The following is a 71,831-nucleotide window of genomic DNA, read 5'->3' on the forward strand; positions in this document are numbered from 1 at the left end:
GGGGGGGCTTTTTTTCCTTTTACCGCTTTTGAAAAGGAAAAGTTGGGGGCTACACCAGCCTGTTAGTGTAAAAAAATAAAACATTTTACACTAACATGCTGGTGTTGCCCCATACTTTTTATTTCCACAAGCGGTGAAAGGAAAAAAAGACCCCCAAAATTTGTAACGCAATTTCTCCTGAGTACAGAAATACCCCAGATGTGGGCGTAAAATGCTCTGCGGGCACACAACAAGGCTCAGGAGTGAGAGCGCACCATGTACATTTGAAGCCTAAATTGGTGATTTGCACAGGAGTGGCTGATTTTACAGCGGTTCTGACAAACGCAAAAAAAAAAAAAATACCCACATGTGACCCCATTTTGGAAACTACACCCCTCACCGAACGTGACAAGGGGTATAGTGAGCCTGAACACCCCACAGGTGTTTGACGAATTTTCATTAAAGTTGGATGGGAAAATGAAAAAAATTATATTTTTTCACTAAAATGCTGGTGTTACCCTAAATTTTTCATTTTCACATCAGGAAAAAGGAAAAAAGCCCCCCCAAATTTGTAAACCCATCTCTTCTGAGTAAGAACATACCCCATATGTGAATTTAAAGTGCTCTGCGGGCGAACTACAATTCTCAGAAGAGAAGGAGTGCCATTGGGATTTTGTAGAGAAAATTTTCCGGAATTGAAGGCCACATGTGTTTACAAAGCCCCCATAGTGCCAGAACAATGGACCCCCGACACATGTGACCCCATTTTGGAAACGACACCCCTCACGTAATGTAATAAGGGGTACATTGAGAATTTACGCCCCACAGGTGTCTGACAGATTTTTGGAACAGTGGTCCGTAAAAATGAAAAATTAAATTTTTCATTTGCACAGCCCACTGTTCCAAAGATCTGTGGGGTGTAAATACTCACTGCACCCCTTATTAAATTCTGTGAGGAGTGTAGTTTCCAAAATGGGGTCACATGTGGGGGGTTCCACTGTTCTGGCACCACGGGTTCCACTGTTCATGGCCCCTGACTACCATTCCAAACAAATTCTCTTTCCAAAAGCTCAATGGCGCTCCTCCTCTTCTGAGCATTGTAGTTCGCCAACAGAGCATTTAACGTCCTAACATGGGGTATTTCCATACTCTGCATTTTAGAAAAAAAAAATTTTTCATTTACACATCCAACTTTAACGAAAAGTCGTCAAACACCTTTGGGGTGTTAAGGCTCAGTGGACCCCTTGTTACGTTCCTTGAGGGGTGTAGTTTCCAAAATAGTATGCCATGTGCGTATTTTTTGCTGTTCTGGCACCACAGGGGCTTCCTAAATGCGACATGCCCCCAAAAAAACATTTCAGCAAAAGTTGCTTTCAAAAAGCCAAATGTGAATCCTTCTCTTCTGAGCATTGTAGTTCGCCCGCAAAGCATTTTATGTCCTAACATGTGGTATTTCCTTACTCAGAAGAGATGGGGTTACAAATTTGGGGGGGGGGGCATTTTCTCCCATTACCCTTTGTAAAAATTGTAAATTTGGGGGGAAAACTGCACTTTAGTGAGAATTTTTTTTTTTCATTTACACATCCGACTTTAACGAAAAGTCATCAAACACCTGTGTAGTGTTAAGGCTAACTGGACCCCTTGTTACGTGCCTTGAGGGGTCTAGTTTCAAAAATGGTATGCCATGTTGGGGTTTTCTGCTGTTCTGGCACCATAGGGGCTTCCTAAATGTGACATGCCCCCCAAAAACCATTTCAGCAAAATTCCCTCTCCAAAATCCTATTGTCGCTCCTTCCCTTCTGAGCCCTCTGGTGCACCCGCCGAACACTTGATATACACATATGAGGTATTTCCTTACTCGAGAGAAATTGGGTTACAAATTTTGGGGGGATTTTTCATCTATTACCCCTTATAAAAATTCAAAAACTGGGTCTACAAGAACGTGCGAGTGTAAAAAATGAAGATTTTGAATTTTCTTCTTCACTTTGCTGCTATTCCTGTGAAACACCTAAAGGGTTAACACACTTACTGAATGTCATTTTGAATACTTTGAGGGGTGCAGTTTTTATAATGGGGTCATTTGTGGGATATTTCTCATATGAAGGCCCTTCAAATCCACTTCAAAACTGAACTGGTCCCTGAAAAATTCCGATTTTGAAAATTTTGTGAAAAATTGGAAAATTGCTGCTGAACTTTGAAGCCCTCTGATGTCTTCCAAAAGTAAAAACACGTCAATTTTATGATGCAAACATAAAGTAGACATATTGTATATGTGAATCAATGTATAATTTATTTGGAATATCCATCCTTAGAAGCAGTGAGCTTCAAAGTAAAAAAAAAATGCTAAATTTTCAATTTGTTCATCAAATTTTGGAATTTTTCACCAAGAAATGATGCAAGTATTTTACCACTTACATAAAGTAGAAGATGTCACGAAAAAACAATCTCGGAATCAGAATGAAAGGTAAAAGCATCCCAGAGTTATTAATGCTTGAAGTGACAGTGGTCAGATGTTCAAAAAATGGCCGGGTCCTTAAGGTATATTTGGGCTGGGTCCTTAAGGGGTTAAAGTAGGTAAATTTCAATGACCAATAATACTGGTATACAAGGAGTAAATATATACCACCACACAATAACTGAATAATACCGCCATACTGTACTGAATAAAACCACTATACACAGACCAGTATACTATAAAGAATCTGTATACAATATAAGTGATTATATACAGGACCATATGGCGGTAGATATCAGCTATACACAGGATGTGTACACCATATAAGCGATTACAATTACATTTTGGGTAGCCAGGTAACCCCCTCTTTCTCATAGATATATGCAGAGTTACACCCCCCTCTTTCCCATAGGTATATGCAGAGTTATAACCCCTCTCTTTCCCTTAGGTATATGCAGAGCTACGCTACACCCCCCCTCTTTCCCATAGGTATATGCAGAGTTACACCCCCCCCTCTTTCCCATAGGTATATTCAGAGCTACAACCCCCTCTTCCCCATAGGTATATGCAGAGCTACACCCCCCCTCTTCCCCATAGGTATATGCAGAGCTACACCCCCCCTTCCCCATAGGTATATGCAGAGCTACACCCCCCCTTCCCCATAGGTATATGCAGAACTACACCCCCCTTCCTCATAGATATATGCAGAGCTACCCCACCTTCCCCATAGGTATAAGCAGAGCTACTCCCCCCTCTCTCTCCCTTTCCCATAGGTATATACAGAGCACCCCCCTCTCCTTCCCTTTCCCATAGGTATATACAGAGCACCCCCCCTCTCTCTCCCTCCCTTTCCCATAGGTATATACAGAGCACCCCCTCTCCCATAGGTATATACAGAGCACCCCCTCTCCCTCCCTTTCCCATAGGTATATACAGAGCAACCCCCTCTCCCTCCCTTTCCCATAGGTATATACAGAGCACACCCCTCTCCCTGCCTTTCCCATAGGTATATACAGGGCACCCCCCCTCTCCCTCCCTTTCCCATAGGTATATACAGAGCACCCCCCCCCACTCCCTCCCTTCCCCATAGGTATATACAGAGCACCCACCTTCCCCATAGGTATAGGCAGGGTTAATAAAATAAAAAAAGGATGCTCACCTGATATCCCACGCAGCGATCTCCTCAGCTGCAGGTCCCGCATCCTCTCCCCTCCACAGTACAAGCGCCGGATGAGTGACATCACCGGCGCCTGTACTGCGTGCTGCGTGGGGGCGGAGGTCACGTCTCCCCTGTGTAGCTGAAGATGCGGCTCACACAGAGGGGACGTCTTCTCCTGTATGTGCATGATACACGATACAGGAGAATGTAGGGCTGTCTGCTGGGGATCTGGGACGAGTGTCCCAGATCCTCAGTAGTTGCGGCGGCGGGTCAGTCCGACCCTGGCACCCCCCTTGAGAGTGGCACCCGGGGCGTGCCGCCCCCCGCCCCCCCCTTGGTACGCCACTGGTCTGAAGAGTGATTTTAATAGGAGTATTTTACTTTAATTTAATAAGAGAACATTAAGACCGTCAATATCTAATGGATGCGTGCCAACATCCGGCACACCCCACCAATCAGCTGTTTACTACAGCTGCATATCTGGCATATACACAATAAACAGGGCAGGAAGCAGACATACTCATATACTGTGTAGTGCAGTATTTCCCAATGTTTTTCGGCTCGGGGCACCCTTCCGAAATTTTTTTTCCTGGAGCACCCCTACCAAGGTTGAAGAAAAAAAAAAAAAAAAAGGGAAAAATCGCCGCAGTACACAAAATGCACAATGTCTATTTATCTGTGGGTATGTAGATTAAAGTGCTGCTTTATACAGCAACTCACAAATGAAATCTTCTCTAATCAGCGTTGTTCCCTTTTCTTCTCCATCTGGCCCAGCCATCATGACAATTTCTTCCAGCGACAATTCTTCACCATTAAACCTGCAAAATAAACATATTTGGCTCTGCACTTTTTTACGTGGGTGACAGAGGGGTGTAGAGTCGTGTACATGGGTTACATAGAGGTGCACATGGGTGACAGATGGGTGTAGAAGAGCGTACATGGGTGACAGAAGGGCGTAGGGGGTGACAGGGATGTACATGGGTGGCCGAGGGGTGTGGAAGAGTGTACATGGGGGACAGAGGGGTGTAGAAGAGTGTACATGGGTGGCAGAGGGGTGTGGAAGAGTGTACATGTGTGTCAGAGGGGTGTGGAAGAGTGTACATGGGTGGCAGAGGGGTGTGGAAGAGTGTACATGGGTGGCAGAGGGGTATGGAAGAGTGTACATGGGTGGCAGAGGGTTGTAGAAGAGTGTACATGGGTGGCAAAGGGGTGTACATGGGTGATAGATGGGTGTACATGGGTGGCAGAGGGGGGTAGGGGGTGACAAAGGGGTCTACATGGGTGACAGATGGGTGTAGAAGAGTGTACATGGGTGGCAGAGGGGGGTAGAGGCATGTGCATGAGTGACGGGTGTACATGGGTGACAGGGGTGTAGTAGAGGGTACATGGGTGACAGAGGGTTGTAGAGGAGTGTACATGGGTAACAGAGGGTTGTAGAGGAGTGTACATGGGTGGCAGAGGGAGTATAGAAGAGTGTACATGGGTGCCAGGGGGGTGTAGGGGGTGACAGAGGGGTGTAGAGGAGTGTACATGGGTAACAGAGGGTTGTAGAGGAGTGTACATGGGTGGCAGAGGGAGTATAGAAGAGTGTACATGGGTGCCAGGGGGGTGTAGGGGGTGACAGAGGGGTGTAGAGGAGTGTAAATGGGTGGCAGGGGGGTGTAGAGGAGTGTACATGGTGGTAGAGGGGTGTAGAGGAGTGTACATGGGTGGCAGAGGGGTGTAGAGGAGTGTACATGGGTGGCAGAGGGATGTAGACGAGTGTACATGGGTGACAGATGGGTGTAGAAGAATGTACATGGGTGGCAGAGGGGTGTAGAGGCATGTGCATGGGTGACAGAGGGGTGTACATGGGTGTAGAAGAGTGTACATGGGTGACAGAGGGGGTGTACATGGGTGACAGAGGATTGTAGAGTAGTGTACATGGGTGGCAGAGGGGGAATAAAAGAGTGTACATGGGTGGCAGGGGGGTGTAGGGGGTGACAGGTGTGTAGAAGAGTGTACATGGGTGACAGGGGGTGACAGAGGGGTGTACATGGGTGTAGAAGAGTGTACATGGGTGACCGAGGGGGTGTACATGGGTTGTAGAGTAGTGTACATGGGTGGCAGAGGGGGTATAGAAGAGTGTACATGGGTGGCAGATGGATGTAGAGGAGTGTACATGGGTGGCAGAGGGGCAGTGGCGTTGCTAGGGTTGGTGTCACCCGGTGCGGTAGAAAATGGTGTCACACCAACATGCTGGGAGTTGTAGTTTTGCAACAGCTGGAGGCACCCTGGTTGGGAAACACTGACATAGATAGATAGGGAATATATATAGACCAGGGGTACTCACCTATTTTTAGTGAGGGTCCGCTTATCCAGGTCTGCCTTCCGGTAAAGGTCCAAGCTGTATGCTAAGGCTTGGTGCACACCTAGCGGCCTCAGTGCCATGAAGGCAATAGCAAACTAACAACTGAAGTGTGGAGGATGTATGACCTGAATACTGCTGCACATTGTAACCTCTGACTATAATACTGCCACACACTGTACCCACTGAATATAATACTGCCACACACTTTACCCACTGAATATAATACTGCCACACACTGTATCCCTGAAAATAATATTGCCACACACTGTACCCACTGAATATAATACTGCCACACACTGTATCCCTGAATATAATATTGCCACACACTGTACCCACTGAATATACTACTTCCTCACACTGTACCCTCTGAATATAATACTGCCACACACTGTATCCCTGAATATAATATTGCCAGACACTGTGCCTCTGGTATATTACTGCCACACACTGTACCCCTGAATATAATACTGCCACACACTGTACCCCTAAATATAATACTGCCATACACTGGGCCCCTGAATATAATATTGCCACACACTGTGCCTCTGGTATATTACTGCCACACACTGTACCCCTGAATATAATACTGCCACACACTGTATCCCTGAATATAATACTACCACATACTGTGCCCTGAATATAAAACTGCCACCCACTGTGCCCCTGGTATATTACTGCTACCCACTGTGCCCCTTAAAATAATACTGCCATCCACTGTGCCCCTGAAAATAATTCTGCCACACACTGGGCCCCTGTTATATTACTGCCACACACTATTCCCCTGCATCATTACTTGCAGATGCTATGCTCTAACGCTGACTAATGTACCTCTGTGTCTCTTAAAACAATAAAATGAAGCCACTGTGCCTATAGAATGAATGACTCCACTGTGACCCCAGAATTAATGATGCCAGTAACCACAGAATTAATTATGCCACTGTGACCACAGAATTAATTATGCCACTGTGACCACAGAATTAATGATGCCACTGTACCCACAGAATTAATGATGCCACTGTACCCACAGAATTAATGATGCCACTGTGACCACAGAATTAATGATGCCACTGTACCCACAGAATTAATGATGCCACTGTGCCTCCAGAAGTAATGATGCCACTGTGCCTACAGAATTAAGGATGCCACTGTGCCTACAGAATTAAGGATGCCACTGTGTCCCACAAAATTAAGGATGCCACTGTGACCACAGAATTTATGATGCCACTGTGCCCACAGTATTTATGTCACTGTGCCTACATAATTAAGGATGCCACTGTGCCCACAGAATTAAGGATGCCACTGTGACCACAGAATTAATGATGCCATTGTACCCACAGAAATGATGATGCCACTGTGCCTCCAGAAGTAATGATGCCACTGTGCCTACAGAATTAAGGATGCCACTGTGCCTACAGAATTAAGGATGCCACTGTGTCCCACAAAATTAAGGATGCAACTGTGACCACAGAATTTATGATGCCACTGTGCCCACAGTATTTATGTCACTGTGCCTACATAATTAAGGATGCCACTGTGCCCACAGAATTAAGGATGCCACTGTGTTCCACAAAATTAATGATGCCACTGTACCCACAGAATTAATGATGCCACTGTGCCCACAGAATTAATGCCACTGTGCCCCCATATGAACTTTGCCACGGTAACTCTCCATCTGTTATCAACTACAACTCCCATCATGTACAGACAAAAGGTCCTCATGGTGGCTGTAGTTCTACAATAACTGGAGAGTCACAGATGGGGGAACACAAATTTTTACCTGAGAGCTTAGGCTCGCCGTCCCAGGTCCTGCACTTCTCCGCTGCTCTGGCCTCTTCTAGTCAGGCCTGGCCAGAGCAGATGATGCAGGCAGCTAATCGTGCTGCCTGCATCATAGGAGAAGCGCCGGGCAGGGACACATCGCTCCCTTGCTCCAAGCTGCGGCTATTCATTTGTATTGGCGTCTTAAAGACACCACTACAAATGAAAAAGGGGAGATCCAGCGGATGGTCCGAATGACTGGCGGACGCAGTTCGGATCTGGACCGTGGTCTGCCAGTTGATTACCCCTGATATAGGACATAGATCAATGTTTCCTAACCAGGGTGACTCCAGCTGTTGCAAAACTACAAAACTTAGCATGCTGGGAGTTGTAGTTTTGAACAGCTGGAGGCACCCTGTTAAGGAAACACTGATCTATGTCCTATCTCAGTGTTTCCCAACCAGAGAGCCTCCAGCTGTTACAAAACTACAACTCCCAGCATGCATGGACAGCATTGTAGCTTTGCTTTGGAGACACCTTGGTTGGGAAACACTTATTTATGTCAGTGTTTCCCAACCCTCCAGCTGTTGCAAAACTACAACTCCCAGCATGCTAGGAGTTGTAGTATTGCAACAGCTGGGGGCATCCCTGGTGAGAAAGCGGTGGGGGGGGGGGGGGTGAGCAGGGATCGTGCTGGGAAGGGGGGAGGGATGATGCTGGAAAAGGGTGGGCATGGATGGTGGGGGGTAGTTTACCTTACCTGCCTTCCTGCTTGCTGGGGTCATGTGATGTTTTGGTGTCACATGACCCAAGCAGAGCAGTAGAAAGCTGCCAATCAGGGGGAAGAGAAGCAGAGTAAGTGCCCGATAACTCCACAGACTCACTGTGTGCACGCTTGCGCTGCACTGCAGACTGAGTACAGTATACAAAAATAGCTTGTGACAGGGATGAACGCTAGGACAGGGTGTCACCCCACCAGAGGGTGTCACCCGGTGCGGCCCGCACCCCATGCACCGCCCTAACAACGCCACTGCAGAGGGGTGTAGAGGAGTGTACATGGGTGGCAGAGGGGTGTAGAGGAGTGTACATAGGTGGCAGAGGGGTGTAGAAGAGTGTACATGGGTGACAGAGGGGTGTAGAGGAGTGTACATGGGTGGCAGAGGGGTGTAGAGGAGTGTACATGGGTGACAGAGGGGTGTAGAGGAGTGTACATGGGTGGCAGAGGGGTGTAGAGGAGTGTACATAGGTGGCAGAGGGGTGTAGAGGAGTGTACATGGGTGGCAGAGGGGTGTAGAGGAGTGTACATGGGTGACAGGGGGGTGAAGAGGAGTGTACATGGGTGGCAGAGGGGTGTAGAGGAGTATACATGGGTGACAGAGGGGTGTAGAGGAGTGTACATGGGTGACAGAGGGGTGTAGAGGAGTGTACATGGGTGGCAGAGGGGTGTAGAGGAGTGTACATGTGTGGCAGAGGGGTGTAGAGGAGTGTACATGGGTGGCAGAGGGGTGTAGAGGAGTGTACATGGGTGACAGATGGGTGTAGAAGAGTGTACATGGGTGACAGGCAGGGCCGGACTGGGGATAAAAACCAGCCCTGGAAAAAGTTGCATACCAGCCCCATATTGCGTAATTTTTCAAGCTCATGGCATATCGTAATTATATACTTGTTCATAAAAGGGGAAAGCATTCATTTTAAAACACATACATGAACACGAATATGAACTTTGCACTTCAATAGCTCTATTGTAGACCAGCTTTTCCCAACCAGGGTGCCTCCAGCAGTTGCAAAACTACAAGTCTCAGCATGTCCAGACAGCTTTTGGCTGCCCGGGCATGCTGGAAAATGTAGTTTTGCAACAGCTGGAGGCACCCTGGTTGGGAAACACTACAGTAGACCATTATCCCATGCAACTGGGTCAGAACTAAGAATAATCCAAAAACGTTTACTTCAAAGAATAGAAGACAATAATAATAATAATAATCTCTTACTTTGTATAAGTTATTCAACATACACCAAACCAGCAGATGATAAATAGACCATAGACCACACTCCAGTATAACCAACAACAGCTCTATACAAGGTTCAAATAATTCTACCACCCTATGACTAAACATTATCCCCACATAGTAACAGGATAATATTACCATACAAATACTGAATAAACCACTTTACACAGAAATTAGTGCCTCAGCTCTACACAGGCTCTACAGACCATATAAGAGATTACATACAGTTACATCAGGTGACGTCTTCTCTGATTGGTGTCAATCAATTTCCTTTTCTTATCCATCCGGCCCAGACCGTCATAACTATTTCTTCTGGGTAGAAAAGTGGGTTGGGGGGAAGAGTAGGTAGCCCCCCCCCCCCCCTTTAGGCAGTTGGTCACTCAAGGGGGTAGACAGGTCCCTTTACATTGTTTCCCCCATCACACAGGTAAAGCCCACAGTGGGTAGGTAGGGAACACCCCTATAAGATAGGACACCCAAGTAGATCGATAATGTCCCTAGTAGGTGATGCCTCCAGGTAGGTAATATCCCCAGTAGGTAGTAGTTGATGCCTCCAGGTAGGTCGTATTTATTGCCCCCAGTAAGCATGTAGTAGGTAGTGCCCCCAGTAGGTATGTAGAAGGTAATGTCCCCAGTAGGTAGTGCCCCCAGATAGGTAATGCCCCCATTAGGTAAGGGTGGGTTCACACTACGTTTTGTCCCATACGGGAGCGCATACGTCAGGAGGGAGCTAAAAGCTCGCGCTCCCGTATGTAACCGTATGCGCTCCCGTATGCCATTCACTTCAATGAGCCGACCGGAGTGAAACGTTCGGTCCGGTCGGCTCATTTTTGCGCCGTATGCGCTTTTACAACCGGACCTAAAACCGTGGTTGACCACGGTTTTAGGTCCGGTTGTAAAAGCGCATACGGCGCAAAAATGAGCCGACCGGACCGAACGTTTCACTCCGGTCGGCTCATTGAAGTGAATGGCATACGGGAGCGCATACGGTTACATACGGGAGCGCGAGCTTTTAGCTCCCTCCTGCCGTATGCGCTCCCGTATGGGACAAAACGTAGTGTGAACCCACCCTAACATATCCAGTTGATAGTGCTCCTCAGGTAGATACTGCACCTAGTTGATAGTACCATCAGTAGGAAGTTCCCCCAGGTAATACACCAAGTAGATACTGTCTCCAGTATATAGTAGGCAACCCTGTAGTTGCTGCCTCTGTGCTGATATTAAAGGACCTGCACAGTGGCGTTGCTAGGGTAGGTGTCACCCGGTGCGGTAGAAAATGGTGTCACCCCCATACCTACCCCTTCCCCCAGTAAGTTTTTAGCCTGTTGTGACAGACACCACTGTTGTAGCGCATTGTGAGAAATTCCAGTATAATAATCAGATATACCAGTTGCCACAGAATGGGAAAGTGTTAAAGAAGTTTTCACCATTTAAATATACAGCTCCCAGAATTACTTAAAGGGGTATTCCACTGGAAAACATTTACTTTTATATCAACTGGTGCCAGAAAGTTAATCAGATTTTTTAATTACTTCTATCTAAAATCTTAATCCTTACAGTATTTATAAGCTGGTGTATGCTCCACAGGAAGTTGCGTAGTTCTTTCCAGTCTGACCACAGTGCTATTTGCTGACACCTCTGTCCATGTCAGGAACTGTCCAGAGCAGGACAGGTTTGCTATGGGGATTTGCTCCTACTATGGACAGTTCTTGACATGGACAGAGGTGTCAGCACAGAGCACTGTGGTCAGACAGAAAATAAATTAAAAAAGAAAATAACTTCCTGTGAATCGCTTATACAGCAGCTAATAAGTACTGGAAGGATTAAGATTTTTAAATAGATGTAATTTACAAATCTGTTTAACTTTGTAGCACCAGTTGATTAAAAAATGTTTTTTCCAATAGAGTACCCCTTTATGCAGTGGTGAGGTTATTCTGGGAGTTGTAGTTTCACTGACCTAACTGTAGAACTGACAAGCGACTACAGCTCTGATAGGACATAGTGAGGAGAATGTACAATGATATCAGTGACTACAGGTGACGTCTTCTCTATAGTCTTTCCTTATCATTTTTTTTTTTTTTGTAATTTAACACTTTATTGTAATAGTAAAATTTCCAGAACTACAGTATACAATTCAGATATACATAGCAGCACCAGTCAAAAAGACCATATAACCACTTATACTTGTTTACATCTAAAAAGTATACCAATTCATTATTATCAAATATTTGATCCAATTGTTTTATACCCTTACTATCCCAAAAACTTGACTCACAATCCACAAGTTCTTTAAATTTATTGTTACCCCACAAAGGTGTAAACCCAAAACTATTTTCTATATGTAATTCTTCCTTTAATTTTTCCCATACTCTTCTAAATTTGTGCAATAACAACGTGCCATTTAGACCATTCTCATCGTAATCATCTAGTTCCAACACCTCATATATGTTATCTTTCTTCTTATCCACTACAATCTTTTCCAAATATCTAGAATCCCTCCAATTTACGACTCGTGCTAACTGCGCACCCAAAATGAAATGAAAAAATTGGGCATCCCCAGCCCACCCCTCTCTCCAGGGGCCATAAAATATCTGTACTTCAAACAAACCCTTTTCCTTCCCCATAGAAGTCTACCCAGTATCACTTCAATCCTCCGGTATCACCCCTTACCGATCCACATTGGCGATGCGCTAAGAAAGAACAGGATCTGTGGGAGGACCACCATTTTACTATTGCCATCCTTTCTGACATCGAGAAGGGCATTTTAATCCACACTTCCACTCTCTTCTCTAAACTATTTAATAGGGGGCGTATATTATTACTCACAAACTTATCATTTGTGGCTGCTATTTTCACTCCCAAATATGGGAAACATTCAGTTTTCTTCAGCACGGACAATCTTCCTACCTCCAGGGGGAGCATATTAGATTTACTCCAATTTATCTCCAACCCCGATAGAGGGGCAAATACATCAAACATTTTCATAATCTGGTGTATTTTTTCTTGTGGGTTAGTTACAAAAAGGAGAATATCATCTGCAAATAGTAAAATCTTATTTCTTTCTCCGTTTACTCCAAATCCCTCGTAAACATTGCTATCTCTTATACAAGCTGCTAGGGGTTCCATATAAATAAAAAATGGGAGAGGGGGCACCCCTGTCTTGTTCCTCTACTTAATTTGAATGGGTAAGAGGGAATTCCATCCACCACTACACTCGCCTCCGGATTAGTGCACAGTAACTGAATATAACTCAATAATCCCGGGCCCACCCCCACCCTCCTCAGCACTTCCCAAAGGTATCCCCACTCCACCCTATCAAAGGCTTTAGTTGCATTCAATGACAGGATGGAGCGGGGGCCCCGAGCACCACTCTGGATTGCCTCATACACCTGGTGGATATTGTCGTGGACCGTTCTTCCCGACCTAAACCCCCCTTTGTCTCTCCCCACCACTACTTCCACCACTTTATCTAATCTCCTTGCCAATACCTTCGCTATTATTTTTATATCTGTATTGAGCAAGGAGATGGGGCGATATGAACCCAAATCCAAAGGATCTTTATCTTTCTTCCTAATAAGTCTGATGTTAGCCTCACACATCGACTTAGGGAGAACACCCCCCCCCCCCCCCTCCAGGATTCATTAATAGTACCCAGCAGTTTTGGAAGTAGCAGGGTTGAATATGTCCTGTATATCTGGAAAGGAATACCATCGGACCCAGGGGATGTATTCCCTTGAATTGATGCCAATGCTTCCTCCAATTCCTGGAGGGAGATTGGGTCTTCCAAAGAATCCCTGATGTCCTCTGTTAGACTTGGAATATTAATTCCTCCCAGAAATTCCACTACCTCAGCCCTATTAGTGTTACTACTTGTATAGAGATTGGAGAAAAAGGAGCTAACCATTTGAGCTATTTCTTCTCTTTCTGTAGTTATGCTGCCATCAGCCCTCCTCAAAGCCACAATGCCACATTCCTCACCTTGGTTCATAAGTAATCTTGACAATGTCTTATTTGGTTTCCCTTTCTCAAAAAAATTAAATTGTCCACTAAAAAACAGTTTATTTTGTGCTTTTTTAAGTAGATATTCTTTATATTCATCTTGAGCTGCCTTCAGTTCTAACAGCTGTTCTCCTCCAATAGCCCCATCTATCCCTGCTTCTAATTGTGCCACTTTGCTGTTCAGTAATGATTCTTTCCGGGCAAATTCCTTTCTCTTTTTATTAATTCGCCCTATATATAGGCCCCTCAAGTACGCCTTCATGGCATCCCATACTATCTGAGGGCTCGCTGAATTATGGTTAATCTCCCAGAATGCTTCTATTTCCTGTCTAAACCAATCCTGATCTCCCACCAATTCTATCCAGTGGGGGTTGAGCCGGAAGCCCACTCTCTTCCCACCTATTGCCTTACCTCCAATTTCCACCGCCACTGGGCAGTGGTCCGATAGGGTTTTAGCTCTATACTGCACCCTGCTGGTCCAGATCATCGCGTTCGTATCGCACAAACATAAGTCAATACGAGAGGCAGTATTATATGAAGTACTAAAACATGAGTACTGTCTTACTCCTGGGTTTAGTTTCCGCCACCCATCAACCCAATTCATCTCTCCACAGTATCTCGCCAATGCTGTTTCCCTCCCCCCTACATTCCTACCTAATTTGAATCTATCCATACTAGGGTCCATTACGTTATTCATATCTCCGATTACCCATAATGCCTCGTGTATTTTCCTTTCGCTGTAACTCACAAGGTCCCTCAAAACATCCATTCTAAAAGGTGGAGGAATATAGACAAAGGCCAAAATAATAGCCCTATTTTCCCACATTCCATAAAGAAAAATATATCGACCATACTTGTCTACCTTTGCATCTATTGTTTCGAATGGTATCTTCCTATGAACATATACTGATACTCCCACGGAATGCGAAGACAGTCTGGAGTGGTATTCTTCTTTAGCCCACCTCCTTTGTAGTATCTTCTCATCTCTTGACCTATGGGTCTCGATTAAGCATATGATCGCAGGGAGGCACCTCCGAATATAATCAAAGATTGCACACTTTTTTATTTTATCAGACATACCTCGCACATTCCAAACTAGCAACTTAAAAGAAGACATGTTAACCTAACAGAGAAGAAAAAAAAAAAAAAAAGGTCTCTCTCCTTCCCTCCGCCATCCCTCCCCCTTCCCACTCCCTTCCTCCCATCCCACCCAACCCCCCACACCCCCCCTCTCCCCCATCCCCATGATGCGCCGTATTTTTACTGTGCATCCCTATCCTAGTGACACCCCACAGGCCCCCCCCCATCCCCCCCCAGACGTAGATTTTAATACTCGACTAATACTTCCGAACCCTAATGCCACAATAATCTTGTACTACATGCCTTTTTTATCCATCCAATCTGAAACTTCCTGTGAGGTTCCAAGTATAGTTACCTTTCCCTTATGCTCTACACGGAGTCTCGTTGGAAACAAAAGAGAGAAGGGCACCCCCACATTTTTTAAACGCCTTTTTACCTCCCGAAAGGATGCCCTTTTCTTCTGAGTCTCCCAGGAGAAATCCGGGTATGCAAAAATGTTTTGCCCATTGTACAGTAGGTCCCTCACTTCTCTTGCCCTCCTAAGGATCATATCCCTATCCTGGGATGTATATAATTTGATTAGGATTGTCCTAGGGGGGCCCCCCGGGGGGGGGGGGGTATCCGCCTTGGAACCCGGTGAGCTCGTTCAATCCCAAACATTGGGGTAAAATGCCCTTCACCTATCACATCCTTCAACCATCCACTGCAGAACTGGATAATAGAGTCCCCCCCCTCCGCCCCTTCAGGGAACCCCACCATCCTTATGTTGCAACGTCTAGATCTATCTTCGAGGTCAGTGAGCTTATCTTTAATGGTTATCTTATCCTTTTTCAAATTATTAACCTCCTCTTCCAGAACATTGATCCTTTTTTCTGTTTTTGGGGCTTCTTCCTCTAGTCTGGAGATCCTATCTCTCATCTTAGTCATATTGTGTCTTATCAGTGATACCTCAGTAGATACCACACCCAGTTGTTTGTTTATCTCTTCAATTGCACAATTAGATTTTTTTACCCCTCCCAAAATCTCCTCCAAAAGCTGAGTTCCCATGGGGGGCCCGGTCTGTCTATCCTCAATTTCCTCCACCTCCAGAACCGAGTACCTAGAGCCTGTTTTACTAGGGGTGAGATCTTTCTGGGTAATAGTTTTGATACCCACAGCTGGAGACTTCCATATTTTATCCAATTTACCCATTGCCCCCTTATCTTTCTGTGGCGAGCTACCCCCTGATCTTCTGGGGTTCACCTTAGGGGCCATTTTCCCCGCTTTATCGCTTTAACCTTATAAGGTATATGTAACACCACCCAGGTGCCACCTATTATTTTAAGGAATATAAACCATAGGCCCCTCCCACTCAATAATTTGCATCCAATGATTTACAACATACAAAGGTGGGAATCCGTGGCCCCTATCGGTTCAGGGATACGCTCCAGGCAGGAGATGTCACAGCCTGATCTATCAGTATCCACCACCAGATATAACACAGTGATTTATAACTAAGAACTCATTAGGATATTCAAACTCCCCTTCATAGACAGTCCAGCCTCCCCCTAAAGTCACTGATCTTATAAGCCCTCTGTTGGATCCAGGGCAAAAAGTCCGCTTTCATGGAGGAAGGGGTCTACTGATGTCCAATTATTCAAATTAATCCAAAAGTCCAGAGTTCTCCTATATATGGGAGAGAGAGAGGGAGGGATAAGTCTTCAGGAGACGTCGGTTTAGCAGTAGGATAGGCCATAGTTATGTCTGCATGGCCATGGTTATATTACCCCTCGAACCTTAGAGTCCATATGAATTTCATTATGGGCAGCACTATCTTCATGTCTGGAAGAAGTGCCCAGGAGAAGGAGGGAAGACTCCAATCACACGACCCGCAGTAGATTTCATTTCCCAAGACCCCTGTTATCCAATAGGGCTTGGCCTAAGTAGGACAGGATTGAGGCACCGCTACTGCTATAGTTGGAGATATTTTAGCTCCCTTCACATGCTTAACCACATATACCCCACAGGAGGGATCAATTACCAAGGTGCATATCTGCCTCCTACATGCATTTATCAAAGCTCAGTGGCTGCACCACAACTACCAACCACCAAAGGGAGGAGAAGGAGGGCTTGATCATATATGTTACCACGACTTTGACTCACCAAGTCGCTAGAGGGAGTAACCAGGCAGAGTATCAAGAGTCCAATGTTGTCTATTTCACATGGGACCGGTACTGGGGGCTGCTGCTGTTCATATTATTGCAGAGTTTTTGATGACTGATTTAACCTATTAAAGGAGATCAATAAGTAAATTTAATAACAGTCTCTCCCCGGACTGGGCTCCTCTGTCCAAGGAGGCAACCAACTTGAGTGTCCTGCCACCCCAAAGAGGAGGGGAATAACTCACCAGCTTAGAGGCTGCCAAACTATTTAACAATGTGGCATCGGATCTTTTTCTTTATATTTTTCTCCTTTCCACAAAGAGAGGAACTGGCCCAGCCTAAGAGAGTCCCATCACGGAGCAGCAGGATCCCACATGTGCGCCTCTCCACCCCAACACCGCCACACAATACTGCGAGGCAGGAGCTGCAATATATGGGCTTCCGGAACAGACCCGGCACTCCACGCTTGTATTGGCTGCACAGTCCACACCTCCCTCTCTCTCACCTTCACAACGTCGCCTCTTCCCATGCCACACGTGGGGAGAGCAAACATCCGCCATGCCGCATCCGCCTCCAGTGGGACAGCAACATACCATCGCCTCAAATGGAGGTCATCGCGCGAGTCGGCAGCCATCTGCGCCTCACTCCTCCATCCTTCCACGGGACGTCCCTGAGAACAGGGCTCCTAGCTCATGCTAGTCATCCGGGCATGAGCACATTCGCAGCGGTATTCCCCCACCAGCATCCCGGCATCAGTATCGGCATCACGACATCCCGTGGTTCACCTCGCCTCCACGTCCCGAGGGCTCAGGGGCTGGGGGCGGAGCCCCGGAGCGCGCGGCCCTAGCTCATGCCGTTGTCACTTCCTGACACATGTCTGATAGTCTTTCCTTATCTAATTCAGATGGTACATACCGCCAGGAATTGTTCCAGCTAAAACTTCTGTCTGTAGAATGTGACGCCCAGACGTCTCCTCACTGTCAGCGCATTCTCATCCTCTATATGAAAACAATTATTATTATAAACCTGCCAGACACTGTATCCTCTAAATATAATACTACTATACACTATACTCTTTGATTATAAACCTTCCATACACCATACCCACTGAATATAATACTACCACACACTGTACATTCTGAATATAATACCAACACATACTGTACACTCTGAATATAATACTTAGAGATGAGCGAACTACAGTAAATTCAACTCGTCACAAACTTCTCGGTTCGGCAGTTGATGCCTTTTCCTGCATAAATTAGTTCAGCTTTCAGGTGCTCCCGTGGGCTGGAAAAGGTGGATACAGTCTTAGGAGACTCTTTCCTAGGAATGTATTCACCTTTTCCAGCACACCGGAGCACCTGAAGGCTGAACTAATTTACACAGGATAAGTCATCAACTGCCGAGCCGAAAAGTTCGTGACGAATCAAATTTACTGTAAGTTCGCTCTTCTCTAATAATACTACCACAAACTGCCCCTCTGAATATAATACTACCACAAACTGCGCCCTCTGAATATAATACTATCACAAACTGCGCCCTCTGAAGGTAACGTTGCCATACAGTGCACCCTCTGAATATAATACCACAACCTACTACTGGGGGGGTGTTGCTGGAGGAGGATGAGGGTGCTACTGGCCATCCCCCCTAGCAGTATCACCCCCCTCATCCATCGGCAGGATCATCCTCCTGGCAGGAGCACCGCCATCATCCACCATCAGGATCTGCTGATGGAGGTGCTGCTGGGGGGGGGGTGTTGCTGGTGGATAATGAGGGTGCTACTGCAAGGGGGGGAGCATTAGGTAGGCAGCAGTTCCCCCCTATTAGGTAGGCAGCAGTTCCCCCACATTAGGTAGTTACATAGTAGGTAGCAGTTTCCCCACATTAGGTAGCATCTTTTCCCCACATTAGGCATAGATTCCCCACATTTGGTACCAGTTCCCCCACATTAGGTAGGTAACAGTTACCCCACATTAGGTAGCACAGATTCCCCACATTAGGTAGCACAGATTCCCCACATTAGGTAGCACAGATTCCCCACATTAGGTAGCAATTTCCCCACATTAGGTAGCATAGACTCCCCACATTCGGTAACACAGATTCCCCACATAAGGTAGCATAGACTCCCCACATTAGGTAGCATAGACTTCGCACATTTGTTAGTAGTTTCCCCACATTAGGCCGCAGGTTCCCTTGCAGGTTCCCCACAATAGGTCAAAGTCTCCCCACATTAGATCGCTGGTTCACCCCCCCCCCCCCCGACACAAAAAACACATACAACACAGAGAGACACACACACAAACACACACACACAGTCAGAGAGACACACACTCACAGACAGACACACACAGAGTCACAGTCACACACACACACAGACTCACATACACACACAGTCACATACACACACAGTCACATACACACAGTCACATACACACAGTCACACACATACACAGTCACACACACAGAGTCACACACACAAACATAGATAGAGACAGACAGAGAGACAAACACACACACTCACCCATCCAGCGCAGCGCTCCTTCTCACCGGGCGCCCTGCGAGTAACGTAACTGACGTCCTCCTGCGTGGCCATGCGGTGTGACGTCAGGCCGGCGCAGACGTGGGAGCGGAGACCGGGCACAGTGCTGGTGAAGGTGAGGGGGGTGTGATGACGGACGGGCGCAAAGTGCAGGTGAAAGGGGGGGGGGGTTGCTGACGGACAGGCGCACCGCACACACAGCGCAGATGAAGGGGGGGGGGGGGTGCTGACGGATGGGAGGCCGGTCGGGCACAGATGGGGGGTGTCGGTGTAGCTGGGGAGGGGGGATGGGTGCTGCGGAGCATCTTGGTGTCACCCCATTAGGTTGGTGTCACCCGGTGCGGGCCACACCCCCCGCACCCGGTTCGCAACGCCACTGGAGCTATTGAAGTGCAAAGTTCATATTCGTGTTTATTTATGTGTTTTAAAATGAATGCTTTCCCCTTTTATAAAAAAAAGTATATAATTACGATATGCCATGAGCTTGAAAAATTACGCAATATGGGGCTGGTATGCAACTTTTTCCAGGGCTGGTTTTTATCCCCAGTCCGGCCCTGCCTGTCACCCATGTACACTCTTCTACACCCATCTGTCACCCATGTACACTCCTCTACACCCCTCTGCCACCCATGTACACTCCTCTACACCCCTCTGTCACCCATGTACACTCCTCTACACCCCTCTGCCACCCATGTACACTCTTCTACACCCATCTGTCACCCATGTACACTCCTCTACACCCCTCTGCCACCCATGTACACTCCTCTACACCCCTCTGCCACCTATGTACACTCCTCTACACCCCTCTGTCACCCATGTACACTCCTCTACACCCCTCTGCCACCCATGTACACTCCTCTACACCCCTCTGCCACCCATGTACACTCCTCTACACCCCTCTGTCACCCATGTACACTCCTCTACACCCCTCTGCCACCCATGTACACTCCTCTACACCCCTCTGTCATCCATGTACACTCCTCTACACCCCTCTGCCACCCATGTACACTCCTCTACACCCCTCTGCCACCCATGTACACTCCTCTACACCCCTCTGCAGTGGCATTGTTAGGGGGGTGCAAGGGGTGCGGGCCGCACCGGGTAACACCCTCTGGTGGGGTGACACCCTGTCCCAGCGTTCATCCCTGCCACAAGCTATTTTTGTATACTGTACTCAGTCTGCAGTGCAGAGCAAGCGTGCACACAGTGAGTCTGTGGAGTTATCGGGCACTTACTCGGCTTCTCTTTCCCCTGATTGGCAGCTTTCTACTGCTCTGCTTGGGTCATGTGACACCAAAACATCACATGACCCCAGCAAGCAGGAAGTTCCTGGAGGATACAGGAGCCCAGCAGTGTTCCAAGGCAGGTAAGGTAAACTACCCCCCACCATCCATGCCCACCCTTTTCCAGCATCATCCCTCCCCCTTCCCAGCACAATCCCTGCTCACCCCCCCCCCACCCCTTTCTCACCAGGGGTGCCCCCAGCTGTTGCAATACTACAACTCCTAGCATGCTGGGAGTTGTAGTTTTGCAACAGCTGGAGGGTTGGGAAACACTGACATAAATAAGTGTTTCCCAACCAAGGTGTCGCCAAAGCAAAGCTACAATGCTGTCCATGCATGCTGGGAGTTGTAGTTTTGTAACAGCTGGAGGAACTCTAATTGGGAAACACTGAGATAGGACATAGATCAGTGTTTCCTTAACAGGGTGCCTCCAGCTGTTCAAAACTACAACTCCCAGCATGCTAGGTTTTGTAGTTTTGCAACAGCTGGAGTCAGCCTGGTTAAGAAACATTGATCTATGTCCTATATCAGGGGTAATCAACTGGCAGACCACGGTCCAGATCCGAACTGCGTCCGCCAGTCATTCGGACCATCTGCTGGATCTCCCCTTATTCATTTGTAGAGGTGTCTTTAAGATGCCAATACAAATGAATAGCCGTGGCTTGGAGCAAGGGAGCGATGTGTCCCTGCCCGGCGCTTCTCCTATGATGCAGGCAGCACGATTAGCTGCCTGCATCATCTGCTCTGGCCAGGCCTGACTAGAAGAGGCCAGAGCAGTGGAGCAGTGCAGGACCTGGGACGGCGAGCCTAAGCTCTCACGTAAAAATTTGTGTTCCCCCATCTGTGACTCTCCAGTTATTGTAGAACTACAGCCACCATGATGACCTTTTGTCTGTGCATGATGGGAGTTGTAGTTTACAACAGATGGAGAGTTACAGTGGCAAAGTTCATATACCATTAGCCCCAATAACTTAAATAACAACGTTAGACCCAATAACGCAAAAAATCCCATTAGCCCCAATAACTTAAATAGTACAATTAGCCCTTATAACTCAAAAAATAACATTAACCCCAATAACTCTAAAAATCCCATTAGTGAGACTATATGTGTAAAACTTAATGGAAATGTAAAGTGTATGTTCACAAATGCCAGAAGCCTAGCAAATAAAATGGGGGATCTTGAGGCCTTGATACTGGAGGAACATATTGATATAGTTGGGGTCACTGAGACATGGCTGGACTCCTCGCATGACTGGGCTGTTAATCTGCAGGGGTTTACATTGTTTCGCAAGGATAGAATGAACAGAAAAGGTGGTGGAGTCTGTCTGTATGTAAGAAGTGGTATGAAAGTCAGTGTGAACGATGCCATAGTGTGTGATGATTCTGAGGATGTGGAATCACTGTGGGTAGAATTACAAAAGGAGGGAAATATTGAAAAAATTGTATTTGGTGTAATCTACAGACCCCCTAATATCACTGAAGAGATAGAAGGTCAGCTGTATAAACAAATAGAGAGGGCCGCCCGGGCAGGTACAGTGGTAATAATGGGAGTGTTACGCCGAGCGCTCCGGGTCCCCGCTCCTCCCCGGAGCGCTCGCTACATCCTCGCAATTGCAGCGCCCCGGTCAGACCCGCTGACCGGGTGCGCTGCGATACCTCTCCCAGCCGGGATGCGATTCGCGATGCGGGAGGCGCCCACTCGCGATGCGCATCCCGGCTCCCGTACCTGACTCGCTCTCCGTCGGTCTTGTCCCGGCGCGCGCGGCCCCGCTCCCTAGGGCGCGCGCGCGCCGGGTCTCTGCAATTTAAAGGGCCACTGCGCCACTGATTGGCGCAGTTAGCCTAATTAGTGTGTTCACCTGTGCACTCCCTATTTATACCTCACTTCCCCTGCACTCCCTCGCCGGATCTTGTTGCCATCGTGCCAGTGAAAGCATTTCCTTGTGTGTTCCTAGCCTGTGTTCCAGACCTCCTGCCGTTGCCCCTGACTACGATCCTTGCTGCCTGCCCCGACCTTCTGCTACGTCCGACCTTGCTCTTGTCTACTCCCTTGTACCGCGCCTATCTTCAGCAGTCAGAGAGGTTGAGCCGTTGCTGGTGGATACGACCTGGTTGCTACCGCCGCTGCAAGACCATCTCGCTTTGCGGCGGGCTCTGGTGAATACCAGTAGCAACTTAGAACCGGTCCACCAGCACGGTCCACGCCAATGCCTCTCTGGCACAGAGGATCCACCACCTGCCAGCCGAATCGTGACAGTAGATCCGGCCATGGATCCCGCTGAAGTCCCACTGCCAGTTGTCGCCGACCTCACCACGGTGGTCGCCCAGCAGTCGCAACAGATAGCGCAACAAGGCCACCAGCTGTCTCAACTGACCGTGATGCTACAGCAGCTACTACCACAGCTTCAGCAATCATCTCCTCCGCCAGCTCCTGCACCTCCTCCGCAGCGAGTGGCCGCTTCCGGCCTACGATTATCCTTGCCGGATAAATTTGATGGGGACTCTAAGTTTTGCCGTGGCTTTCTTTCGCAATGTTCCCTGCACTTGGAGATGATGTCGGACCAGTTTCCTACTGAAAAGTCTAAGGTGGCTTTCGTAGTCAGCCTTCTGTCTGGGAAAGCTCTGTCATGGGCCACACCGCTCTGGGACCGCAATGACCCCGTCACTGCCTCTGTACACTCCTTCTTCACGGAGATTCGAAGTGTCTTTGAGGAACCTGCCCGAGCCTCTTCTGCTGAGACTGCCCTGCTGAACCTGGTCCAGGGTAATTCTTCTGTTGGCGAGTACGCCATCCAATTCCGTACTCTTGCCTCCGAATTATCCTGGAATAATGAGGCCCTCTGCGCGACCTTTAAAAAAGGCCTATCCAGCAACATTAAAGATGGTCTGGCCGCACGAGAAATTCCTGCTAACCTGCATGAACTTATTCATCTGGCCACCCGCATTGACATGCGTTTTTCCGAAAGGCGTCAGGAGCTCCGCCAGGATATGGACTTTGTTCGCTCAAGGCTTTTTTTCTCCCCGGCTCCTCTCTCCTCTGGTCCTCTGCAATCCGTTCCTGTGCCTCCCGCCGTGGAGGCTATGCAAGTTGACCGGTCTCGCTTGACACCTCAAGAGAGGACACGACGCCGCATGGAGAATCTGTGCCTGTACTGTGCCGGTACCGAACACTTCCTGAAGGATTGTCCTATCCGTCCTCCCCGCCTGGAAAGACGTACGCTGACTCCGCACAAAGGTGAGGCAGTTCTTGATGTCAACTCTGCTTCTCCACGCCTTACTGTGCCTGTGCGAATATCTTCCTCTACCTTCTCCTTCTCTGCTATGGCCTTCTTGGATTCCGGATCTGCAGGAAATTTTATTTTGGCCTCTCTCATCAACAGGTTCAACATCCCAGAGACCAGTCTCGCCAGACCCCTCTACATCAATTGTGTTAACAATGAAAGATTGGACTGTACCGTGCGTTACCGCACGGAACCTCTCCTAATGTGCATCGGACCTCATCACGAAAAAATTGAGTTTTTGGTCCTCTCCAACTGCACTTCCGAAATTCTTCTTGGATTACCGTGGCTTCAACGCCATTCCCCAACCCTTGATTGGTCCACAGGAGAAATCAAGAGCTGGGGTACCTCTTGTTTCAAGGACTGTCTTAAACCGGTTCCCTGTACTCCCTGCCGTGACCCTGTGGTTCCCCCTGTAACCGGTCTTCCTAAGGCTTATATGGACTATGCTGACGTGTTTTGCAAAAAGCAAGCTGAGACTTTACCTCCTCACAGGCCTTATGACTGTCCTATTGACCTCCTCCCGGGTACTACTCCACCCCGGGGCAGAATTTATCCTCTGTCTGCTCCAGAGACTCTTGCTATGTCTGAATACATCCAGGAAAATTTAAAAAAGGGGTTTATCCGCAAATCCTCCTCTCCTGCCGGAGCTGGATTTTTCTTTGTGTCCAAAAAAGATGGCTCCCTACGTCCTTGCATTGATTACCGTGGACTTAATAAAATCACGGTAAAGAACCGCTACCCCCTACCTCTTATCTCAGAACTCTTTGATCGCCTTCAAGGTGCCCACATCTTTACCAAACTGCACTTAAGAGGTGCTTATAATCTCATCCGCATCAGGGAGGGGGACGAATGGAAGACTGCATTTAACACCAGAGATGGACACTTTGAGTATCTGGTCATGCCCTTTGGCCTGTGCAACGCCCCTGCCGTCTTCCAAGACTTTGTTAATGAAATTTTTCGTGATCTCTTATATTCCTGTGTTGTGGTTTATCTGGACGATATTCTGATTTTTTCTGCCAACTTAGAAGAACACCGCCAACATGTCCGCATGGTTCTTCAGAGACTTCGAGACAATCAACTTTATGCCAAAATGGAGAAATGTCTGTTTGAATGCCAATCTCTTCCTTTCCTAGGATACTTGGTCTCTGGCCAGGGATTACAAATGGACCCAGACAAACTCTCTGCCGTCTTAGATTGGCCACGCCCCTCCGGACTCCGTGCTATCCAACGTTTTTTGGGGTTCGCCAATTATTACAGACAATTTATTCCACACTTTTCCACTATTGTGGCTCCTATCGTGGCTTTAACCAAGAAAAATGCCAATCCCAAGTCCTGGTCTCCCCAAGCGGAAGACGCATTTAAACGTCTCAAGTCTGCCTTTTCTTCTGCTCCCGTGCTCTCCAGACCTGACCCATCTAAACCCTTCCTATTGGAGGTAGATGCCTCCTCAGTGGGAGCTGGAGCTGTCCTTCTACAAAAAAATCCTTCCGGGCATGCTGTTACTTGTGTTTTTTTTTCTAGGACCTTCTCTCCGGCGGAGAGGAACTACTCCATCGGGGATCGAGAATTACTGGCCATTAAATTGGCGCTTGAGGAATGGAGGCATCTGCTGGAGGGATCAAAATTTCCTGTTATCATATACACCGATCACAAGAATCTCTCCTATCTCCAGTCTGCCCAACGGCTGAACCCTCGCCAGGCCAGGTGGTCGTTGTTCTTTGCCCGTTTTAACTTTGAAATTCACTTTCGCCCTGCCGACAAGAACATTAGGGCCGATGCCCTCTCTCGTTCCTCGGATGCCTCGGAAGTAGAGGTCTCTCCGCAACACATCATTCCTCCTGACTGTCTGATCTCCACTTCTCCAGCCTCCATCAGGCAAACTCCTCCAGGGAAGACCTTCGTTTCTCCACGCCAACGTCTCGGGATTCTCAAATGGGGACACTCCTCCCACCTCGCAGGCCATGCGGGCATCAAAAAATCCTTGCAACTCATCTCTCGTTTCTATTGGTGGCCGACTCTGGAGACGGATGTTGTTGATTTTGTGCGGGCCTGTACTGTCTGTGCCCGGGATAAGACTCCTCGCCAGAAACCTGCTGGTCTCCTTCATCCTCTGCCTGTCCCCGAACAGCCTTGGTCACTGATTGGTATGGACTTTATTACAGACTTACCCCCATCCCGTGGCAACACCGTTGTTTGGGTGGTCGTTGATCGATTTTCCAAGATGGCACATTTTATTCCTCTTCCTGGTCTTCCTTCAGCGCCTCAGTTGGCAAAACAATTTTTTGTACACATTTTTCGTCTTCACGGTTTGCCCACGCAGATCATCTCGGATAGAGGCGTCCAATTCGTGTCTAAATTCTGGAGGGCCCTCTGTAAACAGCTCAAGATTAAATTAAACTTCTCTTCTTCTTATCATCCCCAATCCAATGGGCAAGTAGAAAGAATTAACCAGGTCCTGGGTGACTATTTACGGCATTTTGTTTCCTCCCGCCAGGATGACTGGGCAGATCTTCTACCATGGGCCGAATTCTCATACAACTTCAGAGTCTCAGAATCTTCTGCTAAGTCCCCATTTTTCGTGGTGTATGGCCGTCACCCTCTTCCCCCCTCCCTACTCCCTTGCCCTCTGGTTTGCCCGCTGTGGATGAAGTGACTCGTGATCTTTCCACCATATGGAAAGAGACCCAAAATTCTCTTTTACAGGCTTCATCCCGCATGAAAAGGTTTGCCGATAAGAAAAGAAGAACTCCCCCCATTTTTGCGCCCGGAGACAAGGTATGGCTCTCCGCTAAATATGTCCGCTTTCGTGTCCCCAGTTACAAACTGGGACCACGCTATCTTGGTCCTTTCAAAGTCTTGTGCCAGATTAATCCTGTCTCTTACAAACTCCTTCTTCCTCCTTCTCTCCGTATTCCCAATGCCTTCCATGTCTCTCTCCTTAAACCACTCATCATTAACCGCTTCTCTCCCAAACTTGTTTCTCCCACTCCTGTTTCCGGCTCTTCTGACGTCTTCTCCGTGAAGGAGATTCTGGCCTCCAAAACGGTCAGAGGGAAAAAATTCTTCTTGGTGGACTGGGAAGGCTGTGGTCCAGAAGAGAGATCCTGGGAACCTGAGGACAACATCCTAGACAAAAGTCTTGTCCTCAGGTTCTCAGGCTCCAAGAAGAGGGGGAGACCCAAGGGGGGGGGGTACTGTTACGCCGAGCGCTCCGGGTCCCCGCTCCTCCCCGGAGCGCTCGCTACATCCTCGCAATTGCAGCGCCCCGGTCAGACCCGCTGACCGGGTGCGCTGCGATACCTCTCCCAGCCGGGATGCGATTCGCGATGCGGGAGGCGCCCGCTCGCGATGCGCATCCCGGCTCCCGTACCTGACTCGCTCTCCGTCGGTCTTGTCCCGGCGCGCGCGGCCCCTCTCCCTAGGGCGCGCGCGCGCCGGGTCTCTGCAATTTAAAGGGCCACTGCGCCACTGATTGGCGCAGTTAGCCTAATTAGTGTGTTCACCTGTGCACTCCCTATTTATACCTCACTTCCCCTGCACTCCCTCGCCGGATCTTGTTGCCATCGTGCCAGTGAAAGCGTTTCCTTGTGTGTTCCTAGCCTGTGTTCCAGACCTCCTGCCGTTGCCCCTGACTACGATCCTTGCTGCCTGCCCCGACCTTCTGCTACGTCCGACCTTGCTCTTGTCTACTCCCTTGTACCGCGCCTATCTTCAGCAGTCAGAGAGGTTGAGCCGTTGCTGGTGGATACGACCTGGTTGCTACCGCCGCTGCAAGACCATCCCGCTTTGCGGCGGGCTCTGGTGAATACCAGTAGCAACTTAGAACCGGTCCACCAGCACGGTCCACACCAATCCCTCTCTGGCACAGAGGATCCACAACCTGCCAGCCGAATCGTGACAGGGAGATTTTAACTATCCAGATATAGATTGGGGCCGGGGGCTGGCTAAAACTACAAACGGGAGAAAATTCCTAAATTTATTGCAGGATAATTTTATGGGCCAGTTTGTGGAGGACCCAACAAGAAGTGATGCCTTGTTGGATCTGATCATTTCCAACAACGCAGAGCTGGTTGGTAATTTAACTGTGCGGGAAAACCTTGGTAATAGCGACCACAATATAGTTACTTTTGACTTAAAATGTAGAAAACAAAGACAGACGGGGAAGGCAAAAACATATACCGTATTTATCGGTGTATACCACGCACCGGCCTATAACACGCACCCTCATTTTACCAAGGATATTTGGGTAAAAAAAGATTTTTACCCAAATATCCATGGTAAAATGAGGGTGCGTGTGTGCGCGTGTATACCCCGATATACCCCCAGGAAAGGCACGGGGAGAGAGGCCGTTGCTGCCCGCTTCTCTCCCCCTGCCTTTCCTGGGGTCTAGAGCCCTGCTGCCGGCCCTTCTCTCCCCCTAGCTATCGGCGCCGCTGCCCGTTCTGTCCCCCTGACTATCGGTGCCGATGCCCCATTGCCGGCGCTCATAGCCAGGGGGAGAGAAGCGGCGCCAACAGCCAGGGGGAGAGAAGGGGCAGCGGCACCCATTGCCGGTGCCGCTGCCCCGTTGCCTCCCCCCATCCCCGGTGGCATAATTACCTGGGTCGGGTCCGCGCTGCTGCAGGCCTCCGGCGTGCGTCCCCTGTGTCGTTGCTATGCGCTGCACGGCGTGGCGCATTACGTCAGTGCGCCGCGCCGTGCATAGCAACGACGCAGGGGACGCACGCCGGAGACCTGCAGCAGCGCGGACCCGACCCAGGTAATTATGCCATCGGGGATGGGGGGAGGCAACGGGGAAGCGGCGCCGACAATGGGTGCCGCTGCCCCTTCTCTCCCCCTGGCTGTCGGCGCCGCTTCTCTCCCCCTGGCTATCGGCGCCGGCAGTGGGGCGCCGGCACCGATAGTCAGGGGGACAGAACGGGCAGCGGCGCCAATAGCTAGGGGGAGAGAAGGGTCGGCAGCAGGGCTCTAGACCCCAGGAAAGGCAGAGGGAGAGAAGCAGGCAGCGACGGCCTCTCTCCCCCTGCCTTTCCTGGGGGTGTATCGGCGTATAACACGCACATAGACTTTAGGCTAAACATTTTAGCCTAAAAAGTGCGTGTTATACGCCGATAAATACGGTAACTTTAAAAAGGCAAATTTCCCTGGGCTGAGATCTACACTACAGGGCATAGACTGGGGGGAGGTGTTCTCAAATACTGATACAGAAGGTAAATGGGACATCTTTAAATCAACTCTAAATAACTATACAGCTAAATATATACCAAAGGGGAACAAATATATACGATTAAAACTAAATCCTACATGGCTGACAAATGATGTTAAAAGAGCAATAAACAAGAAAAAAATAGCCTTCAAAAAATTCAAATCTGATGGGTCAGCTATAACATTTAAACAGTACAAGGAGCTTAATAAAATCTGTAAAAATGTAATAAAAACAGCAAAAATTCAAAATGAGAGACAGGTGGCCAAAGAAAGCAAAACTAATCCTAAATATTTTTTTAGATGTATAAATGCAAAAAATACAAGGACAGAGCATGTAGGACCCCTTAATAATGATAATGGGAAGGTTGTCACAGGCGATCAAGAGAAAGCGGAGCTACTGAATGGGTTCTTTAGTTCTGTATACACTATGGATAAAGGAGCTGACATTGGACAGGTCAGTGCTGGTTACACATCATGTAATGTACTGAACTGGCTTAACCCTTTCATGACCCAGCCCATTTTCACCTTCAGGACCTGGGCATTTTTTGAAAATCTGACCACTGTCACTTTAAACATTAATAACTCTGGAATGCTTTTACTTATCATTCTGATTCCGAGACTGTTTTTTCATGACATATTCTACTTTATGTTATTGGTAAAATTTCACTGATATTTGCATCCTTTCTTGGTAAAAAATCTAAAAATTTCATGAAAATTTTGAAAATTTTGAATTTTGAAGTCTCTGCTTGAAAGGAAAATGGATATTCCAAATAAATTACATATTGATTCACATATACAATATGTCTACTTTATGTATGCATAAAAAAAATTGACAAGTTTTTACTTTTGAAAGACACCAGAGGGCTTCAAAGTTCCGCAGCAATTTTCCAATTTTTCTCAAGATTTTCAAAATCGTAATTTTTCAGGGGCCAGTTCAGGTTTGAAGTGGATTTTAAGGGTCTTCATATTAGAAATACCCCATAAATTACCCCATTATAAAAACTGCACCCCCCAAAGTATTCAAAATGACATTCAGTAAGTGTTTTAACCTTTAGGTGTTTCACAGGAATAGCAGCAAAATGAAGGAGAAAATTCTAAATCTTCATTTTTTACACTCGCATTTTCTTGTAGACCCAATTTTTGAATTTTTACAAGGGGTAAAAGGAGAGAAATCACCCTAAAATTTGTAACCCAATTTCTCTCGAGTAAGGAAATACCTCATATGCGTATGTAAAGTGTTCGGCGGGCGCAGTAGAGGGCTCAGAAGGGAAGGAGAGTGAGATGGGATTTTGGAGAGTGAGTTTTTCTGAAAGGGTTTTTGGGGGGCATGTCCCATTTAGGAAGCCCCTATGGTGCCAGAACAGTGGACCCCCCCACATGTGACCCCATTTTGGAAACTACACCCCTCATGGAATTTAATAAGGGGTGCAGTAAGCATTTACACCCCACTGGCGTTTGACAGATATTTGAAACAGTGGACTGTGCAAATCAAAAATTTTATTTTTCATTTTCACAGACCACTGTTCCAAAAATCTGTCATACACCAGTGGGGTGTAAATGCTCACTGCACCCCTTATTACATTCCTTGAGGGGTGTAGTTTCCAAAATGGGGTCACATATGGATATTTATTGTTTTGCGTTTGTCAGAACTGCTGTAACAATCAGCCACCCCTGTGCAAATCGCCTCAAATGTACATGGTGCACTCTCCCTTCTGGGCCTTGTTGTGCGCCCCCAGAGCACTTTGCGCCCACATATGGGGTATCTCCGTACTCGGGACAAATTGCATTACAAATTTAGAGGGCCTTTTTTCCCTTTTACCTCTTGTGAAAATGAAAAGTATAGGGCAACACCAGCATGTTAGTGTAAAAAATTTATTTTTTTACACTAACATGCTGGTGTAGACCCCAACTTCACCTTTTCATAAGGGGTTAAAGAAGAAAAAGCCCCCCAAAATGTGTAAGGCAATTTCTCCTGAGTGCGGCGATACCCCATATGTGTCCCAAAACTGTTGCCCTGAAATACGACAGGGCTCCAAAGTGAGAGAGCGCCATGCGCATTTGAGGCCTGAATTAGGGATTTGCATAGGGGTATTCTATGCCAATGATTCCCAAACAGGGTGCCTCCAGCTGTTGCAAAACTCCCAGCATGCCTGGACAGTCAATGGCAGTCCGGCAATACTGGGAGTTATTATTTTGCAACAGCTGGAGGCTCCGTTTTGGAAACAGTAGCGTACCAGACGTTTTTCATTTTTTTGGGGAGGGGGGGCTGTGTAGGGGTATGTGTATATGTAGTGTTTTTTACTTTTTATTTTAGGTTAGTGTCAGTGTAGTGTAGTGTTTTTAGGGTACAGTCACATGGGCAGAGGTTCACAGCAAGTTTCCCGCTGGAAGTTTGAGCTGCAGCGCAAAATTTGCACCATCTCAAACTTGCAGCACTCACTGTAAACCTCCGCCCATGTGAGTGTACCCTGTACATTCACATTGGGGGGAGGGGGCAAACATCCAGCTGGAGGAACACTGGTTTGGAAACACTAAGTTAAGTAATAAACTTTCAAGTGTTTTGCAACCAAACTTACTGTTTCCAAACCAGTGTGCCTCCAGCTGTTGCAAAACTACAACTCCCAGCATGCATGGTCTGTCAGTGCATGCTGGGAGTTATAGTTTTGCAACATCTGGAGGTCCACAGTTTGGAGACCACTGTATAATGGTCTCCATTCTGTGCTCTTCCAGATGTTAGAGAACTACAACTCCCAGCATGCCTGGACAGACTGAGCATGCTGAGATTTGTAGTTTTGCAACATCTGGAAGAGCACAGATTGGAGACCATTATACAGTGGTCTCCAAACTGAGGACCTCCAGATGTTGCAAAACTACAACTCCCAGCATGCCCAGAAAGCCAAAGGCTGTCTGGGCATGCTGGGAGTTGCAGTTTGGAAACTCCCAGAGGCAGCAGTGAGATCGCTTTACGGCGATCTCACTGCTGCCAATGAAGATGCCGCACTGCTGCCGGAAACTCACCTCCGGGACGCAGCGCCGCCGGGACCGCTTGGAGGACGCCGCTCGCGCCGGGACCGCTCGGGACGCCGCATGGACGGGTAAGTGACGCCAGGGGACGGGTCAGGGACACTTAGCAGAGTGGTGTGTGTCCCGATCCCCGTGATCGGAACTAACACACCGTGCTGCTAAGTATTCTGATAGCGAAAAGCTGCTATCAGCTAGTCAGATTTGGTAGCCACCATCTTACCGGGCGCTGCGGGATGCCGCGAGTAGCGGCAAAAATGTTCATGACGTACCTGTATGTCATGGGTCGGGAACACCTTGCCACCCATGACGTACAGGTATGTCATAGGTCGGGAAGGGGTTAATGTAGAGATGGTACAAGGTAAGTTAAGTAAAGTAAATGTAAGCAAATCTCCAGGGCCGGATGGACTACACCCAAGAGTTCTTAGAGAGATAAGTTCAGTAATATCTGTACCCTTGTTCATGATATTTAGAGATTCTCTGGTGTCTGGTATTGTGCCAAGGGACTGGCGCAAGGCTAATGTGGTACCAATCTTCAAGAAGGGCTCTAGGTCTTCGCCAGGCAAATATAGACCGGTAAGTCTAACGTGCATTGTGGGTAAATTGTTTGAAGGACTTATAAGGGACTACATACAGGAATACATAGGGGATAATTGTATTATAAGTGATAGCCAGCATGGGTTTACTAAGGATAGAAGTTGTCAAACCAATCTAATTTGCTTTTATGAAGAGGTGAGTAGAAGCCTTGACAGAGGAATGGCTGTGGATATAGTGTTTCTGGATTTTGCCAAAGCGTCTGACAGGTAAGTTAAGGTCCTTGGGCTTGGAAACTTTAGTTTGTAACTGGATTGAACACTGGCTCATGGATCTTACCCAGAGAGTGGTGGTCAATGATTCGTACTCTGATTGGTCCCCGGTAATTAGTGGTGTACCCCAAGGTTCAGTACTGGGCCCGCTATTGTTTAATATATTTATCAATGAAATATAGGATGGCATTAACAGCTATGTTTCTATCTTTGCAGATGACACCAAGCTTTGTAGCACGGTACAGTCTATAGAGGATGTGCATAAGTTACAAGATGACTTGGATAGACTAAGTGTCTGGGCATCCACTTGGCAAATGAGGTTCAATGTGGATAAATGTAAAGTTATGCATCTGGGTACTAATAACCTGCATGCGTCTTAGGGGGGATTAAACTGGCAGAGTCACTGGTAGAGAAGGATCTGGGTGTACTTGTAGATCACAGACTACAGAATAGCATGCAATGTCAGGCTGCTGCTTCCAAGGCCGGCAGGATATTGTCATGTATAAAAAGAGGCATGGACTCAAGGGACAGGGACATAATACTCCCCCTTTATAAAGCATTGGTACGGCCTCACCTGGAATATGGTGTTCAGTTTTGGTCGCCTGTTCATAAAAGGGACACTGCGAAGTTGGAAAGGGTGCAGAGACGCACGACTAAACTAATATGGGGCATGGAACATCTTAGCTATGAGGAGCGATTAAAGGAGTTACAATTGTTTAGTCTTGAGAAGAGACGTTCAATCCCTTAACGACGCAGGACGTATATTTACGTCCTGCGCCGGCTCCCGCGATATGAAGCGGGATCGCGCCGCGATCCCGCATCATATCGCGTCAGTCCCGGCGCTCATCAACGGCCGGGACCCGCGGCTAATACCACACATCGCCGATTGTGGCGATGTGTGGTATTAACCCTTTAGAAGCGGCGGTCAAAGCTGACCGCCGCTTCTAAAGCGAAAGTGAAAGTGACCCGGCTGCTCAGTCGGGCTGTTCGGGACCGCCGCGGTGAAATCGCGGCGTCCCGAACAGCTGACAGGACACCGGGAGGGCCCTTACCTGCCTCCTCGGTGTCCGATCGGCAGGAGCAGTCAAGCGCCGATAACACTGATCACAGGCGTGTTAATACACGCCTGTGATCTGTGTAAAAGATCAGTGTGTGCAGTGTTATAGGTCCCTATGGGACCTATAGCACTGCAAAAAAAATGTAAAAAAAAAGTGTTAATAAAGGTCATTTAACCCCTTCCCTAATAAAAGTTTGAATCACCCCCCTTTTCCATAAAAAAATAAAACAGTGTAAAATAAAATAAAAATAAACGTATGTGGTATCGCCGCGTGCGTAAATGTCCAAACTATAAAAATATATCATTAATTAAACCGTACGGTCAATGACGTACGCGCCAAAAAATTCCAAAGTCAAAAAAAGCGCATTTTTGGTCACTTTTTATACCATTAAAAAATGAATAAAAAGTGATCGAAAAGTCCGATCAAAACAAAAATCATACCGATAAAAACTTCAGATCACGGCGCAAAAAATGAGTCCTCACACCGCCCTGTACGTGGAAAAATAAAAATGTTATAGGGGTCAGAAGATGACATTTTTAAACGTATAAATTTTCCTGCATGTAGTTATGATTTTTTACAGAAGTGCGACAAAATCAAACCTGTATAAGTAGGGTATCATTTTAACCGTATGGACCTACAGAATAATGATAAGGTGTAATTTTTACCGAAATATGCACTGCGTAGAAACGGAAGCCCCCAAAAGTTGCAAAATGGCATTTTTTCTTCGGTTTTGTCGCACAATGATTTTTTTTCCCGTTTCGACGTGCATTTTTGGGTAAAATGACTAATGTCACTGCAAAGTAGAATTGGCGACGCAAAAAATAAGCCATAATATGGCTTTTTTAGGTGGAAAATTGAAAGGGTTATGATTTTTAAAAGGTAAGGAGGAAAAAACGAAAGTGCAAAAACGGAAAAACCCTGAGTCCTTAAGGGGTTAAGGGGGGATATGATAAACTTATATAAGTATATAAATGGCCAATACAAAAAATATGGAGAAAAACTGTTCCAGGTTAGACCCCCCAAAGGACGAGGGGGCACTCCCTCTGTCTGGAGAAGAAAAAGTTTAGTCTAAAGGGGCGACACGCCTTCTTTACCGTGAGGACTGTGAATTTATGGAACGGTCTACCTCAGGAACTGGTCACAGCAGCAACAATTAACAGCTTTAAAAAAGTGTTAGATACATTCCTGGAACAAAATAACATTAATGCTTATGCAGAATTATTAAACTACATCCCTTTCCCTTATCCTCTTACACCCTTCACTTCAATTCCCTGGTTGGACTTGATGGACGTATGTCTTTTTTCAACCATACTAACTATTTAACTATGTAACTATGGGGGCACAGTGGCATTAATTCTGTGGGCACAGTGGCATCATTAATTCTGTGGGTACAGTGGCATCATTAATTTTTTGGAACACAGTGGCATGCTTAATTCTGTGGGCACAGTGGCATCCTTAATTATGTGGACACAGTGGCATAAATTCTGTGGGCACAGTGGCATCATAAATTCTGTGGTCACAGTGGCATCCTTAATTTTGTGGGACACAGTGGCATCCTTAGTTCTGTAGGCACAGTGGCATCCTTAATTCTGTAGGCACAGTGGCATCATTACTTCTGGAGGCACAGTGGTATCATCATTTCTGTGGGTACTGTGGCATAATTAATTATGTGGTCACAGTGGCATCATTACTTCTGGAGGCACAGTGGCATCAATACTTCCGTGGGCACAATGGCATCATAAATTCTGTAGGCAAAGTGGCATCATTAATTCTGGGGATACAGTTGTGTTATTAATTATGTGGGTACAGTGGCATCATTAATTATATGGGTACAGTGGCATCATTAATTATATGGGTACAGTGGCATCACTTATTCTGTGGTCACAGTGGCATCATTAATTCTGTGGTCCAGTGGCATCATTAATTCTGCGGTCACATAGGCATCATTAATTCTGGAGGCACAATGGCATCATAAATTCTGTAGGCACAGTGGCATCATTAATTCTGGGGATACAGTTGTGTCATTAATTCTGTGGGTACAGTGGCATCATTAATTCTGTGGTCACAGTGGCATCATTAATTCTGCGGGTACAGTGGCATCATTAATTCTGTGGGTACAGTGGCATCATTAATTCTGTGGTCACAGTGGCATCATTAATTCTGTGGGTACAGTGGCATCATTAATTCTGTGGGTACAGTGGCATCATTAATTCTGTGGTCACAGTGGCATCATTAATTCTGTGGTCACAGTGGCATAATTAATTCTGTGGTCACTGGCATCATTAATTCTGGGGTCACAGTGGCGTCATTCATTCTATAGGCACAGTGGCTTCATTTTATTGTTTTAAGAGACACAGAGGTACATTAGTCAGCGTTAGAGCATAGCATCTGCAAGTAATGTTGCAGGGGAATAGTGTGTGGCAGTAATATAACAGGGGCCCAGTGTGTGGCAGAATTATTTTCAGGGGCACAGTGGATGGCAGTATTATTTTAAGGGGCACAGTGGGTAGCAGTAATATACCAGGGGCACAGTGGGTGGCAGTTTTATATTTAGGGCACAGTATGTGGTAGTATTATATTCAGGGATACAGTGTGTGGCAGTATTATATTCTGGGGTACAGTGAGTGGCAGTAATATACCAGAGGCACAGTGTGTGGCAGTATTATATTCAGGGCCCCAGTGTGTGGCAGTATTATATTTAAGGGTACAGTGTGTGGCAGTATTATATTCTGGGGTACAGTGTGTGGCAGTAATATACCAGAGGCACAGTGTGTGGCAGTATTATATTCAAGGGTACAGTGTGTGGCAGTATTATATTCAGGGGGTTCAGTGTGTGGCAATATTATATTCAGGGATACAGTGTGTGGCAGTATTATATTCAGTGGGTACAGTGTGTGGCAGTATTATATTCAGTGGGTACAGTGTGTGGCAGTATTATAGTCAGAGGTTACAGTGCGCAGCAGTATTCAGGTCATACATCCTCCACACTTCAGTTGTTAGTTTGCTATTGCCTTCATGGCACTGAGGCCGCTAGGTGTGCACCAAGCCTTAGCATACAGCTTGGACCTTTACCGGATGGCAGACCTGGATAAGCGGACAATCACTAAAAATAGGTGAGTACCCCTGGTCTATATATATTTCCTATCTATCTATGTCAGTGTTTCCCTACCAGGGTGCCGCTAGCTGTTGCAAAACTACAACTCCCAGCATGTTGGGGTGACACCATTTTCTACCGCACCAGGTGACACCAACCCTAGCAACGCCACTGAATAGCTCTATTGTAGACCAGCTTTTCCCAAGCAGGGTGCCTCCAGCAGTTGCAAAACTACAAGTCTCAGCATGTCCAGACAGCTTTTGGCTGCCCGGGCATGCTGGAAAATGTAGTTTTGCAACAGCTGGAGGCACCCTGGTTGGGAAACACTACAGTAGACCATTATCCCATGCAACTGGGTCAGAACTAAGAATAATCCAAAAACTTTACTTTAAAGAATAGAAGACAATAATAATAATAATAATCTCTTACTTTGTATGAGTTACTCAACATACACCAAACCAGCAGATGATAAATAGACCATAGACCACAGTCCAGTATAACCAACAACAGCTCTATACAAGGTTCAAATAATTGTACCACCCTATGACTAAACATTATCCCCACATAGTAACAGGATAATATTACCATACAAATACTGAATAAACCACTTTACACAGAAGTTAGTGCCTCAGCTCTACACAGGCTCTACAGACCATATAAGAGATTACATACAGTTACATCAGGTGACGTCTTCTCTGATTGGTGTCAGTCAATTTCCTTTTCTTATCCATCCGGCCCAGACCGTCATAACTATTTCTTCCAGCCACAACTCCACAGAACTTGCCAAACAAACATTTAAGACTGCACTTTTCCAGCACTTATAGTGCTCAGTATAATGGGCAGAAAAGTGGGCTGGGGGGTGATGCCTCCAGGTAGGTAATATCCCCAGTAGGTAGTAGTTGATGCCCCCAGTAGGTAGTAGTTGATGCCTCCAGGTAGGTCGTATTTATTGCCCCCAGTAAGCATGTAGTAGGTAATGCCCCCAGTAGGTATGTAGAAGGTAATGCCCCCAGTAGGTAGTACCCCCAGATAGGTAACGCCCCCAGTAGGTAGTTTCATCAGGTAGGTAATGCCCCCATTAGGTAACGTCCCCAGTTGATAGTGCTTCTCAGGTAGGTAATGTACCTAGTTGGTAGTACCAACAGTAGGAAGTTTCCCCAGGTAATACACCAAGTAGATACTGTCTCCAGTATATAGTAGGCAACTCTGTAGTTGCTGCCTCTGTGCTGATATTAAAGGACCTGCAGCCCATCTTGGCATCTAAGTGAATATAGGCATAGGAAGGGAGTGGGGGGGGGGGTGTTAGGTGGAAGACCCAGGATTAGGGGCTGGAAGCAAGATAGATAGATAGATATGAAATAGATAGATATAGATAGAATATAAATAGATATGAGAGAGATGATACATAGATATGAGATAAATAGATATGCGATAGATAGATATGAGATAGATAGATATGAGATAGATAGATATGAGATAGGTGGATATGAGATAGATGGATATGAGATAGATGGATTGATAGATATGGGATAGATAGATAGATATGAGATAGATAGATATGAGATAGAGAGATCGATATGAGAGAGATGGATAGATACATATGAGATAGATATGAGATAGATACATAGTTTTGCAACAGCTGGAGGCACCCTGGTTGGGAAACACTAGAGTAGACCATTATCCCATGCAACTGGGTCAGAACTAAGGATAATCCAAAAACGTTTACTTTAACCCCTTAAGGACATAGGGCGTATCCATACGCCCCCGTTTCCAAGTCCTTAAGGACCGAGGGCGTATGGATACGCCCTGAGCATTTCCGGCCCCCACCGCTAGCCGGAGGGGAGCCGAAGCCGGATGCCTGCTGAAATCGTTCAGCAGGCATCCCGGCATATCGCCCAGGGGGGTCATTATGTCCCCCCATGTCGGCGATTGCCGCAGATAGATATGAGATAGATAGATATGAGATAGATAGATATGAGATAGAGATATCGATATGAGAGAGATGGATAGATACATATGAGATAGATATGAGATAGATACATAGTTTTGTAGTTTTGCAACAGCTGGAGGCACCCTGGTTGAGAAACAATAAGATGGAGGTAAATAGGCACTATCTCATTGTCTCTTAAAGGAAAAGTCTCATGCTCAAAATCTTTCCCCTTATCCGAAGGATAAGGGATAAGCTTTAGATCGCAAGGGGGGGGGGGGGGGGGTCCGACCGCTGGGGCCCCCTGCAATGTCCTGTTTGGAACCCCCGTGCACTAGCACAGGAGCGCATCACGACCTTCGCCTGAAGCGGAGGCCCCCACACCCCCACCATATAGTTCTATGGGAGAGCTGCGCTCTTGTGCTAGTCCATGGGGGCTCCAAACAGGTGATCGCAGGGGGCACCAGTGGTCGGACCTCCCGCAATCTAAAACTTTGGATAGGGGAAATGTTTTTGAGCATGAAACTTGTCCTTTAATCAGGGTGCCTCTAGTTATGGCAAAACTACAACTCCCACCATGTCCACATTGCCAAAGGCATGCTGGGAGGTGTAGTTTTCCAACAGCTGGAGGCACCCTGGTTGAGAAGCAATGAGATGGAGGTTTGTAGACACTCTCTCATTGATTCTTAACCTGGGTGCCTCCAGCTGTGGCAAAACTATAACTCCCAGTATGCCCACATTGTGTAGTATGGGCTAGCCAGTTCAGAGGACACAGCACAGACATTGGTATACAGTGACATAATGCTGTGGGGCTATATACATTAGCTGTGCTGTACCCACTGCCCTGGCTGCTATATAAACACATATATATATATATATATATATATATATATATAGCAGGTACCTCACACAGCTTAACAGTATAGCACTCTATACCAATGTCTGTGCTGTGCCCTCCGGCTGCCCCATACTGCATATACTACTTTGTATATAGTATAGGCCAGACAGGTTGTAGGGCACAGCACAGATTGACATTTCATCATGCATGCTGCCAGGCCCGGCCACAGTCACTGGGACTTCAGGACGTGCTGACCTCCTACTGACCTGCTGCTTTTTACAAAGATGCCGTCACCGTTACTGGGGGATCCTGGAGCTCCTCTTACAGGTGGGGAGGCAGAGCCACAGAGGGTGTGAGGAAGTGTCCGTATGTTGTCTCTCTGAGGTGAGCAGCGGGCGGGGGGGTTCAGGAGGTCAGGGAACTAATCACAGCAGTTTCTATGGCAGGCGACCAGCCCCAGCAGCAGTTTCTATGGCAGGCGACCAGCCCCAGCAGCCCTTTCTCTTAAAGTGGCAGAGGATCAGCAGGGGCTGGTCGGGTGCAGCGCTGGGGCTCGCCGCCTGCAGGCAGGATGGAACCGGAACTGCTGTATTAAACTTCAATCCCGGCGGTCAGCCGGAGAGTGAGGAGTAACTTGCGCTAGTCGGGGCCCTGAGCGAGGCCCCCCACTAACGCGAGGACTGAGGCGATGGCCTATTATACTAGAGCCACCTCTGCTGTCAGCTGGCCAGCCTGCTGCAGTCAGCCCAGGAAGCCTCATTGCTTCCGGCACGGCCAGCCTTGCGGCCGGCCGTGCGACAACCACTGTCAGGGGCCGGGCCAAGAAGTCTTCTTTAACATGGTGCGGCCGGCCATTCGGCAGTCAAGGTGACCGGCCCACCGGGGATTTTCCTGGTATCCCGGTAGGCCAGTCCAGCCCTGGTGACAGGGGGGGGGGGGGGGGTGTAGGGGGTGACAGAGGGGTGTACATGGGTGTAGAAGAGTGTACATGGGTGACAGAGGGGTGTACATGGGTGTAGAAGAGTGTACATGGGTGACAGAGGGGGTGTACATGGGTGACAGAGGGTTGTAGAGTAGTGTACATGGGTGGCAGAGGGGGTATAGAAGAGTGTACATGGGTGGCAAGGGGGTGTAGGGGGTGACAGAGGGATGTAGAAGAGTGCACATGGGTGGCAGAGGGGTGTAGAGGAGTGTACATGGGTGGCAGAGGGGTGTAGGGGGTGAAAGAGGGGTGTACATGGGTGACAGAGCGTTGTAGAGGAGTGTACATGGGTGGCAGAGGGAGTGTAGAAGAGTGTACAGGGGTTCCAGCGGGTGACAGAGGGTTCAAGAGGAGTTTAGATTGGTGGCAGAGGGAGTGTAGAGGAGTATACATGGGTGACAGGGGGGTGTAGGGGATGACAGAGGGGTGTAGAGGAGTATACGGGGTGTAGGAGGTTATAGTGGGGTTTACAGTGGGGGCAGAGGGGTGTAGAGGAGTGTCCATGGTAGGCAGAGGGAGTGTAGAGTAGTGTACATGGGTGGCAGAGGGGGGTGAACATGGGAGACAGGGGGGTAGACTGGAGGGGGGGGTCTGAGAGTTGCCCGGGGGGGGGGGACGACGACGACGTGGGTGACAGAGGGGTGGCCAAGGTGGACATGGATAACAGGGGGGGTGGACAAGGATGACAAGGGGGTTAAAAGGGGTGAATAGGGGTGTGGACATGGGTGACAGGAAGTAGATTGGGGAGTAGACTGGGGGGTGAACATGGTGGACAGGGGGGGTGGACAGGGGAGAAAGGGGGGTGGACAGGGGAGACAGGGGTGGTGGACGGGGGAGACAGGGGGGTGGACAGGGGAGACAGGGGAGGGTGGACAGGGGAGACGGGAGGGTGGACAGAGGAGACCAGGAGGGGGTGGAAAAGGGAGACAGGGGGGGGGGTAGACGGGGGGGATGGACAGGGGAGACTGGGGGGAGGGAGGGAGACGCTGGGGGATGCTGAGAGACGCTGTGTGCGCTGTGAGTCACAGGCGCGCAGGCTGGGGCGGGAAATAAAAAAATATATATATAATAATTAGAAATTCACGGCATAATCCCGCGGCACCCCGGGCAGTGCCCCCCATTGGGAATCACTGTGTAGTGTTTGCCCTTGGTTACTGTGGCTTAGCGTTGCCAAACAGCAGATGGAACCATCAACCAAAGTTGAACACCGCGTCTAAAATGAAAGTGAAAGTATGCCGGTTAGCTCAGGGAGCTGTTCGGGATAGCCGCGGTTAAATCGCGGCATTCCGAACAGCTTACAGGACAGCTGGAGGGTCCCTACCTGCCTCCTCGCTGTCCGATCGCCGAATGACTGCTCTGTGCCTGAGATCCAGGTATGAGCAGTCAAGCGGCAGAATCATCGATCACTAGTTTCTTATGAGAAACCAGTGATCAATGTAAAAGATCAGTGTGTGCAGTGTTATAGGTCCCTATGGGAGCTATAACACTGCAAAAAAAAGTGAAAAAAAAAAGTGAACAGAGATCATTTAACCCCTCCCCTATTAAAAGTTTGAATCACCCCCCCTTTTCCCATAAAAAAAAACAGTGTAAATAAAAATAAGTCCAAAAAAGTATAGGTAAAGGTTCAGCTCACCATAAGCAGCATGCAGACCCAGATCACAATGAACTCAGCACACCTTCCAGCGGAAGCCACGAAATGAGCAAGGGCCGTGTTCCCAGGTACAGAGGATGAAGCAAAAAAGAGGAAAATCCGGCTCCCAGGACTGGATAAAAAAGTAGCTTTAATGAATCATATTAAAATCCAAAGTAGAAAAAAAGAATAGGCTAAAAGCACAAACGAAACGCATTGGTGCATTTCGTTTGTGCTTTTAGCCTATTCTTTTTTTTCTACTTTGGATTTTAATATGATTCATTAAAGCTACTTTTTTATCCAGTCCTGGGAGCCGGATTTTCCTCTTTTTTGCTTCATCCTAAATAAAAATAAACATATGTGGTATCGCCGCATGCAGAAATGTCCGAACTATAAAAATATATCATTAATTAAACCGTACGGTCAATGGCGTGCGCACAAAAAAATTCAAAATTCCAAAATAGTGCATTTTTGGTCACTTTTTATATCATATTAGCAATCAATAAGTCCTATCAATGCTAAGATGGTACCGATAAAAACTTCAGATCATGGCGCAAAAAATTAGCCCTCATACTGCCCCATACGCGGAAAAATAAAAAAGTTATAGGGGTCAGAAGATGACAATTTTAAACGTATAAATTATCCTGCATGTAGTTTAGATTTTTTCCAGAAGTATGACAAAATCAAACCTACATAAGTAGGGCATCATTTTAACCGTATGGACCTACAGTATAAAAAGAAGATGTCATTTTTACCGAAAAATGTACTGTGCAGAAACGGAAGCCCCCAAAAGTTATAAAATGGCGTATTTTTTTTTCAATTTTGTCTCACATTGATTTTTTTTCCGTTTCGCCGTATATTTTTGGGTAAAATGACTGAAGTCATTACAAATTAGAATTGATGGCACAAAAAATAAGCCATCATATGGATTTTTAGGTGAAAGATTGAAAGAGTTATGATTTTTTAAAGGTAAGGAGGAAAAAACGAAAATGCAAAAACGGAAAAACCCCGGGTCCTTAAGTGATTAATAGGCAGCCAGGTCCGGTCTGTTGTTGATTATTGGTAGAAAGGGGGACTACAGGAGACTATACACATTTACTTCCAGTTTCCTTTTATATTTCAAGGCACAAATTGTATATTACACTATACTATTACACTGTACTATAATAACACAGTGATTCTGATAACAACAGTCCTCAGGAAAGTATGGAGGGCCTAATTACTATATGGGGGCAGTGGGGAGCCTTATTATTATTATATGGAGCAGTGGGGAGTCTTATTACTTTATGGGGGCAGTGGGGAGTCTTATTACTTCATGGGGGCAGTGAGGAGTCTTATTACTTTATGGGGGCAGTGGGGAGCCTAATTACTATACAGGGGTAGTATGAAGCCTAATTACTATATGGGGGCAGTAGGGAGTCTTATTATATGGGGGCAGTAGGGATTCTTATTACTTTATGGGGGCAGTGGGGAGTCTTATTACTTTATGGGGGCAGTGGGGAGTCTTATTACTTTATAGGGGCAGTGGGAGCCTAATTACTATACAAGGGTAGTTTGAGGCCTAATTACTATATGGGGGCAGTATGGAGAGCCTAACTACTATATGGGGACAGAGTAGGGAGGCCACAGGACTCTAGTTACGCCTCTGGTGTCACATATTTATAATTTACTACCTGAAAGACATTCTTAGGGAAGATGGCCATGGGTGCCCTACACTGGAGAAGGGGATACAAGGTTCATATTGTTTTTTTTATTTATTTTATTTTTTCTTTTGGTATTTAGGAAGCAGGCATAGAGGGGGAGATTTATCAAAACCTGTGTAGAGGAAGAGTGGAGCAGTTGCCCACAGCAAGCAATCAGATCGCTGCTTTCATGTTTCAGAGGTCTTTCTAAAAATAAAAAAAGCGATCTGATTGGTTGCTATGGGCAACTGCACCACTCTTTCTCTACACAGGCTTTGATAAATCTCCCCTATAGTCTTTGTTGAATCTTGTGTTGACTAACATAGCTCTTTAGATGACTATTCTACAAAAACAGTGTTGCAACCTATTGATGTGTATTGCCCTGTATATCCTTCAGAAGTGAAAATGGGAGAGTCATAGAAAAAATAAGCAGTCATTGCCTTGGCATCCATGGTTTCTAAGTTGTATTTCTCTGAAGATGATGTAAGAAAAATACGTGTTATGAAGTATCCTGCATATAATACATCCTTCAAAGTGAGGAGGATATTTAGTCTAGAAATCTGCGTTTTTCTGAACATTCTCATTGTGTACTCTAGTTTTCCTGTGGAAGGTGCGTTGGGAAGCATTTATTTACTGAGAAGGGTTATTTATATTAGAGGTGCCACTAGGGGTTAAGATTTATCCTGGCTCTTGGTCCACCAACCTCCGTCCCACATGTATCCATGGAGAGCACCTAGGCCCACTGCCAGTTACCCACTGAGGAGGAAGACCAACTGGCCCTCAGCCCGTATGATTGTTGTAGATAAGGAGCTCAATGCTGTGTTTCCTTAATCTCTCTAGCTGATGATTTTCAGCATTCTGACAGCTGAGAACTCAATGGGAGCTTCCTCCATAGCTATCCTGTGTTTGACCTACGATCAGGCCAAGAGGATGGCCAGCACATGGAATGAGCACTATGTGAGACAAAGTGTAACCCTTAAAGAGGTACTCTGCCTGTAGACATCTTATCCCCTATCCAAAGGATAGGAGATAAGATGTCTGATCACAGAGGTCCCACTGCTGAGGACCCCTGCGATCTCCCTGCTGCACCCGGCGTTCGTTTAGATCGAGCCCTCAATACAAGTCTATGCCGTCACGCCCCCTCCCATAGACTTGCATTGAGGGGGCGTAGCCGTGACATCACAAGCCTCTGCCCCGCATCGCACCAGTCATCCGGCACGGAACGAAGTTCCCTCCATGCACCAGATGACTAGGGTGCCGCAGCCGAGATATGGGGACCCCCACGATCAAACATCTTGTCCCCTATACTTAGGATAAGGGATAAGATGTCTAGGGGCGGAGTACCCCTTTAATGGGAACATCTTGTTAGACTGCACTTGATTGCTCCTTCAGACACAAGATCCTGCCCTGGAATATATGTGTAAAGGGCAGCGGATGTGGACATGCTGTGCCAAGGGCATTGTCTAAGTTTCACCCTTTAAGTCTCTTCAAGATGGGCCTGGCTTTGCAGCAGTGGATTACCAAGTGGCAGCTGGCAACAAATGCTCATGCAAGGCACTAGGAGGTTAAGCAGAGACAAATGTGGGTACTAAAAGAGGTTTTGGGCAGGCAGACTTGTGTACAGGAAGACAGGTCATGGCAGGCAGCAGCGGTGCAGACACTGACCTCATGCCAATTTGGTCGTATTGTTGGGTCTGTCTACAGCTGTATATAGTGAAGTGGCAAATCTACTCTCTGCAAGAATCTCCCATACGGTGGAAGTTCATGCCCCGGCAAAGAAGGCTTCGATATCTTGACAGGACTCTACCTACCAGGATTCATCTACCTGTCTTACAAGTAAGTATAAATCCCATTGGTAAAAGCACCACAAATCCCAGCAAGGCAACAGGGCTCCCAAGGAGTTAAGCTTCACTCTTACACGCAAAGCCATCTGTCTGTTTAATATAATCTGCACCAGCTCAGTAAAGACAGTTATCCATAATCCGTCGGTGTGTTCATATACTCCCCGGGTCTGGCCCAGCAGAAGCAGTCTCCAAACTTGGACCATGTATAGGATAACGGTGCCCTGGCGTCACAAAATGATCAGGTATTTCCACTAACACCCCGTGGCTACCACAAATGCAACCGCTGTGTCCTCCAAAGCTACGCCACTATATCTAAAATTGGCCCTGTGTATACCTCTTTATGTCAACTGTATTCCTCAAAAGGTCAAAAGATAGTTCAGTAAAACCTGTACTGTGCTACAGCTTGTAGTCCCTGAAGGTGGGTGTTCTGCGTCCAAACGGCTACTGTAGATTCTAGAGTAGATCTAGATTCTAAATTCCAAGAAGAGGGAAACAGCACTCCAAATAAAAGAAACAAGTGGCTTTATTCACCTAATGAGACATTTCTCAAGCAATCACTTCCTTTTTATAGGGCATTCACCGGTACCATCTTCAGACAGATACATTTACATATTGTATACATGAACATATCTAATTCAGTCATCATGACGTCATAGCCCCACCCCTGATGACATCAGGGGGTGTGATGTCATGAGGGGCCAGGGCTATGACGTCACGAGCTCCCGGCGCCGGCTCCAGCGTTTGGAACAGTTTGTACCTTTAACCAATGGGTATAAATGGCCTCCCCATGACAGCACTGTGCAAATTCCCCTGCAGATGGCGCTATGCAGTACCCATCTACAGGAAAATTTCCAGTGACCACACAGATATAATTGAGACATGGGACCACTACCAGTATGTCAACAAGTGTCATATATTTTGGCTTTGTTAGACGACAGCGGCCACCTGGTCTCATTTACCGCGAGATTTGGCCATAACCTCTAGATGGAACTTTCTCATAATCGGCATTTAGTTATTGTAGAGATGGGAATATGCTGGAATTGATGTCAACATATTCCAGATTACACAATTTAATGTTTTTTTTTAAAGTGATCTCTAAATGAGCAGTTTAACCCCTTAAGGACGCAGGGTTTTTCATTTTTTGCACTTTAGTTTTTTCCTCCTTTCCTTTTAAAAATCATAACCCTTTCAATTTTCCACCTAAAAATCCATATTATGGCTTATTTTTTGTGTCACCAATTCTACTTTGCAGGGACATTAGTCATTTTACCCAAAAATTCACGGCGAAACGGAAAAAAAATCACTGTGCGACAAAATCGAAGAAAAAACGCCATTTTGTAAATTTTGGGGGCTTCCGTTTCTACGCAGTGCATATTTCGGTAAAAATGACACCTTATCATTATTCTGTAGGTCCATACGATTAAAAGGATACCCTACTTATATAGGTTTCATTTTGTCGTACTTCTGGAAAAAATCATAACTACATGCAGGAAAATTTATACGTTTAAAAATGTCATATTCTGACCCCTATAACTTTTTTATTTTTCTGCGTAGGGGGCAGTATGAGGGCTCATTTTTTGTGCCGTGATCTGAAGTTTTTATCGGTACCATTTTTGTTTTGATCTGACTTTTTGATCACTTTTTACTCATTTTTTAATGGTATAAAAAGTGACCAAAATACGCTTTTTTGGACTTTGGATTTTTTTTACGTGTACGCCATTGACTGTGCGGTTAAATTAACTACATATTTTTATAGTTCGAACATTTCGCACGCGGCGATACCACATATGTTTATTTTTATTTACACTGTTTTATTTTTTTTATGCGAAAAGGGGGGTAATTCAAACTTTTATTAGGGAAGGGGTTAAATGACATTTATTAACACTTTTTTTTATTTATTTTTTTGCAGTGTTATAGGTCCTATAGGGACAGGTAAGGGCCCTCCCGGTGTCCTGTAAGCTGTTCGGGACACCGCAATTTCACTGCGGCGGTCCCGAACAGCCCGACTGAGCAGCCGGGTCACTTTCACTTCAGACGCGGTGGTCAGCTTTGATCGCCGCATCTGAAGGGTTAAGGGGTTAAACTTTGTCGTTATGGGGTTAAACTTCATATAGGCCCACATTTATCATTGTAGGTGTAAGTGAAGCATTTTTTTACAACCTTTTTTTGTGTGCTGATAATGTGTAGGAGCACCAAATGTATTAAATGTTCACAGAGCATTTGATAAATTTTGTGCAGGTAAACATTTTCTGAAATTTCTCTCTTCACATACACCAAAAAGCTACGCCAGGTCTGGGATGGTGTAGTTTTAGACACTTTTCAGTGGCTTTGCGCCTTTTTTGCGCCTTTTTTACAAAAAGGCGCAGTTCATAAATTTCAGTCCATGGCATACGCTGAATTGAAAAGCGTGTACTGCTACTCCAAAACATCTGGAATGACTAAAATATTCTACCACCAAAAGGCGCAAAATAACACACAGTGCGCCAAAATAGCGCCTTTTGTACGGAGAAAAAAGGTGTAAACTCATTGATAAATGTCGGCCATAGAGATGACTTGTCCGAGACAAAATGGAGTCTTACCTGTTGGACTTTGCCCAATATCTCCGACATTGCTGAGAGTGGACAGGGATCAAACAAGCTCTGAGGTTACACAGTCGCTCTGAAATGGGCTGACTGGGTGGGACAAATCATCTCAATATCTGACAGTTTAATATTAGTAACTGAGTCCTAAGTACTCTATTTCTTTACAAAAACACACATAAGTCAACAGAGGTTACCGAGTGGCCCAGGAGGGTGACAGTATATCTCTGATAGATGCAAAGCTTTTGAAGATCAAAGCTTAAAACAAACTTCATGCCAGGAGTGACATGACCCAACCTCCGTTCCCACATGTGGGTGCGGTGTGGTGGTTGCAGGGTGCAGAGACACTATGAAGCTGCTGGGTTTTCTTAACCTGAGGTGAAGGGTGGGCTGGTAGAAAGAGCACGAGTATACGGATGCCCAGAACTGCCATATAAAGTCTATTGTCCTTTAATGTCCTTTTTATACATTTGGCTTGTATAATGTATATGTGATGGCAGATACATTAGGAGAGCTGAACCCCAATTCACACTGCACCTTTTGTATACACAAAGAAATAGCCTTGACGGATATGCCAACCAAACCTATTAAAGGGGTACTCCGCCCTTAGACATCTCATCCCCTATCCAAAGATCTTGGCTGCAGTACCCCAGACATCCGGTGCACGGAGCAAACTTCGGCAATGCCCCCTCAATGCAAGTTTATGGGAGGGGGCAGACTTGCATTGAGGGGGCGTGGCTGTGACGTCATAAGCAGGGTGTGTCCGTGGCGTCACGAGCCTCCGGGGCTGCACCCAACGCTCTAAACGAACGCTGGGTGCAGCAGGGAAATCGCAGAGGTCCCCAGCGGCGGACCCCCACGAGCAGACATCTTATTCCCTCTCCTTTAGATAGGGGTGGAGTACCCCTAATGTCAGGTCCTCCTAATGTCAGGTGAGAATATTGCTACCTTATGATATTGGCGAAAACTCTTAGATAAGTTTGGTTGTTACCCTTGAAGATTTTCCCGGTTTACACAGTAAATATGTGCATCGAGCCGGAAGAGATAATAAATAATCGATAATAAATAAATCGAGTTAGCTCTGAATATTCCCCCCAAAATTCTGATTTGTCTGAGTTTTATAGGATTCCTTTAGACAAATGGCATACAGGAGCAGGGACTACTGTCAAAGGGAGGATTCCCTGCTCCTGTTCACTGAGCAGAGAGTCATAAAGATCCCATTAACTTTATTGAACTGACTGACGCTTTTTTATTCTGCGCAGGTGCCTGCCTCACTATAAAGCCATTAGAGGGGGGGGGGGGGGAAGTTCACCATACGTGTGTGAACTTGCCTTTTGGATGTTTTTCACCCTTTAGAGACACCATTAAAAGAACATGAAGGTTCTGCTAAAACCATCACCACAGCTGTCATGGTCATATAGCAGCCTAGCCACCCAGTGGGGGTGAGCTGCTATACAATACATAACCTGAAGTCAAGTGTGGTGCTGTTTTTAGAAGAAAGCAGCCATGATTTCCTAATCCAGTATAAGCCTTTTAAGCTGGCCATATACATTGGACCTCTTGGATCCTGATAAGGAAGGGTATGTTTCACACAGGGTACATAGCTAGGATTGCCACCGGTATTTTGGCCACCCTGCCAGTATTTTTTATATCAAAAATACCTACCGTTGCAGGTATTTATCCAACCAATCCTCCAACTCCCTGAATGTTACACCATATACTATACTAGTGTTTCCCAAACAGAGCGCCTCAAACTGTTGCAAAATTACAACTCCCAGCATGCCCGGACAGCCAACGGCTGTCCGGGCATGCTGGGAGTTGTAGTTTTGCAAGAGCTGGAGGCACCCCTTGTTGGGAAATTCTGACCTATACTATATACTACTATATCATCTATAATCCAACATGCTAAGAGTTGTAGTTTTCGTTTGGGGCAGCTGTTGAGCCACAGGCTGTATCAGGGCATGCCGGGAGTTGTAGTTTTGCAACAGCTGGAGGCAACCCTGTTTGGAAAATACTGATCTATACTATATACTACTATATAATGCAACATGCTGGGAGTTGTAGTTTTCATTTGGGGCAGCTGTTGAGCCACAGGCTGTATCAGGGCATGCTGGGAGTTGTAGTTTTGCAACAGCTGGAGGCACCCTGGTTGGGAAACACTGACTGTTAGCATTTACATTTGTTTTTACCTGCTCTAGCCAGCCCCCGCCTGCAGCAAGAAGCGCAATTCGATTGCTTTTGCGATATATTGTGCAGCCCTAACTCACACCTATTTTACATACACAGACACCATCCATACAATCACACCCCCCCCCCCCATCCATCGTCTGTCTTCTTCCCCTCCCCAGTCCACTCACATTCCTGACCTAGGCAAAGTAGCGAGGTTGGAGTAATCAGGTAAAGGCAGCGATAACACCAAAGTGTGCAACAGGGGTTGGAACAGGACACAACAGACATGTCTACCTCCATCAGCCACTGCACCTGCCATAGTCCCTTCCCTCCGAGCGGCCGGAGAAGAGGCAGAGCGTCCAGAGCTGCAAACTTAAATTAGTAAATCAATAAAATAAGCAAAAAAAACTATTGCAATGAGGTAGGCTGACAGCCCACTGGACTGCCTGATGTGCCCGATGGTCAATCCGGCCCTGATTAAAGGGTACAGGCATGCTATTTGAAATGATTTGTGCATGTTTTCCAGCCTGCATTGCATTACACTGTATGCATGTTTATGATGATGATTGGTTGTTAATAAAGTTTTTACAATACAAAAAAAAAGAAAAAAACTTGTTTGTGCACCTGCACTGGCTCGTGAGGTCAGCGACCAACTGCCACGATGGAGGACACAACAACAACTCCTCTGATGTCCTGTGTTTTCCCTTTTTTTAGGGATTCTTGTGTGGATTTCGTGTCATTTTTCTCTTTCAGATGCCTGACTAACAACACAGATCTCCTGTATTCGCTGAACTATCTACAGTAAGTGCTGCTGCACCCAAAACACACAGGACAATACGTCCACATTGTACAGTGAAGGACAGATGGGGGTGCTGTTCATGATAAGGTGCCATATAATTTAGTGACTGCTATAAAACCAATCTGTACATCACATAGATAACATTTGTAATGGCGTCAATGGGGATGTTAAATGACTAAAATGTTCTAATCTGCCCCATAGAGAAATATGTACAGTGTTTGCAGGCTGTATAATGAAGACTTATCCAAACGTGTAGAAAAAGAGTGGTGTAGTTACCATAGCAACCAGATTGCTTCAAGTTTCAGAGGCCTCTTATTTTTTAAATGAAACAATTTGATTGGTTGCTATGGTAAGCTGACCCACTTTTGGGGAGATTTATCAAAACCTGTGCAGAGGAAGAGTGGTGTAGTTACCATAGCAACCAGATTGCTTCAAGTTTCAGAGGCCTCTTTTTTTTTTAAATGAAACAATTTGATTGGTTGCTATGGTAAGCTGACCCACTCTTGGGGAGATTTATCAAAACCTGTGCAGAGGAAGAGTGGTGTAGTTACCATAGCAACCAGATTGCTTCATGTTTCAGAGGCCTCTTTTTTTAAAATGAAACAATTTGATTGGTTGCTATGGTAAGCTGACCCACTCTTGGGGAAATTGATCAAAACCTGTGCAGAGGAAGAGTGGTGTAGTTGCCCATAGCAACCAATCAGATTGCTTCCTTCATTTTCCACAGGCCTCTTTAGAGGCCTGTGGAAAATGAAAAAAGCAATCTGATTGGTTGCTATGGGCAACTGCACCACTCTTCCTCTGCACAGGTTTTGATAAATCTCCCCCTCTATCTCTACCGGGGTAAGGATAAATCTCCAATTCCTATATGTGTAAAAAAAATTTCAATTTATAGGCATTATAAGGTCCAGAGGCCACATTTGAGAAGGGGGAGGGGTCACGGCCGCTGCGACCGAAAAGGGTCTCGGCCGATTTTAAGAAAGGGATGGGGTCTCGGCCGCTTTTAAGAATGGTTGAGCCCCTCACCTTCTTATCAGGGGCCGAGAACTCTTGGGTTTCGGCAGTGGAGGCGCCATCCCCATGAAGTGGAGGGGGTCTCGGCCGCTGTAACCCAAGAGGTCTCGGCCGCTTTTAAGAAGATGAGGCGGTCTCGGCCGTTGCGACCCAAGAGGTCTCGGATGCTTTTAAGAATGGTTGACCCCCTCACCTTCTTAACAGGGGCCGAGACGCTTTTAAGAAGGGGTAGTGGTCCAGGCCACTGCGACCCAAGAGGTCTCGGACGCTTTAAAGAAGTGGAGGGGGTCTCGGCCGCTGCAACCTAAGAGGCTCTCATGCTGCTTTTAAGAAGGGCAGGGGTCTCGGCAGCTGCGACCAAAGAGGTCTCGGACACTTTTAAGAAGGGGAGGGGGTCTCGGACGCTCCGACCAAAGAGGTCTCGGCAACTTTTAAGAAGGGGAGGGGTCTCGGGCGCTGCAACCCAAGAAGTCTCGGCCGCTTTTAAGAAACGGAGTGGATCTTGGCCGCTGCGACCCAAGAGGTCTCGGCCACTTTTATGAAGGGGAGGGGTCTTGGCCGCTGCGACCCAAGAGGTCTCGGCTGCTTTTAAGAATGGTTGACCCCCTCCCCTTCTTAAAATGGGCTGAGACCTCTTGGTTTGCAGCGGTGGAGACGCCCTCCCCATGAAGTGGGAGGGGATCTCGGCCGCTGCGACCCAAGAAGTCTCGGCCGCTATTAAGAAGGGGAGGGGTTCTCGGCCGCTGCGACCCAAGAGGTCTCGGCCGCTTTTAAGAAAGGGAGGGGATCTCTGCCGCTGCGACCCAAGAGGTCTCGGCCACTTTTATGAAGGGAAGGGGTTCTCGGCCGCTGCGACCCAAGAGGTCTCGGCCGCTTTTAAGAAGAGGAGGGGGTCTTGGCAGCTGCGACCCAAGAGGTCTCGGCCGCATTTAAGAAGGGAAGAAGGTCTCGGCCGCTGCGACCCAAAAGGTTTTGGTTACTTTTAGGAAGGGGAGGGGGTCTCGGCCGCTGCGACCCAAGAGGTCTCGGCCGCTTTTAAGAAGGGGAGGGAGTCTCGGCCACTTTTATGAAGGGGAGGGGTTCTTGGCCGCTGCGACCCAAGAGGTCTCGGCCGCTTTTAAGAATGGTTGACCCTCTCCCCTTCTTAAAAGGGGCTCAGATCTCTTGGTTTGCAGCGGTGGAGACGCCCTCCCCATGAGGGGGATGGGGTCTCAGCCGCTGCGACCCAAGAGGTCTCGGCTACTTAAAAGAAGGGGAGGGGGTCTCGGCCGCTGCGACCCAAGAGGTCTCGGCCACTTTTATGAAGGGAAGGGGTTCTCGGCCGCTGCGACCCAAGAGGTCTCGGCCGCTTTTAAGAAGAGGAGGGGGTCTTGGCAGCTGCGACCCAAGAGGTCTCGGACGCATTTAAGAAGGGAAGAAGGTCTCGGCCGCTGCGACCCAAAAGGTCTCGGTTACTTTTAGGAAGGGGAGGGGATCTCGGCCGCTGCGACCCAAGAGGTCTCGGCCGCTTTTAAGAAGGGGAGGGAGTCTCGGCCACTTTTATGAAGGGGAGGGGTTCTTGGCCGCTGCGACCCAAGAGGTCTCGGCCGCTTTTAAGAATGGTTGACCCTCTCCCCCTCTTAAAAGGGGCTGAGATCTCTTGGTTTGCAGCGGTGGAGACGCCCTCCCCATGAGGGGGATGGGGTCTCGGCCGCTGCGACCCAAGTGATCTCGGCTACTTAAAAGAAGGGGAGGGGGTCTCGGCCGCTGGGACCCACGAGGTCTCGGCCGCTTTTAAGAAGGGGAGGGGTCTCGGGCGCTGCAACCCAAGAAGTCTCGGCTGCTTTTAAGAAACGTAGTGGATCTTGGCCTCTGCGACCCAAGAGGTCTCGGCCACTTTTATGAAGGGGAGGGGTTCTCGGCCGCTGCGACCCAAGAGGTCTCGGCCGCTTTTAAGAAGAGGAGGGGGTCTTGGCCGCTGCGACCCAAGAGGTCTTGGCCGCATTTAGGAAGGGAAGAAGGTCTCGGCCGCTGCGACCCAAGAGGTCTCGGCCACTTTTAAGTAGGGGAGGGGGTCTCGGCCGCTGCGACCAAAGAGGTCTCGGCCGCTTTTAAGAAGGGGAGGGGTTCTCGGCCGCTGCGACCCAAGAGGTCTCGGCCGCTTTTAAGAAAGGGAGGGGATCTTGGCCGCTGCGACCCAAGAGGTCTCGGCCACTTTTATGAAGGGGAGGGGTTCTCGGCCGCTGCGACCCAAGAGGTCTCAGCCGCTTTTAATAATGGTTGACCCTCTCCCCTTCTTAACAGGGGCCGAGATCTCTTGGTTTGCAGCAGTGGAGACGCCCTCCTCTTGAGGGGGAGGGGGTCACGGCCGCTGCGACCCAAGAGGTCTCGGCTACTTATAAGAAGGGGAGGGGGTCTCGGCCGCTGAGATCCAAGAGGTCTCGGCCGCTTTTAAGAAGGGGAGGGGTCTCGGGCGCTGCAACCCAAGAAGTCTCGGCCGCTTTTAAGAAACGGAGTGGATCTTGGCCGCTGCGACCCAAGAGGTCTCGGCCACTTTTATGAAGGGGAGGGGTTCTCGGCCGCTGCGACCCAAGAGGTCTCGGCCGCATTTAAGAAGGGAAGAAGGTATCGGCCGCTGCTACCAAAGAGGTCTCGGCTACTTTTAAGAAGGGGAGGGGGTCTTGGCCGCTGCGACCCAAGAGGTCTTGTTCGCTTTTAAGAAGGGGAGGGGTCTTGGCCGCTGCGACCCAAGAGGTCTCGGCTGCTTTTAAGAATGGTTGACCCCCTCCCCTTCTTAAAATGGGCTGAGACTTCTTGGTTTGCAGCGGTGGAGACGCCCTCCACATGAAGTGGGAGGGGGTCTCGGCCGCTGCGACCCAAGAAGTCTCGGCCGCTATTAAGAAGGGGAGGGGTTCTCCGCCGCTGCGACCCAAGAGGTCGCGGCCGCTTTTAAGAAATGGAGGGGATTTCTGCCGCTGCGACCCAAGAGGTCTCGGCCACTTTTATGAAGGGGAGGGGTTCTCGGCCGCTGCGACCCAAGAGGTCTCGGCCGCTTTTAAGAAGAGGAGGGGGTCTTGGCCGCTGCGACCCAAGAGGTCTCGGCCGCATTTAAGAAGGGAAGAAGGTCTCGGCCGCTGCGACCCAAAAGGTCTCGGTTACTATTAGGAAGGGGAGGGGGTCTCGGCCGCTGCGACCCAAGAGGTCTCGGCCGCTTTTAAGAAGGGGAGGGAGTCTCGGCGACTTTTATGAAGGGGAGGGGTTCTTGGCCGCTGCGACCCAAGAGGTCTCGGCCGCTTTTAAGAATGGTTGACCCTCTCCCCTTCTTAAAAGGGGCTGAGATCTCTTGGTTTGCAGCGGTGGAGACGCCCTCCCCATGAGGGGGAGGGGGTCTCGGCCGCTGCGACCCAAGAGGTCTCGGCTACTTAAAAGAAGGGGAGGGGGTCTCGGCCGCTGCGACCCACGAGGTCTCGGCCGCTTTTAAGAAGGGAAGGGGTCTCGGGCGCTGCAACCCAAGAAGTCTCGGCCGCTTTTAAGAAACGGAGTGGATCTTGGCCGCTGCGACCCAAGAGGTCTCGGCCACTTTTATGAAGGGGAGGGGTCTTGGCCGCTGCGACCCAAGAGGTCTCGGCTGCTTTTAAGAATGGTTGACCCCCTCCCCTTCTTAAAATGGGCTGAGACCTCTTGGTTTGCAGCGGTGGAGACGCCCTCCCCATGAAGTGAGAGGGGGTCTCGGCCGCTGCGACCCAAGAAGTCTCGGCCGCTATTAAGAAGGGGAGGGGTTCTCGGCCGCTTTTAAGAAAGGGAGGGGATCTCTGCCGCTGCGACCCAAGAGGTCTCGGCCACTTTTATGAAGGGAAGGGGTTCTCGGCCGCTGCGACCCAAGAGGTCTCGGCCGCTTTTAAGAAGAGGAGGGGGTCTTGGCAGCTGCGACCCAAGAGGTCTCGGCCGCATTTAAGAAGGGAAGAAGGTCTCGGCCGCTGCGACCCAAAAGGTCTCGGTTACTTTTAGGAAGGGGAGGGGGTCTCGGCCGCTGCGACCCAAGAGGTCTCGGCCGCTTTTAAGAAGGGGAGGGAGTCTCGGCCACTTTTATGAAGGGGAGGGGTTCTTGGCCGCTGCGACCCAAGAGGTCTCGGCCGCTTTTAAGAATGGTTGACCCTCTCCCCTTCTTAAAAGGGGCTGAGATCTCTTGGTTTGCAGCGGTGGAGACGCCCTCCCCATGAGGGGGATGGGGTCTCGGCCGCTGCGACCTAAGAGGTCTCGGCTACTTAAAAGAAGGGGAGGGGGTCTCGGCCGCTGCGACCCACGAGGTCTCGGCCGCTTTTAAGAAGGGGAGGGGTCTCGGGCGCTGCAACCCAAGAAGTCTCGGCCGCTTTTAAGAAACGTAGTGGATCTTGGCCGCTGCGACCCAAGAGGTCTCGGCCACTTTTATGAAGGGGAGGGGTTCTCGGCCACTGCGACCCAAGAGGTCTCGGCCGCTTTTAAGAATAGGAGGGGGTCTTGGCCGCTGTGAACCAAGAGGTCTCGGCCGCATTTAGGAAGGGAAGAAGGTCTCGGCCGCTGCTACCCAAGAGGTCTCGGCTACTTTTAAGAAGGGGAGGGGGTCTTGGCCGCTGCGACCCAAGAGGTCTCGGCCACTTTTATGAAGGGGAGGGGTTCTCGGCCGCTGCGACCCAAGAGGTCTCGGCCGCTTTTAAGAAGAGGAGGGGGTCTTGGCCGCTGCGACCCAAGAGGTCTTGGCCGCATTTAGGAAGGGAAGAAGGTCTCGGCCGCTGCGACCCAAGAGGTCTCGGCCACTTTTAAGTAGGGGAGGGGGTCTCGGCCGCTGCGACCAAAGAGGTCTCGGCCGCTTTTAAGAAGGGGAGGGGTTCTCGGCCGCTGCGACCCAAGAGGTCTCGGCCGCTTTTAAGAAAGGGAGGGGATCTTGGCCGCTGCGACCCAAGAGGTCTCGGCCACTTTTATGAAGGGGAGGGGTTCTCGGCCGCTGCGACCCAAGAGGTCTCGGCCGCTTTTAAGAATAGGAGGGGGTCTTGGCCGCTGTGAACCAAGAGGTCTCGGCCGCATTTAGGAAGGGAAGAAGGTCTCGGCCGCTGCTACCCAAGAGGTCTCGGCTACTTTTAAGAAGGGGAGGGGGTCTTGGCCGCTGCGACCCAAGAGGTCTCGGCCACTTTTATGAAGGGGAGGGGTTCTCGGCCGCTGCGACCCAAGAGGTCTCGGCCGCTTTTAAGAAGAGGAGGGGGTCTTGGCCGCTGCGACCCAAGAGGTCTTGGCCGCATTTAGGAAGGGAAGAAGGTCTCGGCCGCTGCGACCCAAGAGGTCTCGGCCACTTTTAAGTAGGGGAGGGGGTCTCGGCCGCTGCGACCAAAGAGGTCTCGGCCGCTTTTAAGAAGGGGAGGGGTTCTCGGCCGCTGCGACCCAAGAGGTCTCGGCCGCTTTTAAGAAAGGGAGGGGATCTTGGCCGCTGCGACCCAAGAGGTCTCGGCCACTTTTATGAAGGGGAGGGGTTCTCGGCCGCTGCGACCCAAGAGGTCTCAGCCGCTTTTAAGAATGGTTGACCCTCTCCCCTTCTTAACAGGGGCCGAGATCTCTTGGTTGGCAGCGGTGGAGACGCCCTCCTCTTGAGGGGGAGGGGGTCTCGGCCGCTGCGACCCAAGAGGTCTCGGCTACTTATAAGAAGGGGAGGGGGTCTCGGCCGCTGAGATCCAAGAGGTCTCGGCCGCTTTTAAGAAGGGGAGGGGGTCTCGGCCGCTGTGACCCACGAGGTCTCGGCCGCTTTTAAGAAGGGGAGGGGTCTCGGGCGCTGCAACCCAAGAAGTCTCGGCCGCTTTTAAGAAACGTAGTGGATCTTGGCCGCTGCGACCCAAGAGGTCTCGGCCACTTTTATGAAGGGGAGGGGTTCTCGGCCGCTGCGACCCAAGAGGTCTCGGCCGCTTTTAAGAATAGGAGGGGGTCTTGGCCGCTGTGAACCAAGAGGTCTCGGCCGCATTTAGGAAGGGAAGAAGGTCTCGGCCGCTGCTACCCAAGAGGTCTCGGCTACTTTTAAGAAGGGGAGGGGGTCTTGGCCGCTGCGACCCAAGAGGTCTCGGCCACTTTTATGAAGGGGAGGGGTTCTCGGCCGCTGCGACCCAAGAGGTCTCGGCCGCTTTTAAGAAGAGGAGGGGGTCTTGGCCGCTGCGACCCAAGAGGTCTTGGCCGCATTTAGGAAGGGAAGAAGGTCTCGGCCGCTGCGACCCAAGAGGTCTCGGCCACTTTTAAGTAGGGGAGGGGGTCTCGGCCGCTGCGACCAAAGAGGTCTCGGCCGCTTTTAAGAAGGGGAGGGGTTCTCGGCCGCTGCGACCCAAGAGGTCTCGGCCGCTTTTAAGAAAGGGAGGGGATCTTGGCCGCTGCGACCCAAGAGGTCTCGGCCACTTTTATGAAGGGGAGGGGTTCTCGGCCGCTGCGACCCAAGAGGTCTCGGCCGCTTTTAAGAATAGGAGGGGGTCTTGGCCGCTGTGAACCAAGAGGTCTCGGCCGCATTTAGGAAGGGAAGAAGGTCTCGGCCGCTGCTACCCAAGAGGTCTCGGCTACTTTTAAGAAGGGGAGGGGGTCTTGGCCGCTGCGACCCAAGAGGTCTCGGCCACTTTTATGAAGGGGAGGGGTTCTCGGCCGCTGCGACCCAAGAGGTCTCGGCCGCTTTTAAGAAGAGGAGGGGGTCTTGGCCGCTGCGACCCAAGAGGTCTTGGCCGCATTTAGGAAGGGAAGAAGGTCTCGGCCGCTGCGACCCAAGAGGTCTCGGCCACTTTTAAGTAGGGGAGGGGGTCTCGGCCGCTGCGACCAAAGAGGTCTCGGCCGCTTTTAAGAAGGGGAGGGGTTCTCGGCCGCTGCGACCCAAGAGGTCTCGGCCGCTTTTAAGAAAGGGAGGGGATCTTGGCCGCTGCGACCCAAGAGGTCTCGGCCACTTTTATGAAGGGGAGGGGTTCTCGGCCGCTGCGACCCAAGAGGTCTCAGCCGCTTTTAAGAATGGTTGACCCTCTCCCCTTCTTAACAGGGGCCGAGATCTCTTGGTTGGCAGCGGTGGAGACGCCCTCCTCTTGAGGGGGAGGGGGTCTCGGCCGCTGCGACCCAAGAGGTCTCGGCTACTTATAAGAAGGGGAGGGGGTCTCGGCCGCTGAGATCCAAGAGGTCTCGGCCGCTTTTAAGAAGGGGAGGGGGTCTCGGCCGCTGTGACCCACGAGGTCTCGGCCGCTTTTAAGAAGGGGAGGGGTTCTCGGCCGCTGCGACCCAAGAGGTCTCGGCCGCTTTTAAGAAAGGGAGGGGATCTTGGCCGCTGCGACCCAAGAGGTCTTGGCCACTTTTATGAAGGGGAGGGGGTCTCGGCCGATGCGACCCAAGAGGTCTCGGCTACTTATAAGAAGGGGAGGGGGTCTCGGCCGCTGCGACCCAAGAGGTCTCGGCCGCTTTTAAGAAGGGGAGGGGGTCTCGGCCTCTGCGACCCAAGAAGTCTCGGCCTCTTTTAAGAAGAGGAGGGGTTCTCGGCCGCTGCGACCCAAGAGGTCTCGGCCTCTTTTTAGAAAGGGAGGGGATCTTGGCCGCTGCGACCCAAGAGGTCTCGGCCACTTTTATGAAGGGGAGGGGGTCTCGGCCACTTTTATGAAGGGGAGGGGTTCTCGGCCGCTGCGACCCAAGAGGTCTCGGCCGCTTTTAAGAAAGGGAGGGGATCTTGGCCGCTGCGACCCAAGAGGTCTCGGCCACTTTTATGAAGGGGAGGGGTTCTCGGCCGCTGCGACCCAAGAGGTCTCGGCCGCTTTTAAGAAGAGGAGGGGGTCTTGGCCGCTGCGACCCAAGAGGTCTCGGCCGCATTTAAGAAGGGAAGAAGGTCTCGGCCGCTGTGACCCAAGAGGTCTCGGCTACTTTTAAGAAGGGGAGGGGGTGTCGGCCGCTGCAACCCAAGAGGTCTCGGCCGCTTTTAAGAAGAGGAGGGGGTCTTGGCCGCTGCGACCCAAGAGGTCTCGGCCGCATTTAAGAAGGGAAGAAGTTCTCGGCCGCTGCGACCCAAGAGGTCTCGGCTACTTTTAAGAAGGGGAGGGGGTCTCGGCCACTTTTATGAAGGGGAGGGTTTCTCGGCCGCTGCGACCCAAGAGGTCTCGGCCGCCTTTAAAAATGGTTGACCCTCTCCCCTTCTTAACAAGGGCCGAAATCTCTTGGTTTGCAGCGGTGGAGACGCCCTCCCCATGAGAGGGAGGGGGTCTCGGCCGCTGCGACCCAAGAGGTCTCGGCTACTTATAAGAAGGGGAGGGGGTCTTGGCCGCTGCGACCCAAGAGGTCTCGGCCACTTTTATGAAGGGGAGGGGTTCTCGGCCGCTGCGACCCAAGAGGTCTCGGCCGCTTTTAAGAAGAGGAGGGGGTCTTGGCCGCTGCGACCCAAGAGGTCTTGGCCGCATTTTGGAAGGGAAGAAGGTCTCGGCCGCTGCGACCCAAGAGGTCTCGGCCGCTTTTAAGAATGGTTGACCCTCTCCCCTTCTTAACAGGGGCCGAGATCTCTTGGTTTGCAGCGGTGGAGACGCCCTCCCCATGAGGGGGAGGGGGTCTCGGCCGATGCGACCCAAGAGGTCTCGGCTACTTATAAGAAGGGGAGGGGGTCTCGGCCGCTGCGACCCAAGAGGTCTCGGCCGCTTTTAAGAAGGGGAGGGGGTCTCGGCCTCTGCGACCCAAGAGGTCTCGGCCTCTTTTGAGAAGGGGAGGGGGTCTCGGCCGCTGCGACCCAAGAGGTCTCGGCCGCTTTTAAGAAGGGGAGGGAGTCTCGGCCACTTTTATGAAGGGGAGGGGTTCTTGGCCGCTGCGACCCAAGAGGTCTCGGCCGCTTTTAAGAATGGTTGACCCTCTCCCCTTCTTAAAAGGGGCTGAGATCTCTTGGTTTGCAGCGGTGGAGACGCCCTCCCCATGAGGGGGAGGGGGTCACGGCCGCTGCGACCCAAATGGTCTCGGCTACTTAAAAGAAGGGGAGGGGGTCTCGGCCGCTGCGACCCACGAGGTCTCGGCCACTTTTAAGAAGGGGAGGGGTCTCGGGCGCTGCAACCCAAGAAGTCTCGGCCGCTTTTAAGAAACGTATTGGATCTTGGCCGCTGCGACCCAAGAGGTCTCGGCCACTTTTATGAAGGGGAGGGGTTCTCGGCCGCTGCGACCCAAGAGGTCTCGGCCGCTTTTAAGAATAGGAGGGGATCTTGGCCGCTGTGACCCAAGAGGTCTCGGCCGCATTTAGGAAGGGAAGAAGGTCTCGGCCGCTGCTACCCAAGAGGTCTCGGCTACTTTTAAGAAGGGGAGGGGGTCTTGGCCGCTGCGACCCAAGAGGTCTCGGCCACTTTTATGAAGGGGAGGGGTTCTCGGCCGCTGCGACCCAAGAGGTCTCGGCCGCTTTTAAGAAAGGGAGGGGATCTTGGCCGCTGCGACCCAAGAGGTCTCGGCCACTTTTATGAAGGGGAGGGGTTCTCGGCCGCTGCGACCCAAGAGGTCTCAGCCGCTTTTAAGAATGGTTGACCCTCTCCCCTTCTTAACAGGGGCCGAGATCTCTTGGTTTGCAGCGGTGGAGACGCCCTCCTCTTGAGGGGGAGGGGGTCTCGGCCGCTGCGACCCAAGAGGTCTCGGCTACTTATAAGAAGGGGAGGGGGTCTCGGCCGCTGAGATCCAAGAGGTCTCGGCTGATTTTAAGAAGGGGAGGGGGTCTCGGCCGCTGCGACCCAAGAGGTCTCAGCCGCTTTTAAGAAGGGGAGGGGTTCTCGGCCGCTGCGACCCAAGAGGTCTCGGACGCTTTTAAGAAAGGGAGGGGATCTTGGCCGCTGCGACCCAAGAGGTCTCGGCCACTTTTATGAAGGGGAGGGGTTCTCGGCCGCTGCGACCCGAGAGGTCTCGGCCGCTTTTAAGAAGGGGAGGGGGTCTCGGCCGCTGCGACCCAAGAGGTCTCGGCTACTTTTAAGAAGGGGAGGGGGTCTTGGCCGCTGCGACCCAAGAGGTCTCGGACGCTTTTAAGAAGGGAAGGCGGTCTCGGCCACTTTTATGAAGGGGAGGGGTTCTCGGCCGCTGCGACCCAAGAGGTCTCGGCCGCTTTTAAGAATGGTTGACCCTCTCCCCTTCTTAACAGGGGCCGAGATCTCTTGGTTTGCAGCGGTGGAGACGCCCTCCCCATGAGGGGGAGGGGGTCTCGGCCGCTGCGACCCAAGAGGTCTCGGCTACTTATAAGAAGGGGAGGGGGTCTCGGCCGCTGCGATCCAAGAGGTCTAAGCTGATTTTAAGAAGGGGAGGGGGTCTCGGCCGCTGTGACCCAAGAGGTCTCGGCCGCTTTTAAGAAGGGGAGGGGGTCTCGGCCGCTGCGACCCAAGAGGTCTCGGCCGCTTTTAAGAAGGTGAGGGGTTCTCGGCCGCTGCGACCCAAGAGGTCTCGGCCGCTTTTAAGAAAGGGAGGGGATCTAGGCCGCTGCGACCCAAGAGGTCTCGGCCGCTTTTAAGAAGAGGAGGGGGTCTTGGCCGCTGCGACCCAAGAAGTCTCGGCCGCATTTAAGAAGGGAAGAAGGTCTCAACCGCTGCGACCCAAGAGGTCTCGGCTACTTTTAAGAAGGGGAGGGGGACTCGGCCTCTGCTACCCAAGAGGTCTCGGCCGCTTTTAAGAAGAGGAAGGGGTCTTGGCCGCTGCGACCCAAGAGGTCTCGGCCGCATTTAAGAAGGGAAGAAGGTCTCGGCCGCTGCGACCCAAGAGGTCTCGGCCGCTTTTAAGAAGAGGAGGGGGTCTTGGCCGCTGCGACCCAAGAGGTCTCGGCCACTTTTAAGAAGGGGAGGGGGTCTCGGCCGCTGCGACCCAAGAGGTCTCGGCCGCTTTTAAGAAGGGGAGGGGTTCTCGGCCGCTGCGACCCAAGAGGTCTAGGCCGCTTTTAAGAAATTGAGGGGATCTTGGCCGCTGCGACCCAAGAGGTCTCGGCTACTTTTATGAAGGGGAGGGGTTCTCGGCTGCTGCGACCCAAGAGGTCTCGGCCGCTTTTAAGAAGAGGAGGGGGTCTTGGCCGCTGCGACCCAAGAGGTCTCCGCCGCATTTAAGAAGGGAAGAAGGTATTGGCCGCTGCTACCCAAGAGGTCTTGGCTACTTTTAAGAAGGGGAGGGGATCTTGGCCGCTGCGACCCAAGAGGTCTCGGCTACTTTTATGAAGGGGAGGGGTTCTCGGCCGCTGCGACCCAAGAGGTCTCGGCCGCTTTTAAGAATGGTTGACCCTCTCCCCTTCTTAACAGGGGCCGAGATCTCTTGGTTTCCAGCGGTGGAGACGCCCTCCTCTTGAGGGGGAGGGGGTCTCGGCCGCTGCGACCCAAGAGGTCTCGGCTACTTATAAGAAGGGGAGGGGGTCTCGGCCGCTGAGATCCAAGAGGTCTCGGCTGATTTTAAGAAGGGGAGGGGGTCTCGGCCGCTGCGACCCAAGAGGTCTCGGCCGCTTTTAAGAAGGGGAGGGGTTCTCGGCCGCTGCGACCCAAGAGGTCTCGGCCGCTTTTAAGAAAGGGAGGGGATCTTGGCCGCTGCGACCCAAGAGGTCTCGGCCACTTTTATGAAGGGGAGGGGTTCTCGGCCGCTGCGACCCGAGGGGTCTCGGCCGCTTTTAAGTAGGGGAGGGGGTCTCGGCCGCTGCGACCCAAGAGGTCTCGGCTACTTTTAAGAAGGGAAGGGGGTCTCGGCCGCTGCGACCCAAGAGGTCTCGGCCGCTTTTAAGAAGGGGAGGGGGTCTTGGCCGCTGCGACCCAAGAGGTCTCGGCCGCTTTTAAGAAGGGAAGGTGGTCTCGGCCACTTTTATGAAGGGGAGGGGTTCTCGGCCGCTGCGACCCAAGAGGTCTCGGCCGCTTTTAAGAATGGTTGACCCTCTCCCCTTCTTAACAGGGGCCGAGATCTCTTGGTTTGCAGCGGTGGAGACGCCCTCCCCATGAGGGGGAGGGGGTCTCGGCCGCTGCGACCCAAGAGGTCTCGGCTACTTATAAGAAGGGGAGGGGGTCTCGGCCGCTGCGATCCAAGAGGTCTCAGCTGATTTTAAGAAGGGGAGGGGGTCTCGGCCGCTGCGACCCAAGAGGTCTCGGCCGCTTTTAAGAAGGGGAGGGGGTCTCGGCCGCTGCGACCCAAGAGGTCTCGGCCGCTGTTAAGAAGGTGAGGGGTTCTCGGCCGCTGCGACCCAAGAGGTCTCGGCCGCTTTTAAGAAAGGGAGGGGATCTAGGCCGCTGCGACCCAAGAGGTATCGGCCGCTTTTAAGAAGAGGAGGGGGTCTTGGCCGCTGCGACCCAAGAAGTCTCGGCCGCATTTAAGAAGGGAAGAAGGTCTCAACCACTGCGACCCAAGAGGTCTCGGCTACTTTTAAGAAGGGGAGGGGGTCTCGGCCGCTGCGACCCAAGAGGTCTCGGCTACTTAAAAGAAGGGGAGGGGGTCTCGGCCGCTGCGACCCACGAGGTCTCGGCCGCTTTTAAGAAGGGGAGGGGTCTCGGGCGCTGCAACCCAAGAAGTCTCGGCCGCTTTTAAGAAACGGAGTGGATCTTGGCCGCTGCGACCCAAGAGGTCTCGGCCACTTTTATGAAGGGGAGGGGTCTTGGCCGCTGCGACCCAAGAGGTCTCGGCTGCTTTTAAGAATGGTTGACCCCCTCCCCTTCTTAAAATGGGCTGAGACCTCTTGGTTTGCAGCGGTGGAGACGCCCTCCCCATGAAGTGGGAGGGGTTCTCGGCCGCTGCGACCCAAGAGGTCTCGGCCGCTTTTAAGAAAGGGAGGGGATCTTGGCCGCTGCGACCCAAGAGGTCTTGGCCACTTTTATGAAGGGGAGGGGGTCTCGGCCGATGCGACCCAAGAGGTCTTGGCTACTTATAAGAAGGGGAGGGGGTCTCGGCCGCTGCGACCCAAGAGGTCTCGGCCGCTTTTAAGAAGGGGAGGGGTTCTCGGCCGCTGCGACCCAAGAGGTCTCGGCCTCTTTTTAGAAAGGGAGGGGATCTTGGCCGCTGCGACCCAAGAGGTCTCGGCCACTTTTATGAAGGGGAGGGGGTCTCGGCCACTTTTATGAAGGGGAGGGGTTCTCGGCCGCTGCGACCCAAGAGGTCTCGGCCGCTTTTAAGAATGGTTGACCCTCTCCCCTTCTTAAAAGGGGCTGAGATCTCTTGGTTTGCAGCGGTGGAGACGCCCTCCCCATGAGGGGGATGGGGTCTCGGCCGCTGCGACCTAAGAGGTCTCGGCTACTTAAAAGAAGGGGAGGGGGTCTCGGCCGCTGCGACCCACGAGGTCTCGGCCGCTTTTAAGAAGGGGAGGGGTCTCGGGCGCTGCAACCCAAGAAGTCTCGGCCGCTTTTAAGAAACGTAGTGGATCTTGGCCGCTGCGACCCAAGAGGTCTCGGCCACTTTTATGAAGGGGAGGGGTTCTCGGCCGCTGCGACCCAAGAGGTCTCGGCCGCTTTTAAGAATAGGAGGGGGTCTTGGCCGCTGTGAACCAAGAGGTCTCGGCCGCATTTAGGAAGGGAAGAAGGTCTCGGCCGCTGCTACCCAAGAGGTCTCGGCTACTTTTAAGAAGGGGAGGGGGTCTTGGCCGCTGCGACCCAAGAGGTCTCGGCCACTTTTATGAAGGGGAGGGGTTCTCGGCCGCTGCGACCCAAGAGGTCTCGGCCGCTTTTAAGAAGAGGAGGGGGTCTTGGCCGCTGCGACCCAAGAGGTCTTGGCCGCATTTAGGAAGGGAAGAAGGTCTTGGCCGCTGCGACCCAAGAGGTCTCGGCCACTTTTAAGTAGGGGAGGGGGTCTCGGCCGCTGCGACCAAAGAGGTCTCGGCCGCTTTTAAGAAGGGGAGGGGTTCTCGGCCGCTGCGACCCAAGAGGTCTCGGCCGCTTTTAAGAAAGGGAGGGGATCTTGGCCGCTGCGACCCAAGAGGTCTCGGCCACTTTTATGAAGGGGAGGGGTTCTCGGCCGCTGCGACCCAAGAGGTCTCGGCCGCTTTTAAGAATAGGAGGGTGTCTTGGCCGCTGTGAACCAAGAGGTCTCGGCCGCATTTAGGAAGGGAAGAAGGTCTCGGCCGCTGCTACCCAAGAGGTCTCGGCTACTTTTAAGAAGGGGAGGGGGTCTTGGCCGCTGCGACCCAAGAGGTCTCGGCCACTTTTATGAAGGGGAGGGGTTCTCGGCCGCTGCGACCCAAGAGGTCTCGGCCGCTTTTAAGAAGAGGAGGGGGTCTTGGCCGCTGCGACCCAAGAGGTCTTGGCCGCATTTAGGAAGGGAAGAAGGTCTCGGCCGCTGCGACCCAAGAGGTCTCGGCCACTTTTAAGTAGGGGAGGGGGTCTCGGCCGCTGCGACCAAAGAGGTCTCGGCCGCTTTTAAGAAGGGGAGGGGTTCTCGGCCGCTGCGACCCAAGAGGTCTCGGCCGCTTTTAAGAAAGGGAGGGGATCTTGGCCGCTGCGACCCAAGAGGTCTCGGCCACTTTTATGAAGTGGAGGGGTTCTCGGCCGCTGCGACCCAAGAGGTCTCAGCCGCTTTTAAGAATGGTTGACCCTCTCCCCTTCTTAACAGGGGCCGAGATCTCTTGGTTGGCAGCGGTGGAGACGCCCTCCTCTTGAGGGGGAGGGGGTCTCGGCCGCTGCGACCCAAGAGGTCTCGGCTACTTATAAGAAGGGGAGGGGGTCTCGGCCGCTGAGATCCAAGAGGTCTCGGCCGCTTTTAAGAAGGGGAGGGGGTCTCGGCCTCTGCGACCCAAGAGGTCTCGGCCGCTTTTAAGAAAGGGAGGGGATCTTGGCCGCTGCGACCCAAGAGGTCTTGGCCACTTTTATGAAGGGGAGGGGGTCTCGGCCGATGCGACCCAAGAGGTCTCGGCTACTTATAAGAAGGGGAGGGGGTCTCGGCCGCTGCGACCCAAGAGGTCTCGGCCGCTTTTAAGAAGGGGAGGGGGTCTCGGCCTCTGCGACCCAAGAAGTCTCGGCCTCTTTTAAGAAGAGGAGGGGTTCTCGGCCGCTGCGACCCAAGAGGTCTCGGCCTCTTTTTAGAAAGGGAGGGGATCTTGGCCGCTGCGACCCAAGAGGTCTCGGCCACTTTTATGAAGGGGAGGGGGTCTCGGCCACTTTTATGAAGGGGAGGGGTTCTCGGCCGCTGCGACCCAAGAGGTCTCGGCCGCTTTTAAGAAAGGGAGGGGATCTTGGCCGCTGCGACCCAAGAGGTCTCGGCCACTTTTATGAAGGGGAGGGGTTCTCGGCCGCTGCGACCCAAGAGGTCTCGGCCGCTTTTAAGAAGAGGAGGGGGTCTTGGCCGCTGCGACCCAAGAGGTCTCGGCCGCATTTAAGAAGGGAAGAAGGTCTCGGCCGCTGTGACCCAAGAGGTCTCGGCTACTTTTAAGAAGGGGAGGGGGTGTCGGCCGCTGCAACCCAAGAGGTCTCGGCCGCTTTTAAGAAGAGGAGGGGGTCTTGGCCGCTGCGACCCAAGAGGTCTCGGCCGCATTTAAGAAGGGAAGAAGTTCTCGGCCGCTGAGACCCAAGAGGTCTCGGCTACTTTTAAGAAGGGGAGGGGGTCTCGGCCACTTTTATGAAGGGGAGGGTTTCTCGGCCGCTGCGACCCAAGAGGTCTCGGCCGCCTTTAAAAATGGTTGACCCTCTCCCCTTCTTAACAAGGGCCGAAATCTCTTGGTTTGCAGCGGTGGAGACGCCCTCCCCATGAGAGGGAGGGGGGTCTCGGCCGCTGCGACCCAAGAGGTCTCGGCTACTTATAAGAAGGGGAGGGGGTCTTCGCCGCTGCGACCCAAGAGGTCTCGGCCACTTTTATGAAGGGGAGGGGTTCTCGGCCGCTGCGACCCAAGAGGTCTCGGCCGCTTTTAAGAAGAGGAGGGGGTCTTGGCCGCTGCGACCCAAGAGGTCTTGGCCGCATTTTGGAAGGGAAGAAGGTCTCGGCCGCTGCGACCCAAGAGGTCTCGGCCGCTTTTAAGAATGGTTGACCCTCTCCCCTTCTTAACAGGGGCCGAGATCTCTTGGTTTGCAGCGGTGGAGACGCCCTCCCCATGAGGGGGAGGGGGTCTCGGCCGATGCGACCCAAGAGGTCTCGGCTACTTATAAGAAGGGGAGGGGGGTCTCGGCCGCTGCGACCCAAGAGGTCTCGGCCGCTTTTAAGAAGGGGAGGGGGTCTCGGCCTCTGCGACCCAAGAGGTCTCGGCCTCTTTTAAGAAGGGGAGGGGGTCTCGGCCGCTGCGACCCAAGAGGTCTCGGCCGCTTTTAAGAAGGGGAGGGAGTCTCGGCCACTTTTATGAAGGGGAGGGGTTCTTGGCCGCTGCGACCCAAGAGGTCTCGGCCGCTTTTAAGAATGGTTGACCCTCTCCCCTTCTTAAAAGGGGCTGAGATCTCTTGGTTTGCAGCGGTGGAGACGCCCTCCCCATGAGGGGGAGGGGGTCACGGCCGCTGCGACCCAAATGGTCTCGGCTACTTAAAAGAAGGGGAGGGGGTCTCGGCCGCTGCGACCCACGAGGTCTCGGCCACTTTTAAGAAGGGGAGGGGTCTCGGGCGCTGCAACCCAAGAAGTCTCGGCCGCTTTTAAGAAACGTATTGGATCTTGGCCGCTGCGACCCAAGAGGTCTCGGCCACTTTTATGAAGGGGAGGGGTTCTCGGCCGCTGCGACCCAAGAGGTCTCGGCCGCTTTTAAGAATAGGAGGGGGTCTTGGCCGCTGTGACCCAAGAGGTCTCGGCCGCATTTAGGAAGGGAAGAAGGTCTCGGCCGCTGCTACCCAAGAGGTCTCGGCTACTTTTAAGAAGGGGAGGGGGTCTTGGCCGCTGCGACCCAAGAGGTCTCGGCCACTTTTATGAAGGGGAGGGGTTCTCGGCCGCTGCGACCCAAGAGGTCTCGGCCGCTTTTAAGAAAGGGAGGGGATCTTGGCCGCTGCGACCCAAGAGGTCTCGGCCACTTTTATGAAGGGGAGGGGTTCTCGGCCGCTGCGACCCAAGAGGTCTCAGCCGCTTTTAAGAATGGTTGACCCTCTCCCCTTCTTAACAGGGGCCGAGATCTCTTGGTTTGCAGCGGTGGAGACGCCCTCCTCTTGAGGGGGAGGGGGTCTCGGCCGCTGAGATCCAAGAGGTCTCGGCTGATTTTAAGAAGGGGAGGGGGTCTCGGCCGCTGCGACCCAAGAGGTCTCAGCCGCTTTTAAGAAGGGGAGGGGTTCTCGGCCGCTGCGACCCAAGAGGTCTCGGACGCTTTTAAGAAAGGGAGGGGATCTTGGCCGCTGCGACCCAAGAGGTCTCGGCCACTTTTATGAAGGGGAGGGGTTCTCGGCCGCTGCGACCCGAGAGGTCTCGGCCGCTTTTAAGAAGGGGAGGGGGTCTCGGCCGCTGCGACCCAAGAGGTCTCGGCTACTTTTAAGAAGGGAAGGGGGTCTCGGCCGCTGCGACCCAAGAGGTCTCGGCCGCTTTTAAGAAGGGGAGGGGGTCTTGGCCGCTGCGACCCAAGAGGTCTCGGACGCTTTTAAGAAGGGAAGGTGGTCTCGGCCACTTTTATGAAGGGGAGGGGTTCTCGGCCGCTGCGACCCAAGAGGTCTCGGCCGCTTTTAAGAATGGTTGACCCTCTCCCCTTCTTAACAGGGGCCGAGATCTCTTGGTTTGCAGCAGTGGAGACGCCCTCCCCATGAGGGGGAGGGGGTCTCTGCCGCTGCGACCCAAGAGGTCTCGGCTACTTATAAGAAGGGGAGGGGGTCTCGGCCGCTGCGACCCAAGAGGTCTCGGCCACTTTTATGAAGGGGAGGGGTTCTCGGCCGCTGCGACCCAAGAGGTCTCGGCCGCTTTTAAGAAGAGGAGGGGGTCTTGGCCGCTGCGACCCAAGAGGTCTTGGCCGCATTTTGGAAGGGAAGAAGGTCTCGGCCGCTGCGACCCAAGAGGTCTCGGCCGCTTTTAAGAATGGTTGACCCTCTCCCCTTCTTAACAGGGGCCGAGATCTCTTGGTTTGCAGCGGTGGAGACGCCCTCCCCATGAGGGGGAGGGGGTCTCGGCCGATGCGACCCAAGAGGTCTCGGCTACTTATAAGAAGGGGAGGGGGTCTCGGCCGCTGCGACCCAAGAGGTCTCGGCCGCTTTTAAGAAGGGGAGGGGGTCTCGGCCTCTGCGACCCAAGAGGTCTCGGCCTCTTTTAAGAAGGGGAGGGGGTCTCGGCCGCTGCGACCCAAGAGGTCTCGGCCGCTTTTAAGAAGGGGAGGGAGTCTCGGCCACTTTTATGAAGGGGAGGGGTTCTTGGCCGCTGCGACCCAAGAGGTCTCGGCCGCTTTTAAGAATGGTTGACCCTCTCCCCTTCTTAAAAGGGGCTGAGATCTCTTGGTTTGCAGCGGTGGAGACGCCCTCCCCATGAGGGGGAGGGGGTCACGGCCGCTGCGACCCAAATGGTCTCGGCTACTTAAAAGAAGGGGAGGGGGTCTCGGCCGCTGCGACCCACGAGGTCTCGGCCACTTTTAAGAAGGGGAGGGGTCTCGGGCGCTGCAACCCAAGAAGTCTCGGCCGCTTTTAAGAAACGTATTGGATCTTGGCCGCTGCGACCCAAGAGGTCTCGGCCACTTTTATGAAGGGGAGGGGTTCTCGGCCGCTGCGACCCAAGAGGTCTCGGCCGCTTTTAAGAATAGGAGGGGGTCTTGGCCGCTGTGACCCAAGAGGTCTCGGCCGCATTTAGGAAGGGAAGAAGGTCTCGGCCGCTGCTACCCAAGAGGTCTCGGCTACTTTTAAGAAGGGGAGGGGGTCTTGGCCGCTGCGACCCAAGAGGTCTCGGCCACTTTTATGAAGGGGAGGGGTTCTCGGCCGCTGCGACCCAAGAGGTCTCGGCCGCTTTTAAGAAAGGGAGGGGATCTTGGCCGCTGCGACCCAAGAGGTCTCGGCCACTTTTATGAAGGGGAGGGGTTCTCGGCCGCTGCGACCCAAGAGGTCTCAGCCGCTTTTAAGAATGGTTGACCCTCTCCCCTTCTTAACAGGGGCCGAGATCTCTTGGTTTGCAGCGGTGGAGACACCCTCCTCTTGAGGGGGAGGGGGTCTCGGCCGCTGAGATCCAAGAGGTCTCGGCTGATTTTAAGAAGGGGAGGGGGTCTCGGCCGCTGCGACCCAAGAGGTCTCAGCCGCTTTTAAGAAGGGGAGGGGTTCTCGGCCGCTGCGACCCAAGAGGTCTCGGACGCTTTTAAGAAAGGGAGGGGATCTTGGCCGCTGCGACCCAAGAGGTCTCGGCCACT

The 71,831-nt window shown here is 50.4% G+C and overlaps 1 long non-coding RNA gene across 1 annotated transcript; it reads right to left on the bottom strand.

Moving 5' to 3' along the window:
* Positions 1-3,816: 3,816 nt before the first annotated feature.
* On the bottom strand, positions 3,817-40,809 carry LOC130300705 (uncharacterized). Its single transcript, XR_008851541.1, has 4 exons — positions 40,249-40,809; positions 17,843-17,925; positions 4,314-4,411; positions 3,817-4,193 (listed from the first exon to the last, which is right to left on the bottom strand). It is a non-coding gene; the product is annotated as an uncharacterized LOC130300705 (long non-coding RNA).
* Between the last annotated feature and the right edge of the window lie 31,022 nt (positions 40,810-71,831).

The sequence above is a fragment of the Hyla sarda genome, unplaced genomic scaffold (assembly GCF_029499605.1).
Source record: "Hyla sarda isolate aHylSar1 unplaced genomic scaffold, aHylSar1.hap1 scaffold_1093, whole genome shotgun sequence".
Classification (NCBI taxonomy): Eukaryota; Metazoa; Chordata; class Amphibia; order Anura; family Hylidae; genus Hyla; species Hyla sarda.